This window comes from Castanea sativa, chromosome 7, assembly GCF_040712315.1.
Source record: "Castanea sativa cultivar Marrone di Chiusa Pesio chromosome 7, ASM4071231v1".
Taxonomy (NCBI): domain Eukaryota; kingdom Viridiplantae; phylum Streptophyta; class Magnoliopsida; order Fagales; family Fagaceae; genus Castanea; species Castanea sativa.
The window spans coordinates 46300561-46372649 of NC_134019.1; the positions used below are offsets into that span (position 1 = coordinate 46300561).

The 72089-nt window shown below is 32.2% G+C and overlaps 3 protein-coding genes and 1 pseudogene across 3 annotated transcripts; all 4 read right to left on the reverse strand.

Annotated features, from left to right (window-relative positions):
- Positions 1 to 10636: 10636 nt before the first annotated feature.
- Positions 10637 to 12532, reverse strand: LOC142643396 (putative inactive chitinase-like protein LaCIC). The gene is made up of 3 exons (XM_075818010.1): positions 11952 to 12532; positions 11419 to 11569; positions 10637 to 11203 (listed from the first exon to the last, which is right to left on the reverse strand). The coding sequence occupies exons 1-3, from the start codon at positions 12403 to 12405 to the stop codon at positions 10810 to 10812; spliced, it is 999 nt and encodes a 332-aa protein (XP_075674125.1). The 5' UTR covers positions 12406 to 12532; the 3' UTR covers positions 10637 to 10809.
- A 12139-nt stretch (positions 12533 to 24671) lies between these two features.
- On the reverse strand, positions 24672 to 29783 carry LOC142644571 (putative inactive chitinase-like protein LaCIC; annotated as a pseudogene).
- A 10454-nt stretch (positions 29784 to 40237) lies between these two features.
- LOC142643398 (endochitinase 2-like) lies at positions 40238 to 42182 on the reverse strand. Its single transcript, XM_075818011.1, has 3 exons — positions 41632 to 42182; positions 41055 to 41205; positions 40238 to 40863 (listed from the first exon to the last, which is right to left on the reverse strand). Exons 1-3 carry the CDS (start codon positions 42047 to 42049, stop codon positions 40470 to 40472), a joined length of 963 nt encoding a protein of 320 aa, XP_075674126.1. The 5' UTR covers positions 42050 to 42182; the 3' UTR covers positions 40238 to 40469.
- Positions 42183 to 58800: 16618 nt separating this feature from the next.
- Positions 58801 to 61116, reverse strand: LOC142642612 (NAC domain-containing protein 6). The gene is made up of 3 exons (XM_075817004.1): positions 60849 to 61116; positions 60452 to 60720; positions 58801 to 59687 (listed from the first exon to the last, which is right to left on the reverse strand). Exons 1-3 carry the CDS (start codon positions 61030 to 61032, stop codon positions 59265 to 59267), a joined length of 876 nt encoding a protein of 291 aa, XP_075673119.1. The 5' UTR covers positions 61033 to 61116; the 3' UTR covers positions 58801 to 59264.
- Positions 61117 to 72089: the final 10973 nt, after the last annotated feature.

Here is a 72089-nt window from a genome sequence, read left to right on the forward strand (position 1 = left end):
AGAAGGATAGGTCTCTGCTTCTTCTGGGTCTGGGACCTCAATGTTAATGCCGAGTGTCCTTGGAGTCAAACCCACCAGAAACAATCTGAAACCCATTGTTTGGCCTCCGTAGGCCTGACATCGCCGAAGCTTCCTCCTCTATAGAAAGCTTTTGATTGAGAGAATACAAAAGAGTGAGCACAAAGTTTACAGAGAAGGTGGCGGACACTCTCAAATATATAAGAAGGGAAGGTCGGTTAGGGACTCCAATCCTTTTTCTAAGCCAAGTCGGTTAAACTTTTTTTTTTTTTTTTGGTTGCATAGAATTGGGTTGAATATATATTATTATTCAACCCAACCAGCAAAAAGTATCGGAGTGGGTCTTCAGTTATGTGCTAGTTTCTGCTCAACTTAGCATAGCTATAAGAAGCTTTCCCGCGGCTAAACTTGTGCTATAATTCGCTATGGATACACTTACAATTTTATTTCAAACTTTTTTTTTTGGTTGTGGGGTGTTACATTCTTCCTACCAACTCTACCCTACTTTTATTTGCTCCTCCTCCCTCTCTCTCTCAATCCAAAGAGACGAAAAAAGGATTCGACCTGAAATTATACCCATAGAAAGATGTCTTAAATCATGACCGAGCAATTATTGACATTACCATTTTCTGCATAAACCTTTTAACTCAAAGGATCATGGAATACTTCATCCAATTATAACATGATGAAAGTTTATTCGTCATAGAGACATGTCTTCAGCTAAGTCTTTAAGTTTCGAACATAAATATGGAGTTCAAAACGAAAGGGCTTATAATCAGTGGCAGTTTCAAGAATTTTTCTCAGTGTGTTCCTTAAAAAGCATAAATTACAAAATCTAATAAAAGAAATTGATCTTGGGCTTTTTACCTGGAATCTATTGGGCATTTGGGCTTGCTATGTTATAATTTTTTTTTTTTTAAAGATTTTAGTTCAAAAATTTTTTTTTGGGCTTCTTTTTGCTTAACAGCCCCAATATATTGTCAAGTAGAACAAATTATGGAGCAAAATTTAATTTTATTGGCATGAAAAAAATTGAGGGTATTCCCAAATTTTTTTTGAAGGGTAGACATATATAAAATTTTAAATTATTATATATATAAAAAAAATTCGGACCACCCTGGCCTTCAAGTGTTGCTGCCCCTGCATATAATATTCAAAATGGGGTTTAAGGGTAACCATACTTGAAACCAAGAGTATAGGTGTAGTTCATTTTTTATTCTTAAAAGATAATTATGATGATAAAAGAATAATCATCAGGAGCGGACACTACAAGATAATTTGTATTATGCTTTCTTTGGATTGAATTTAAATAGTCAAATTTTATGATAGAAAAGGTTGTGGCCATATGATATTATCAATCCCTAAGTCTCAGTAACCACACAAATAAATATAGTCTACACTTAATAGGAGTATCCTCTTGGTACAATATCTAATTACATTAGAACCATTACGATAGTGACACATGTCCACTTTTATCCATGTTTCATCATTCTAATGAGTCCAATTCACTAGATGCATTGAACCTAAGTCAAATTGACTTAATAGAACTAACATGACAAACACTTTCACAATATTGTGTCATAAAAAAAACCCCTATCAAATAATAATGATGTCCCAACTATGTGAAATCTAAAATGAAAAATTTAGAAAACTATTGATTAGTCATAACAAAATTTTGGGTATACAGTTGAGATTTAAGTAAAACTATTGAAACTAAAAAAAGTGGATCTGTAGATCTTCAAAATTTTACTCCATTTGTAGAGTGCTCCCCTTCCTTGTTATGGCTTTCAATCTTCCAAATCTTTGTGTCATCATTGCCTAAGATAAATCAACACAAATAACATCTTTCTATCAAAGAAGCAACACACACACACGTGTCTCAAAGGGGTTCTTTCAAATCTTCTTTTTTTAAGCATAAGGAACCATAAGGCTGTTAACCTGTTTCATACTTGTCCCTCTGCTCCGCAATATGTTCAAAATAGTGAACTATTTTTAACCTTCATCAAATTTCTCAATTTAAAAAAGATCCAAAAAATTCTTATTTCATTTATGGTCCAACCCGGCCTTCCATTTTAATTTAATTTAAACCAATTGTTTTTTTCCTAGAAATTTACTGAAGTCCAGATTTTGTGAACTTTTTTATTCTTTTGTCCAATTTTGGTTTTTCGTAATTGAAAAAGAGGAAAAAAAAAATTATAAAAAAAGGGGAAAGGCGCACAGTACAGTGTACTGAGACAAATCAAACAAAAAATAACGGCTGACACAGGCGTGCAATGTTTGCTGTTGCATTTGCAGTGTACTGTTTGCTATAGAGCCTCAACTCTCAAGGCTCTTCCAGGCTCAAAGAAAAATCAAAGAGAGTATCTAGGGAGGAAAATTTTTGTGCAGAAAAGTTAAACTTTTACTCTACACGGGGGACAGCAGAACCAAAAAATTTACATGACAGAAACCATTTTGGTATAGAATGAGCTGCCATATTGGCTAATCTACGGACCCAAGAGACAGAAACATTAAAAAGGGCAGCTAGCTGGTTCTGCATCTCAATAACTTTTTAAAATAAATTTGAGTCCAATTAACGTCCAAGACATGCTTCTCAAATCACAAAATAGTTTATTTTCTTTAGACAAATCACATGATTTGGCTTTAAACCACCATGCCATAAAATTTACTAGTTGCTTGAGTTGATGAAATAAATTCAAAGAATATTGTGTCCATTAAATAGTTATTTAAAACATCAAGTAGAACTTACTTATTAGAGACCGGTAAATGTACTGAGCATGCATGGGTGCATAAAAATTTCCAACGTAATTTGACACCCGAATTCATCCTTGGACATATACCATTTTCTCTCTATGGAGTTATTTCTTCCTTTTATTTCATATTTTCTTTTTTCCTTTTAAAAAATATTAAAATAAGTGACAATTAAGACATGGTATATAGCCTTCTAGTCTACTTAAAATCAGAAAAGGTTTATTTTCAGACTAGTTTGGAATAATTCCTCTCTAAACTAGATTTTAAAAATTTATATCCAATAAAAAAATATAAGAGGAATTTGAAGGATTTCTCTCTAAACTAGTTTAGAAAGAAAAATAATACTAAGGACACATAAAGTCCCGCAAGACCCCTATTGTATACTTTTACCATTTCTCTTTTTTTATTTTTCTTTTTTTTTAAATAAATAAATAAACTCTTTGAAATCTTAAGTTGTATTTCATGAATGGAGCAAATTTTTCGACTTTGATCTAGCCATTTAGAACTTTCTTTAGCCACACATAATGGAAAGCTCATTAAAATAACAATACCACGGCAATGTTTAAGGAATAACATTGAACCATTCATCTATCGTCATCCAAGAATAAAAGCATGTGTTATTTAAAATTTTGAGCTCATTTTTCCAAAGCTTCTTTATCCAAAAGGTATTCAAAACTATTTCATGTTCCAATATTTCAACGCTGTATTCTATGAATACAAGGTTGAAAGCATAGGCGGAGCTAGGGGGTGCCAAGGAGGCCCATGGCGCCCCCTAGCTTTTCAAATTTTCCATTAATTTCTTTTACATTTGATAATAAATTTAAAAATTACACAAAAATGTACTCATCAACCCCCCCTAAGAAAATTTCCTAACTTTGCCACTGGTTGAAACTTGAAAGTATTGACACACGAAATAGCATTCCAGATGAAATGATCTAAAAAGAAGAACTTAAAAAATATAGACGACACAGAGTTATATTTTCATATTACACTAGAATACAATATAGATTTCCTAAACATTCAGGATATTGTCATTTAATAAACTCTCATCATGTGTGGCTAAACAAAGTTCTATATGGCAAGGTCAAAAATTAAGAAATTTCTCCATGTGTGTGAAAAGTAGAACTTTAATAGATGACAATTTATTTATTGCTGCAAAAATAAGGGTTCATAGTCCATAGCATACAATAGAGGGACGATGAAGGGCCGTTTTTTACATTTTGTCAAGCCCAATTTATGCTATTGCCTTTAGCCTTGTCAGATTTTGGGCTTTCAAGGTCAAGAGAATTATGGGTGGAGTTGGGTTTGGTCCCACCGCGGGAAATGTTATATTTTGAAATAGGCTTCCTCTAGTGCTGCTATTTTTTTTTTTTTGAGAAGCAGCTGCTATTTTGTATAACATGCTACTATATTAGTAACAGGACTTTCAAAGAGCTAAGAGCTACAGCAGCTTAGCTATATTTTTACTCAATTTGGAAAGTGAATAGTTACTTTTGCTTATGTGTTTTTCAAATGCATTTTTCAATGAATATTCTATCATTTCTTTATATCGTTAAAATATTATTTACTTTATTCATTCTCAATTATTATATTTCTCAAATTTCCAGCAATTATATTTATTTTTAATATCTCGACTATCATATTTTCCAACAATCTTTTTATTTTTTATTTTAGCGGTCATGCTTTTCAAACCATCATAGGACCATTTAATCAAATCTCGTGGGGTACTTGCAACAACGACATAGCAAGTCATATAAGCACCTAAATTTAACTTTCAATGCTTGAAGTATTTATATTTGTTAGTCTTTAATGCAATTTTGAATCTATCAAATCTATGTTAGTCTTGTGCAAGTCCTTTAAAAATTCTATGTAATTTGATATTAATCAAATCTATGTTAGTTTTGAAATTTATCAGTGTATACAAATTGAAATGGATTTATTCATTAATTTTTAGGGGGTGTATTTTCGGATTATTATTATTATTTTCTTTCTTTAGTGATTTTGGATTATTATTAGCTTTGAACTATTAATGAACTTATCTTTGCCACTTCATTCTAAAAAAGAACTTTTTTTTTTCTAATCTTTACCACTTTCTAATTTTTCTTACCAAAAAAAAGAAAAAGAAAAGGCATAGGGTCATTATCTTTAGTCTTTAACACACTTTTTTTTTTTTTTTTTTAACCTAATAACCGAGAAGCACACATTTGCTGTCAAACGCAGAGACACGAAAGGATAGAGCACTTTGATATCTCTTCAATACTTCAACAGCCTTCACGAGTTCTGTAGAACTTGTTTCCAGGACTTCGCCTCCACTGTGCAAAGCCACATCGTCCACTCAACGGTCCTCCATGCCACTGTAGGATAGAATCTATAATTTAAATTCTATAATTATTTAATTTTGGTATTTTTAGGTAAAAAACGTTATTTGAGATTTAGGTGATTTATTTCTTTGTTTTTAGGTGTATTTAATGTTTTTTAGGTTAAATTTTGTTCCTGTTATGATTAGGTATTAACTAGGAGTTATTTTAGAAGGACAAAACTTAGATACAGTACCTTAGGTACTGTTCGTTAAGTACCCCTTTTAAAATTTAGCCACCTGTCTATTTACTTTAACGAAGCAAACGTGCATTAAGTTAACATCCTTTATCCATATTTTTTTTCTTCTTTTTCTTTTTCGCCATGTCCTTCAGATCTGAAAGCCTTAACATCCTTTTTCCATATTTTTTTTCTTCTTTTTCTTTTTTGCCATGTCCTTCAAATCTGAAAGCCAAAGTTCATGACCCAAAATTTTCCTTCTTTCTCTCCTTTTTTCTTGGAAAAATTATCATTAACCCATGTAGTAATTATTTAGAATCCACACTCCAATATGGAATTAAGATCAGTATCTTTGTCAGCCACCAAAGCCATGCACCTATCGAGCCCAACCAGCCGTTCAAATTGCAAACCAAAGTTCAAATCTTTGAGATCAAAAGCCAGCAACCCATCAACTTTATGACTGTTTAAAGGTTAGATCGGGAAAAAGAATTATCAAGAGAGATCAGAAAAGAGAGGAACAAAGAAAGAAATAGAGACTGGCATCCAACAAATCGTTCAATTGACAACACGAAACACACGAGCCAGCCCTTTCCTCCTTTTGAATTCTTGATTTCTTCAAAATCCAGAGGTATGAGAGTGTGATAAGAGGGATGTTGATCTTCAAAATCTGGGTCATGAACTCTGATTTTCACACATCTAAAGGAGAAGGCCAAAAAAAAAGAAAGAAGGAAAGATGTTAACTTTGGCTTTTAGATCTGAAGGACACGACCAAAAAAAGCAGAAGAAAAAAAAATATGGAAAAAGGATGTTAACTAACATCTGAAGGAGAAGGCCAAAAAAAAAAAAAAAAAAGGAAAGACATATCTGAAGGACACGGCCAAAAGAACAAGAAGAAAAAAAAAATATGGAAAAAGGATGTTAACTGACATCTGAAGGAGAAGGCGACAAAAAAAAGAAAAAAAAAGAAAAAAAAAAGAAGAAAGATGTTAACTTCGGCTTTCAGATCTGAAGGACACGGCCAAAAAGAAAAAGAAAGAAAAAAATATGGAAAAAGAATATTAACTTAACGCACGTTTGCTCTGTTAAGTAAATAGACAGGTGGCTAAATTTCAAAAGGGGTACTTAACGAACAGTACCTAAGGTACTGTATCTAAGTTTTGCCCATTTTAAAATATATATTCTTGTCCGTCAAGTTTTATTTCTTTGTTTTTAGGTATATTTAATGTTTTTTTAGGTTAAATTTGATTCCCGTTATGATTAGGTATTAACTAGGAGTTATTTTAGAATATATATTCTTGTCCGTCAAGTTTTAAAGAGCTCTTAAATAGACCCCTAAGTCTATAAACGTTTTTTTTTTTTAACAATTATTTATATTAATAAAGTCTATTGTTTCTTTGGTGGATTCTAGAACCCTTTTCCTTGTGGATTTAGGGAACTCTCGTGGATTCGAGGTTATTTTCAGAAACAAACATGTTTTGTTTATTGTTTTCTAGAGGTAGACGTGATTTGCTTCTAGACACTTCCTCATTCCCACATCAATTAGTATCAAAGACTTGACTTATCCTTCCCTTATCTCATCCCCCTTCCCCTATATATGTGAATGTGTGTTTATCAAATAAAAAAAAATAAAAAATAAAAAACCATGACTTATCCTGGTCTAGTGGTATGAGATGGTAGCAATTCTGGTGACAGAAAACTTATAAAGTATTCGGGACCTACACCTAGCACTCACAAATATTTATACTAGGATGCCATCGTTGGAGCATGGAAACAATAGGGATAATTGTTGTGGAAACATGACTCACAGGCAACCTATTGGTAAGCCTTGTAAAAGAATTACAAGTTTCAATCTTTGTTTTTATAAAGAAAATTTTCTTCATTGCTTACTTGATCTAGAGGATTTATTTGACTTTGAGAGTATTTATTATGAGAGAAAAGATAAACTTGCTTTGTATAAACTTAGTGGGTATGCCTTACGTTGGTGGGAATGAATATAGTTTGATAGAATTAGACAAGGTAAAGACAAAATTTGTTTCATGGCTAAAGATGAAAAAGATGCTTGCTATCAACTTTTATCCTTTGGATTGTGATGAACTTTTGTTGTACACAAAACAAAATTATTGTTGGATAAGAAGTTTAAACTTGAATTATTTTGAAGAGCCAAATATTCCACCATTAAAGGAAGAATTGCATGTTGAAGAAAATATTGTTCTTGAAGATTATGTAGAAGTCAAAGAACAATATATATAGATTTCAAAAGAAATTAATGAATGCTTTGTCATGGAAGAAGATCCTAAAATCAAGATTATCGTGGAGGAGAATAATGAAGATCCTATTGTAGAGAAATGCCTTGAAGTCAAGATGGTAGAGACCATTGAGGATGAAATTGAAGAGGAAAGTTTCAAGGATCTCAACAAAATCAAATCATATAATTGTCAATCTCAAGATCATTTTATTTTGGTGGTAAGCGATATATTGAAATATATTGATTTTATTGGAGTTGATAGATTTCATTCAATTGTCAGCTCTTACTTGGTAAATCTCTATAATTACATGAAGACCAAAGAAAAAGAAATCTAGGTTAATTTTTTTATTCCATTGATGAGTTGCAAGTATAGAAAGAAGATAAGACGCTCAAGTATTCAAAGTATTTGTTTATTTGGAGTAGAAGATTTAAGATTTCAAAGATGAACCCAATGACGAGTTTGTTTCAAGTGAAGGGATCTGATGCAGGACAAAACATACAATTTAATTTTTATCATTGTTATCAATTTCGTTCCATTCCGACCAGAACGGATGGAATTTCTCGTACCGGCATAAAATCCGGAACAGGAATACCCTTTGTTCCACCTCGGGTCAAAATCCGGCCAATTCCAGGGCATTTCGGTCATTCCAGTGTGTTGCGGCAAATACTGGCCGAAACTAAAGATTCGGCCGGAATGTGTTTTGGATTTGCTTCACAGTTCACAAAGATCGAAGAAAAAGAAGGAAAAAAAAAAAGAAAAAAAAAAGAAATATAAGATTCACATCAGATCAAAGAAGAATAAAAAAAAAATTCAAGTCATGGACAAAGCTCAAGTGCTACCATTAAAACTCACTTCTTCATCCTTGTTGCTTTGAGCCATCATACTTCTCTGTTATTGACATTTACTTTGCTGGAGAACACTTACCTGTTGGGTGTGTTGAGCTCCAGCCTTTGTTTGTGTGAGGAAGAGTTAAGACTTAAGGATGCATTAAATTATTATAATAAAATAAAAAAAGAAGAAGAAAATAAAAGGCGGAGAAGTTTGTGAAGTAGAAGAAAGGAGATCAGATGAAGAGGAAATGATATTGATAAGTGGAATAATACGTGTGGGCTAATGGAAATGGTAAGGAAGCTTCTAGGAAATTTCCAACTTAAAAAACTATTCATAAACACTTAGTTATTTACAACAATGCCACAAGTGAAAAGTTAAAAAACATTTTCATAATTTTTTTTTTATCCATTGCACTGAATTTTTTTTTTTTAAGGTGAAAGTTTATACACTATATTTATTGTATTATTTGTAGAAAAATTATAAATAAATTTTTTTTAATCCCACTTTATTTAAGATTTTAAAAAAATTAAATTAAATTCATTACTTTATATAATAATAATAATATCTAGTTATACACACACACACACACACACACACACACACACACACACACATATATATATATATAGAAACTCCGAAACACCCCAAAACGGTACACTAGAATAGGCCGGTACCGAAATATTTCGTTCTACTAGACAAACCGAAACGGGATCCGAAATGGAATTAATAACATTGATTTTTATAATTATTTAATTTTGGTATTTTTATGTAAAAAACGTTATTTTAGGTTTAGGTGATTTATTTCCTTGTTTTTAGGTGCTTTTAATGTTTTTTAGGTCAAATTTGGTTCATGTTATGGTTAGGTATTAACTAAGAATTATTTTAGAATATATTTTCTTGTATGTCAAGTTTTATGGAGCCCTTATATTGGCCTTTAAGTCTGTAAACGTTTTTTTTTATAACAATTATTGATATTAATAAAAATTCAAACTTTTGTCTATTGTTTCTTTAGTGGATTCTAGAACCCTTTCTTCTTGTGGATTCAAGGACCCTTGTAGATTCAAGAAACTCTCGTGGATTTGAGGTTATTTTCAAAAGCAAACGTGTTATGTTTCTTATTTTCTAGAGGTAGACGTGTTCTGCTTTTTGATGCTTTTGTATCCTGCATTAGCCGTAGCCAAGAACATGCATGCAACCTAGATGATCAGATCACAGATCGGTTTCTGTCTTCTTCTTTTGTATTTTTTTTCCCCTTGATTTGATTAGGTTTATGAGAACAAGATTTGGTTTTTTGATTTATGTTGACCTTGTCTCTGAGTTTAGAGACATTTGAGAGAAGAGTTTAAATTCTGTCTAGATGTTACGCTACCAATAATATAACACCACATTAACACCCAATTAAAATATCATTAAAACCAAAAAAACAAACCAACAAATTAATGTACTTTTGTGTTGATGTTAGCAATTGTGATGTTATCGAAAGCACAAAGAAGCTGAAGAAGTCATTAGTGACTTCACCCACCAACGGTCCACCGTTGTCAATGATTTGGTGATCTCTCTTCCTCCCTCTAAATTTTATTTTACAAAATCTAGAAAACAAAAATGAACCCCACAATCGGCGGATTTTGGCAACATCTCCAAAGGTTTAATTTGGGCAGCATTTTTGGCGATTGGGGCTGTTTCTGAGCCGGCTTGGAGATTTGGTTGGTTTTGACTTCTAAGGAAGATACAATTTTGGTATATAATTTTAAGAGGCAAGATTATGCGTGATAAGTTTTATTCTTTAGTTTGCAATCAACTAACGTGGCCCAATGTGATTGATGTGCGTAAAACTGGGGTTTTACGCCCCATCCAGATGGAATTGGCACTCTTTGAGAGAAAGGAGGTGGATTGAGATTTGTAGCTACTGAAATAAACTTGAATATTTTAATTGGGTTGAGTTAATTTTTTGTTCAATTAAAGTTTTTTTTTTTTTTATAACAAACAGTAGCACTTCAGACCAAAAGAGTGACTGTTCTTGTTTAGAGTGACTAAGACTGTTGGATCAATATTTTTTTTTTACTCCCTAAAGTAGAGAGGATTTTGCATTTACCTAGTTTGTTGGAGATACTCTAATTCACTTTAATTACTTTTAATATTTTTGTAAATTTATTTATTTTTCTTCTTTTGGAGAGGATAGCTACATAAACATTTAACATTACTTCACTAAATAATAAAGAAAAACATTACTTTTAATAGTAACAACAACATCCATATTTCTCTTCCATCAAACCCTTGATTAACCTCTCCGATTAATCAAAGGATCTTTATTCTTCAGTTTAACCACAAGACCATAAGGTAATACAAAGTAATTTAGAAAGCTCGGACTAGAACATGGTGTCCACAGACTAAATCTAGCTATCTAGATTCAGAATTTTGGACTATTGAATTACATAGTGTCCACCAACAACCCGTTTCCAAAAGAGCTTTGGGTGTTGCAATCAAGGTTGTCACCATAGCCAACTCCAAAAAAGTCACAATACCTCTTATAGAATCCAATGCGACTCTCCACCCGAGCATCCGGACCTCGACCACACTCAAGGCCACCATTGATGATGTTTGTGGTGGTTCCAAAGCCAGGAAGCCGACCAGCTGCAATGTCAGCACTAGAGGGGTTCCAATTTCCGGTGATTACATCATGGCATGATGGCTTTGGTGACTGTGGAGTCATCCAGAACCAGAGGGCTGCCTTAAATGAAATAACTGGATCAGTGGCCACAAGGTCTGGGTTGTTCAATAGATCCAACTTTAAGGCTTCTCCACACTGACCATAGTTATAGTTCCTAAATTGTCACAATTAGTGATTTAGTGTACATGACAATAGCGTTAGTACAAAGAGTAATGTTACATGGACAATATTTTCGAGTGAGTAAATTATTATTGATTCTTATATAGATTTATTATTGACACTATCATGTGAGATATGCAATAAAAATATTGTGACTCTGAAGTACAAAATTTAGATCATTAAACTTTGGATTATAAGTCATGTACTAACCATGAAAGTTGGATAGGACCACGGCCATAATATTCTTGACCAGGAGCACAAGGATAATTGGGATTCCATGCACAGTATAATCCACCATTTATTTCCCTAATAAAGCAATACCCCCAAGCGTACGGGCCACCAGGTGCAGTTGGCCATCCCCCTACATGTACAACATAAATTATTAATTCATTACAGAAACAAATTGTGTAGCAAAGTCATTGCTGGTTTTTTTTTTTTTTTTAGTAATACACCTTATCTTTAAATTGTAATCCATGAGTGACCTTAGCCATCGAGTGCATTAACGATTAAAAGCAATACCTTTAAATTAGAATTGAAAATCAATTCACTTTACCAAAGTATTTTTTGTCCCTTTTTTTCTTTCATATAGATGTAAAATAAAGAAAGATTGTTATCATTTTAGACTATGGCATTTGATGAAATCATGTTTTCCTTTAGCAATCAATATTCAATAGTACGTTATTCATGTCATCTATGATCCGTAACAATTTGTTTAATTATACTAATAAGGTAAAGTGAACTACCAGTAGTTTCATGTGAAGTTTGGCCTAAGAAAGCAGCTATCTCTCTTTTACGAATGTCAATGTCCCCAGTTGTGCCAAAGCCAGGAAAGGAATTTGCAGCTTCTATGAAAGCATTGTAAGTGTAGAAATTCCTAGCAGGGCAGGCAGCATTATTACGATTAGGTAGTAGCTGATCAAAATCATCGCTTGAAATTATACTACCAATATCTCCTCCTTCACCACCACCACCACCACCACCACCGCCACCGCCACCGCCACCGCCACCGCTACATTGGCTTTGACAACCATCGTCGCAATAAGCAGCTGTGGTGCCACACCAGCCCCACTGGCTGCAGCACAACCCATTTGGGCAAAGAGCACCCCCTGCTTGCGTACCACATTGTTCAGCCAAGCCTCCTTGGAATGAAGACAACAACAAAGAGAAAATAACCAAAGCACAAAACCTCATTTCCATAGTTGTTTGTGTTTCAAGTTGATGTTTGAGGATGGTGAATTGGTGATCAAGTGGAATGGTATATATAGTGTAGTAGAGAGGGATCACGCTTTGTCTATTTATCGTTTAATGTTTTTGGAATCTTTGTTCAATAATCCGATGGCAGATTTCAGCTTCCCATCTTATCTAGTAATAATTTAGGTTTTTTTTTTTTTTTTTTTTTTTTGAGAATCAATAATTTAGCTTTAAAAAGGAAGAAAACGTGGGCTACTTTTTGTGTGACCTTGTCTTGTTGTACATGAATGCTATTAATTTATGGCCACAATCATTCCAGGCTTTCTCCTCCCTGTCGTTTCTGGTTCTGTTCTTTAGTTGAATGAATTTCTCCTTTTTTTTATCAAAAAAAGAAAGAATACTATTGATAATCTGTAGACATCATTCATAATGAAGAACTAAGATTTAGTATCTGCCCTTCTCCCAAAAAAAAAAAAGATTTATTATCTTAGATACAGTCAATAGTTTCATAAATTAAATTTAAACATTTGGTTTTATTGATCAATTTGACATAAATAATGTTAATACTTCTAATGATAAAAACTGAGGAACTTAATGTACTACATGTTAAGTTTCATATTTTTAATGTTAATATTTCAAAGTTACATATAAAAATTGAGAAACTTAATATACTACATCTAAATTATTGTACTTGAGTTTGAAATTAATACATATATTTTTCTGATGGGGTTTTCTTATTTCTAAACATGTAACCAATATGACATATCTAGACTATATATGGAGGTCTTTGTTTGCTTTAAGTTAAAATCCACAGGTTATAATAAAAGAGCGGTGTTTGTTTTACATAGTGTATTTATAAGTTGAAAATGTTGTTTTAATCATGTTTTTAAGTTATTAACAAGTATTTGCCATAATCAAATTTTTTTTTTTTTAATAACACTGCATATATATGATATATGCAATCCAAAACATTGATTTTTTTTTTCTCATGCGTGCATCATAATTTGGTGTCAAAATAGCTATATGGATTGGATGTAACATCATATATTCAAAATTGACGAGACAAATAATGGTTATTTTTTTTATTCAACAGAAAAGCAATGGTTACTGACACTAAATCTACCAGGCTGAAAAATGATTCCAACCCATGTGGGATTTATTTTATTAGACATGTAAGCCTAGCATTGCTCAAGAATAATAAAAAGGCAAAACAGGTTTGGAAACTTATTAAATTCTTTCATAATACATATATTCTGCAAACTAACATGATAGATGCTATAGCCTATATCAGAACCAATAAGTTGTATGATCCTTATTGAGCAAAAAAAAAAAAGTTTTACTACCCTTAAAGATAATCACATATTATATTGCTTCTATGCACGATGTCCACATCAATCTTTAAACAATATTACCTTTGAAAAGTGAATTTTCTTTATAAATTTTAGTATTCATTTCAGTCCTCTAATTTTGCATTCATTCATTTTGGTCCTGGAAGTTTTATATTTATTCAATTAAAACATTTAGTCAACTTTTATTAGAATTTTTTTAATTTAAAAAAATTGGAAGCAAATTTTAAAAATTTAGAAAATTTACCACAACATATAACAAAAGTTGAGGGAGAAACCTCAATTATTTAAACTCAAAGTTAGAGGACTTAAATGAATAAAAGCAAAGTTAGAGGACTGTAATAATTTTTGGTGAAACATAAAGAATAAATTTCGCAGTTTGTGTCTGTTTGGAAATTGCTTATTTTGCTGAAACTGAAAATTGTTTGCTAAAAGTATTTTAAATAAAGATAAAAGTTAATTAAAATAGTACAGTAGGACCCCATAAATAGTACCAAAAAAGTTTAATAGAACCCATAAATAATAGTAAAAATAAACTGAATAGTAAAATACGCTGACAAAATTAAGTCATGTCAAACACACACTTAGCCTAAACTTTTTAAAAATAAGAAAGGAAGGATATGCTCAAGATAAGTGAGAATATCCGATATATTTGGCCTTAGCCTTTTCAACTTGTTGTTCAGAGGGCATTATATTTCATTTTCTTGAATTGACTATTCGGTCTATCACATGATTCACATGGTATTATCACTTCAATCATTCACTGCCATAGGCATCAAGTTAGAAATTGTGTTATGGTCCCCTGCTGGATACTTTATAGGTGTACAAAATTAAATATCATTACCCATACAGAGGATCCATGACTTCTTTTTTAATTTCTCGACAAAATGTCTAATACTTTTCAAGCATTTGATTATTTTTGGGTAATATATTATATATCTCCTATCTCATATGTACTATATAATTGCATAAATGAATTATTTAATGATAGTTCTAAGATGTTGGCTAGAGTTTTGAAATATAAGAATTCGTTAATCTCACAAACTCTTAATAGCCGTTGGTATGTATGTCTTTCTTTTAGTTATATTTTACCTATACAAATTAATATCAAAGTTCGGATCATAAGCCGTGTTTGAATATATAGGAAAAGGTTAGAATAAGACGACCATCCTTAATTTTGATTGAGGTCTACCATATAATTACTAGTTTCCTAAAAAAAAAAGCATATAACTATTTGTTTTGTTTTGTTATCCATTAAGGAAATTGTTAGTTTGTTAATAAGGGAATAGTAGAATCTGACAACGATTTGATTTTCAATTTATTCGACTTCATTGAATGTGAATTTTATTCCCCTACTGTTCATTTTTTTTAGAGCATCCACATTCATTTATTCTAATTCTATCCTATTTTACCATTCAAAAAGTTACTTTATCAATTATACAATACAATTTTACAATTTCTCAACATTCAATCTTCTATTTTACCATACTACACATTAAAATAATATAAATATAATAATATAAAATTTTTTCCCAATTCTCTCAATTCTCTCTCTGATCTTCCCAATTCTCTCAATTCTCTCTCTGATCTTCCCAATTCTCTCAATTCTCTCAATTCTCTCTCTGATCTCTGTATCTCTTCCCACCGTCCACCTTCTCTCAGTCACACCACCACACCGTCCACCTTCTCTCAGTCACACCACCACCGTCCACCATCCAACTTCTCTCAGTTACACAAAAATCATTCACAAACCAGAGAGAGAAAATCATTCACAAACTAGTTAAATTCACAAACCAAAAATCATCCATAAAACACAAACCAAAAAACCCAAATCACAAACACAAACCAGAAATCACAAATCACAAATCCACACAACTCGCCGATCTCCACCGGTAAAAACCCAAATCACTCACCGATCTCCGATCTCCGATCTCCGATCCAAATCAAAACAAGAAACCCATGCCGCCGCTGCACCACCTGACCCATGCCCACATCAGTCACCGATCTCCGATGTCCGATCCAAATCAAAACAAGAAACACATCACTCACCGATATGTTGATTTTGTCGGTTTGAAGAGAGAGGGTCATCCACACATGCAAGAATGTCGGTTTGAAGAGGGTCATCGGAGCACCGATGCCTCGTCGGTTGAGTGAATCGGTAAAGGGATCGGAGCAACGATGCCTCGTCGGAATCAGTATCAGAGAGAGAGGGTCATCGGCGAGAGAGAGGGTCATTGGCGAGAGAGGATCATCAGCGAGAGAGAGGGTCATCGGTGAGAGAGAGGGTATCGGAGAGAGTTTGGGTCTGGAGAGAGTAGAGAGCAAATGAGAAAGAGAGAAGGAAGAGAGAGAAAAAAAAGAGAAAGAATGAGAGAGGAGAGAGAAATTGCCGGGTAAATAAACGAGAAGGAGCATTAAAAAATTATTTATTTTTATCCCATTTAGCTACAGTACCATCTTACATTTACGATGGTACTGTAGCTATATGGCAAAAAAAATTTGGCTTTTCCAATTTGCCATTTTCATTGCTGAGCAATATTTAAGTCTAAATGCCAAATATACTTTACATTTGCCATATACCACACTCACTGCTGATGCTCTTAGAAGACACAATTAAGACACGGTGATATGGCTTTCTTGGCTACCCAAAAGCTTATAATGTAAAAATATTATTTAAAAGAGAGAAAAAAAAAATGAACTCTTAAAGTCTTAAGATGTATTACACAAATGGAATAAATTTATTAATTTTGATATAGCCCCCTTGAAATGAAGACAACAACAAAGAGAAAATAACCAATGCACAAAACCTCATTTTCATGGTTATTTGTGTTTGAAGTTGATGTTTGAGGGTGGTGAATTGGTAGTGGAATGGTATATATAGCGTAGTAGAGAGGGATCAAGTTGTCTGTTTATTTTGAGGACAAAATTTAGGTACAATACCTTACATGTTGTTCTTTAAGTTCCCCACTTAAAATTGAGTCATATGACTACTTAACTAAAAAATACACTCCTATCTTATGAGGAAAAATCTACATAACAAAATTTTAAAATGAAAAACTAAAGAACAGCAAGTCTTGCCCTTATCTATAATGTTTTGGGAATATTTGTTCAATATCCCGATGGCAGATTTCAGCTTCCCATCTTATCTAGTAATAATTTAGCTTCAAAAAGGAAAAAAACGTGGGCAGTTTTTTTTTTTTTTTTGGTGACCTTGTCTTGTTGTACATGAATGCTATTAATTTATGGCCACAATCATTCCAAGCTATGTCCTCCTTGTTGTTTCTGGTTCTGTTCTTTAGTTGAACGAAATTCTCTTTCTTATCCAAAAAAAAAAGAAAAAAAAGAAAGAAAGAAAGAATACTATTGATAATCTGTAGACATCATTCATAATGAATAACTAAGATTTAGTATCTTAGATACAGTCAATAGGTTCATAAATTAAATTTAAACATTTGGTTTTATTGATCATTTTGACATAAATAATGTTAATATTTCTAATGATAAATTAAATTCAAAGTTACATATAAAAATTAAGGAACTTAATATACTACATCTACATTATTGTACTTGTGTTTGAAATTAATATATATATATATATATATATATATATATATATATATATATATATATATATATATATGATGGTGTTTTCTTATTTCTTAACATGTGACCAATATGACATATCTAGACTACAAATAGAAGTCTTTGTTTGCTATAAGTAATTATAATCAACGGGTTATAATAAAAGGGCAGTGTTTGTTTTACACAGTGTATTCATAATTTGAAAATAAGATTTTAATCATGTTTTTATGTTATTAACAAGTTTTTGCCATAATCAAATTTCGTTTTTAGTAATACTGCATATATGATATATGCAATCCAAAACATTGATTTTTTTTTCTCATGCATGCATCTTAATTTGGTGTCAAAATAACATTATGGATTGGATGTAACATCTGTGAGGTCACTTCCCCAATTATCAGGATTTATCCGCTTTGGGGAGCCAGTCCCTCACGGTTTATCGGCTCAGTACCGAGTGTGGAGAGCGTACGGATTTTCACCAGGAGCAAGGGCTAGACCTTGGACTCGCAGGCTTGACACCGCAGTCCCACATCGGCAAGAGTTCCCTCCCACATATGGTTTATAAGCTTCTGGAGCAACCATATGTGTACCACTACTACACATGTGTAGTAGTGGTACACATATGGTTGCTCCAGAAGCTTATAAACCATATGTGGGAGGGAACTCTTGCCGATGTGGGACTGCGGTGTCAAGCCTGCGAGTCCAAGGTCTAGCCCTTGCTCCTGGTGAAAATCCGTACGCTCTCCACACTCGGTACTGAGCCGATAAACCGTGAGGGACTGGCTCCCCAAAGCGGATAAATCCTGATAATTGGGGAAGTGACCTCACAACATCATATATTGAAAATTGATGAGAAAAATAATGGTTATTTTTTTATTCAACAGAAAAGCAATGGTTTCTTACACTAATCTACTAGGCTGAAAAATGATTCCAACCCATGTTGGATTTATTTTATTAGACATGTAAGCCTGACATTGCTCAAGAACAAAAAAAGGCAAAACAAGTTTGGAAACTAGTTAAATTCTTTCATAATACATATATTTTGCAAACTAACATGATAGATGCTATATCAGAACTAATAAGTCGTATGATCCTTATTCAGAAAAAAAAAAAATTGTATTATCCTTAAAAGATAATCACATATTATATTGCTTCTAAGCACCATGTCCACATAAATCTTTAAACAATATTACCTCTGAAAAGTGAATTTCCTTCGTAAATTTTAGCATTCATTTCAATCTTCTAATTTTGCATTCATTCATTTTGGTCCTCTAAATTTTAGATTTATTCAATTAAAATATTTTCCTCAACTCTTATTAGATTTTTTTTAATTAAAAAAAAATTGGAAGAAATATTTAAAAATTTAGAAAATTTACCACAACATATAACAAAAGTTGATGGAAAAATCTTAATTCAATAAACTTAAAAGTTAGAGAGTTTAAATGAATGAAAGCAAAATAAAAAGATTGTAATAAATTTTAGTGAAACATAAAAAATAAATTCTGCATTTTAACCTAAACTTTTTAAAAATAAAAAAGGGAGGATATGCTCAAGAAAAGTTAGAACATCCCATAAATTTAGCCTTAGCCTTATCCTTACCGACTTATTGTTCAGAGGTCATCATATTTCATTTTCTTGAAGTGACCATCGGTCTATCATATGATTCACATGGTATTATCACTTTTCCCATTCACTGCCATGTGTTCTTCCCCAACACCTTACAAGGAAATGGAAATTTACCACCTTAGACTTGGTCCCCTGCTAGATACTTTATAGGTGTACAAAATTAAATATCATTACCCATACAGAGGATCCATGACTTTTTTTTCTATTTCTCGACAAAATGTCTAATACTTTTCAAGCATTTGATTATTTTTGGGTAATGTATTATATATCTCCTATCTCATATGTACTATATAATTGCATAAATGAATTATTTAATGATAGTTCTAAGATGTTGGCTAGAGTTTTGAAATATAAGAATTCGTTAATCTCATGAATTCTTGATAGCCGTTGATATATATGTCTTTCTTTTAGTTATATTTTACCTATACAAATTAATATCAAAGTTTGGGTCATAAGCCATGTTTGAATATATAGGAAAAGGTTAGAATAAGACGACCATCCTTCTTTCACCAATTTTGATTGAGATCTAGCGTTGTCAACCATATAATTATTTGTTTCCTCAAAAAAAAAAAAGTATATAACTATTTGTTTTGTTATCCATTAAAGCAATTGTTAATTTGTTAATAAGGGAATAGTAGAATCTAACAGCTATTTGATTTTCAATTTATTCGACTTTATTGAATGTCAATTCTATTCCCCTACTGTTCATTTTTTCTTAGAAGACACAATTAAGATACAGTGATATGGCTTTCTTAGCTACTCAAAAGCTTATAATGTAAATGTATTATTTAAAATAGAGATAAAAATGAACTCTTAAAAGTCTTAAGATGTATTTCACAAATGCAATAAATTTATTATTTTCGATATAGCCATCTAGATCATAATGGTATGCAAAACTGCACTATTGGTCCCTAAAGTTTACCTTGTGTGCGCAATTAGTCCCTCAAGTTTGAAGTAAGTATAATTAGTCTCTTAAGTTTTAAAACTGAGTAGTATTGGTTCTTTTACTAACTGTTGTTAACGGTGTTACTTACGTGGCTAATGAAAAAATGACTTGACTTTTTTTTAATGATGTGTCATGTTTTTAATTAAAAAAAATTTTAAAAAAAAATCTTTATTCACAAACTTTCCCAAGACCCCTTTTGCCCGTTCCCTTCTCCGAGGTAATGGAGTCATGAATCTCTTCCTCTCAGACCTCGCTTCCTTAAACACATCATTGAGCCTAGTTTCAGGTAGAGGGGACAAAGATCTCTGTTTGTTATAAATAGTAGTTGATTTCTCACTAGAAGAAGTTGCTCCAAGCCTTGATTTCAAACCTGAAATTCGTTCAGGCCGAATTGAAAATGGAACAGAGGCCAATCTTGAAGAGTCCAACCTATGACACAGTATGAGAAAACTTTGCTCTCCTAATCCAGGAATTAGTCTCTTCCCCCATTTTTTTTTCTTTGTCAAACAAACACCTTCAAATCCTAAAAGACGTTATACACACAAAACCCCCTACTTTCTCCTCCTCCTCCTCCTCCTCTAAGCTGAGAAGAAGGGTCAAAAGAAATTGGGTGTGTACCCAGAAACAATTCTATATGGATTTCAAAGCTCCAAAAACCAAACTTCCTAAAACCCATCAACTACCATTGACATAATGACCACCAAAAATCAAATCTTTTCCTCCATGAGAATCAAAGCAACATTGAAATTCTAGAGATCCATCATAAATGAAACTTTCCCAAAACACGCTCTCATCTCCATCAGAACCAAGATCCCTTGAAACCCATCATAGCCCATCCACAAATAAACATCACAATTTGCTTCTCACAATCAAATCTCTTGCACAAAAGCTTCAACATAAAACAAAAACAAGCCCCTTTTTTTGGCTTCTAAGTCAAATAACACCTTCCTTGAAAGCCTGGAAAATCCCACACAGATTACCCAATAAACAAATCAATAAAAAAAACATAAAAATAAAACCAACCACCCCAAATCTTCACATAAAGTAAAAGGCTGATTTATATTGGAAACTAAAAGAAACAAATACCACCACCACCAATAACTCTCCCATTAGCCTTTCACAGAAAAAAGAAACCCAATCATTGTGTCAAAAACAATCATACATCCAATAAAATATCCCACAAAATATAAGAAAGACCCAGATACAATATATATATAAAGTAGAGAACAAAATGAGGTCTGCTGAGAAACAAATACACGCTAACTCCATTCATCTCTCATTGTGGGTTTTACAACAGATAGAAAGTAATTTTTTTGGTCTCCAACGGCGGCTAGGCTTGTGGCTGTCAATCTCTCTCTTCCCCTTCTCTCTCTCCGTAGTGCCTTAGTTAAATAAATATCAGATTTTTTTTTTAATCAGGTCAATGCGTTTTCAATTTCATCTAACGTGGTAATTATTTTTTAAAATTTTTTTAATTAAAAACATGCTACATCATTAAAAAAAATGTCATGTCATTGTTCCATTAACCACGTAAGTAACACTGTTAACAACAGTTAGTAAAAAGACCAATACAACGTAGTTTTAAAACTTAAAGGACTAATTGTGCTCACTTCAAACTTGAGGGACTAATTACGTACATACGGTAAACTTCAGGAACCAATAGTGCAGTTTCGCCAAAATGGTATATGAAAGTTCATTAAAAACATTGACCCAATTCGTTCATCTTTTTTTTTTTTTTTAAATCATTCATCTATTTTGTGTTACAAGTGTGATTCAAAAAAAAAAAAGTGTTATTAAATTTGTAAGCTCCTTTTTAGGAGAGCTTTATCTTCATCCAGAAAGATTCCAAAGTCCAAACTATTGTATGTTCCAATATATCAATCATATCATGTGTATTGAAATATTGGAAGAGGAAATGGTTTCAAAACCCTCTGAGTGGAGATATGGCTCTAAAAAGAAGAGTTAAACATGCTAATCTGTTTGGCATCAGTTTTGACTTTTAGCTTTTAATTTTTAGTTTTTATGTATAACTTTTTAAAATTTCACTTTTTATCATCTGTTTTCACTTTTTCAATTTTTTCAAGGTATAAGTATACTTTAGCACACATCTGTAAAAAGCTAGATAAACTGTTTCCAAAAAAAATACAAAGTCATATTTTCAAATTACACTTGCAAGTTGCAACATAAAATAGTTTTCCTAAACACTCACTACAAAGGGAATAATAAATAGTCACGGGAGATTGTCATTTAATAACTCTAGTCATGTGTGGCTAAAAAAAGTTCTCTCTCTCTCTCTCTCTATATATATATAGCAAGATCATGATTAAGAGATTTGTCCATGTGTGTGACATAGAACTTAATCGATGACCAATCATTCATTGCTGCAAAAGTAAGGGTTTATTCATCTCTATAAAGAATGAGAATGATAAAAACATAGTCCATAGCATACAATATGTCCGTTTTTAGACCCCTTAAACACAACTAGTTTAACCTAGTTATTTAGCCAAATGATTAACTTAGGTAAATTATGCAGATCTAGGTTAACACATATAAATCATATAATTATAAAGTGCGGAAAATAAAGAACACAGCAATATGATGACTCAGGAAAACCAAACTGGTAAAAAACTTAGGGAGGATTTAACCTAACTATCTCCAAGGTAAAACTGAATCCACTATGAAAGAATTGAAGTTTACACAATAGTGACTTAGACCATTAACATCTTATTGCTACCTCGACCACATGACAGCTCTGAGTCCACAAACTACTTCCTTCTTGGATTCCTAGCAAGCACAAGCACTCCCACTTATATATCTTTAAGCTCTTGAATCTGCAACTGAATTGATTACCAAGCTCTTGACATCAATTCAGAGAATCCAGCAAGAGATAAATTTGACTCTTTACTATAAAACAATCCATAATCACAAGTTCCACCAACATATTTAATGATTCTTTTAACAGCATTCAAATGCAAAACCTTAGGATTAGATTGAAATCTAGAACAAACACCAACATTAAAAGCAATATCGAGCCGACTAGCAGTTAAATACAAAAGACAATCAATCATGCTTCTATATAATGTAACATCAACAGACTCATCTAATGGATCATTGGTTAATTTTGCATTTGCAACCATTGGTGTTCTAGCATGTGCAGTCTTGTCAAGTCCAAATCTCTTGATTAGATTTCTTACATATTTTGCTTGGTTGATGTCAATTCCAGAATCCGTTTGCTTCATCTGCAATCCCAAGAAATAAGTTAGTTCACCAACCATACTCATTTCGAACATGGCCTTCATTTCATCTGCAAAAGATTGAGCAAGAGAGTCATTAGTAGCACCAAAAACAATATCATTAACATAAATTTAAGCTACTACAAAGTAATCCTTATCATTTTGTATGAAGAGAGTAGTATCTGCAAATCCTCTTTTGAATCCATGCTCGGTGAGATATGCAGTTAACCTATCATACTAAGCCCTTGGAGCTTGTTTCAAATCATAGAGGGCTCTCTTCAACTTGTAGACATCATTCAGTCTGTGAGGATCAACAAAACCCTTCGGTTGTTCAACATATACCTCTTCTTGCAATATGTCATTCAAGAAAGCACTCTTAACATCCATTTGATATAGCTTGAAATTCAGATGACTTGCTATGGCCAAAAGTATCCTAATGGATTCCAGTCTTGCTATTGGCGCAAAAGTCTCATCAAAATCAATCCCTTTCACTTGTGTGTAACCTTAAGCAACAAGTCTTGATTCATTTCTTGTAACAGTACCATGTTCATCTAACTTGTTCTTAAATATCCACTTAGTTCCAATCACATTAACTCCCTTTGGTCTAGGAACTAATTCCCACTTATCATTTCGAACAAATTGATGCAGTTCTTCATGCATTGAATTAACCCAATCAGCATCTTGAAGTGCTTCATCCACCTTTTTCGGTTCAAATTGGGACATATAGTATGAGTGAGTAATCATATTCAAGGCCTTGGATCTCAATCTCATGTTATCATTCAGACTACTCAATATATTTGTGGCAGGATGATTCAACTTAACTCTAAAAGATGGACCTTTAACCAGAGATGTGGAGGCACTTTTCTTTTCTGATGGAGGACTAAGCTCACTTTGTTCTTGTTTAGTGTCATAAACTAGTGTGAATGGTTTTGAACTTGATGGTACTGAAACTGTATCATTCAACAACAACAGCTCTTCCTCACTATGCTTGCCTACATAATCATCAAGTAGTGAATCATCAACTTTTATAATCTTTTCTAGAACAAGAGAAGTGTTTTTTGAATGACTCTCTGAGCTTAATTCATCATTGATCACAACATTGGAAGATTCCATGATTGTTTTGGTTCTCAAATTGTACACTTTATATGCCCTACTAGTGGAAGAGTATCCCAGAAAGTATCCATTGTCGCTCTTTGAATCAAACTTTTATAGGTTCTCTCTATCACATAAAATGTAACAATCACTGCCAAATACTCGAAAGAATTTGACAACAGGCTTCTTTCCTCTCTAGAGTTCATAGGGAGTTTTCTTAGAATTAGGTCTGAAATACCCCTGATTGAGTGTATGGCAAGCAGTGCTAACTGCTTCTCCCTAGAAGGATTTGGGCATCTTCTTATTGTGTAGCGTGACACGTGCCATCTCTTGAACAACCCTATTCTTTCGTTCCACTATTCCATTCTGTTGTGGTGTCTTGGGTGAAGAGAACTCCTAATGTGTGCCTTGATCATTGCAGAAGGTAACCAGCTTTGTGTTCTTAAATTATCTTCCATGATCACTTCTGATTCTGGTTATCACAGTACCTTTTTCAACTTGCAATTTCTTGCACAAATGTATCATCTTTTCAGGAGCCTCGGCTTTATCTTTCAAAAGTACAACCCAAGTATATCTAGTAAAATCATCCACAACAACTAGAATAAACTTTTTTCCACCTAAACCCTGAACTCTGGCATGACCCATGAGATCAATGTGCAACAACTCAAGAGGTCTGGAAGTTTGAACATCAGTTACAAAAGGATGCTTAGACTTCACTTGTTTACCCATCTGACATGGTCCACAGATGCACTTTTCTATCTTCTCAAACTTAGGCAAACCAACAACGGCATCACACTTGGAAATCTTTTCTAATTTTTTGTGACTTGCATGTCCCAACCGTTAATGCTATAAGTCAACTTGATTGATCTTTGCACTAAAACACATGTTGCTTATACTTGGTGTTATACCATAACAGTTGTCAGTTGTCCTCACACCAATACACATACAGTCACCTCCTCCATCAAGTACCTCACATTCATACTTGGTGAAGAGAACATTCAGTCCATTGTCACAAATCTGACTGATGCTGAGTAAGTTAGCCTTCAACCCATCAACATACCAGACATCTTCAAAAACCGGCAACCTTGGAATGTCCACAGTTACAATGCCTCTGATTACAGATTTGCTTCCATCTCCAAACGTGACTGTCCCAATTTTTCCTTCAAAGAGTGTCTTGAATAAAGCTTTATTTCCTGTCATATGCCTGGAACAACCACTATCCAAATACCAAAGACAAGAATCATGTGCTTTTAAGGCAGTTAAAGCAGTATAACACAAATAATTATCATCACATGTAATTATACCAAGATGCTCAAGGAAAGATTTAACAAAAGCAACAAGAGACAAAAACAACAAGTAGACAAGTTGGCATATTAGTAAAAAGATCTTCCAAGAATCCATGACAAAGGGGTCAAGGATCAACTCTTAGATCAAAGGATCTAAACACAAGAGCTAACCCACTTTGATACCACTTGTACATTTTTAGACCCCTTAAACACAACGAGTTTAACCTAATTATTTATCCAAGTGATTAACTTAGGTAAATTATGCAGATCTACGTTAACACATATAAATCATATCATTGTAAAGTGCAGAAAATAAAGAACACAACAATATGATGACCCAAAAAAACCAAACTGGTAAAAAATCTAGGGAGGATTTAACCTAGCTATCCTCAAGGTAAAACTGAATCCACTATAAAAGAATTGAAGTGTACACAATAGTGACTTAGACCACTAACATCCTATTGCTACCTCGAGTAAGAAACTTACTACCATGACCATGTGACAGCTCCGAGTCCACGAACTACTTCCTTCTCGGATTCTCAGCAAGCACAAGCACTCCCGCTTGTATATCTTTAAGCTCTTGAATCTGCAACTTAATTGATCACCAAGCTCTTGACATCAATCTAGATCTTGATAATCCTAAGCGTATGTGAAGGCAAACACCTCTAAATCTCACAAAAGATTCACACACACAGCATAAAGAGCATCCTTAAAACGTGACTAGGGTTTTCCCTTTTATACCTAAGGCAAAACATAAAACCCTACACGTAAAACCGAGCTTGGGCTGAGTTGGAAAATTTTGCAGAAAAAAAATCTGCACGAGTTTCGATCGATCGAGTCTAATTTTCGATTGATCGAGCTAGGCAGATTTACACAGTAAATCCTACATAACACTCGATTCCAACTTTACAACTTAAACATATTTTGAGTAGTCTAAAACAAGACTAAACGTTTTGATCATGGTTTGCCAACATAATACATATTGAAGTTCTAATATATTAGTCCCTAAGGTCTTAAAACCTAACACAATATAATGGTCTATTAGGCCTTTTTTACAACTTGTCAAGCCCAAGTTGTGCTATAGGCCTTGGGCCTTGCTAGAACTTGGGCTTTCAAGGTTAAGAGAGGTATGGGTGGAGTAGATGTTTGATAGTGGTGCGTAACATTGGGCTGCTATTTTGTAACAAGAATTTCAAAGAGCTAGTCCACTTTAATTACTTTTAACATTTGTGTAATTTTTTTTAATAATAACAGCAACATCCATAGCAAACAAGAAGGTAGAAGAAAGAAAAGAGAAACAGAAAAAGTCCTTATCTACCTTCGCATCAAATCCTTGATTAACCTCCGATTAATCAAAGGATCTTTATTCTTCATCTAAACCACAAGACTACAAGGTAGTTTAGAATTTTGGGTTATTTAATCACATAGTGTCCATCAACAGTTCGTTTCCAAAAGGTCTTTGGTTGTAGCAATCAAGGTTGTTACCATAGCCGTTGAAATAAACATGAATATATTAATTGGGTCGAGTTAATCTTTTATTCAGTTAAAGTTTTTAATTTTTAATAAACAGTAGCACTTCAGACCAAAAGAGTGATTGTTCTTGTTTATAGAGTGACTGAGACTATTGGAGCAATATTTTTTGGTTTTACTCTCTAAATTAGAGAGGATTTTGCATTTACCTTGTTTGTTGAAGATACTCTAATTCACTTTAATTACTTTTAACAATTGCGTAATTTTTTTTTCTTTTTTGGAGAGGATAGCTATGCAAACATTTAACATTACTTCATTAAGTAATAAAGAAATACATTACTTTTAAAAGTAACAGCAACATCCATATCTGTCTTCACATCAAACCCTTGATTAACCTCTCTGATTAATCAAAGTATCTTTATTCTTCATTTTAACCACAAGACCATAAGGTAATACAAAGTAATTTAGAAAGCTAGGACTAGAACATGGTGCCCACAAACTAAATCTAGTAATCTAGATTCAGAATTTTGGACTATTGAATTACGTAGTGTCTACCAACAGCCCATTTCCAAAAGGGCTTTGGCTGTAGCAATCAAGGTTGTCACCATAGCCAACTCCAAGAAAGTCACAATACCTCTTATAGAATCCAATGCGACTCTCCACCTGAGCATTCGGACCTTGACCACACTCAAGGCCACCATTGATGATGTTTGCGGTGGTACCATAGCCAAGAAGCTGACCAGCTGCAATGTCAGCACTAGACGGGTTCCAATTTCCAGCGATTACATCATGGCATGATGGCTTTGGTGACTGTGGAGTCATCCATAACCAAATTGCTGCCTTAAATGAAATAACTGGATCAGTGGCCACAAGGTTTGGGTTGTTCAATAGATCCAACTCTAAGGCTTCTCCACACTACCCATAGTTATAGTTCCTAAATTGTCATAATTAGTGATTTAGTGTACATGACAATAGATTTAGTGCAAAGAGTAATGTTACATGGACAATATTTTCGAGTGAGTAAATTATTATTGATTCTTGTATAGATTTATAATTGACACTATCATGTGAGGTATGCAATAAAAATATTGTGACTCTATGTACAAAATTTAGATCATTAAACTTTTGGATTATAAGGTCATGTACTAACCATGAAAGTTGAATAGGACCACGGCCGTAATATTCTTGACCAGAAGCACAAGCATAATTGGGATTCGGTGCACAGTATAATCCACCATTTATTTCCCTAACAAAGCAATGCCCCTAAGAGTATGGGCCACCAGGTGCAGTTGCCCATCCCCCTTCATGTACAACATAAATTATTAATCCATTAAAGAAACAAATTGTATAACTCATGCATGTAGCAAAGTCATTGTTGGTTTTTTTTTTAAAAATAATACACTTTATCTTTAAATTGTAATCCATGAGTGACCTCAGCCATCGAATACATTAACGATTAAAAGCAATAACTTTAAATTAGAATTGAAAATCAATTCACTTTACCAAAGTATATTTTGCCCCTTTTTTTTTTCTTTCATATAGATATAAAATAAAGAAAGAATGTTATCATTATAGACTATGGCATGTGACAAAATCATGTTTTCCTTTAGCAATCAATATTCAATAGTATGGTATTCATGTCATCTATGATCCGTAACAATTTGTCTAATTATACTAATAAGTAAGGTACAGTGAACTACCGGGAGTTTCGTGTGAATTGAAGTTTGTCCTAAGAAAGCAGCTATCTCTCTTTTACGAATGTCAATGTCCCCAATTGTGCCAAAGCCAGGAAAGGAATTTGCAGCTTCTATGAAAGCATCATAAGTGTTGAAATTCCTTGCGGGGCAGGTAGCATCATTATGATAAGGTAGTAGCTGATCAAATTCATCGCTTGAAATTATACTACCAATATCTCCTCCTTCGCCACCACCACCACTACTGTCATCGCCACCACTACATTGGCTTTGACAACCATCATCGCAATAAGCAGCTGTGGTGCCACACCAGCCCCACTGGCTGCAACACAACCCATTTGGGAAAAGAGCACCCCCTGCTTGCATACCACATTGCTTTGCTAAGCCTTCTTGGAATGAAGACAATGTTAAAAATCAACACTAATTCTCTTGTCTCTAGAAATTTCTAGAGTTCCACTCAATTTGCTTCTCTCTGAAATTCTCTAGAAATTTCAAGAACTTCTCACACAATCTCTTTCTCTAGAAATATCTAGAGTTTATCTCAACCTCTCTTTCATTTTGTAGAACATTCTCTTGCATTCCGGATTTCTCTATAAGATGTCCTTCTAGAAACTTCTATGTAAAAGAAAAATTCAGCCACATGTTTATAGAAAAGTCTGGAAGGTTGGAGAATGGCATTAATTTAATGCCAATAAAAAGGAAGATCTAGAAGCTTCAAGTTGGTTCCCTAACCAATATACACCTAGTATAAATAGATGTGGTGAGGTGTGAAGTGAAGTAGAGTGAGTGAGACTCCTAGAGGTGTGAAGTGAGTGAGTGTCATAAAGCACCAAGTGAGAGGTGTGAAGTTGTTTGTAAGGTGAAGTGTGTGTAGGTGTCTAGAAGTGAGGTGTGTGCAAGTATATTTGGTGAGTAAGTGCGTGTTTGCAGTGCACTAGTGTCAGTGAATATGTGTCAAGCATTAGTGCTTGTAAAGTGTTGTAATTCAAAGTGTCAAGTTCTAAATAAAAGCTTTTTGTTCAGTCATTTGTTTAACAATTTAGTGTCAGAGCTTCTGCTAACTCAACATACAACAACAAAGAGAAAATAACCAAAGCACAAAACCTCATTTTCATAGTTGTTTGTGTTTCAAGTTGATGTTTGAGGATGGTGAATTGGTGATCGAGTGGAATGGTATATATAGCGCAGTAGAGAGGGATCAAGTTTTTTCTGTTTATCTTTAATGGTTTTGGACTTGTTAAATAATTTAGCTTTAAAAAAGAAAAACATGTGATTATCAAAACGAAAAAAAAAAAAAAACGAAGAATATGCGGGTGGCTTTTTCTCGGTGACCTTATCTTGTTGTAATGAATTCTATTAATAATTTGTAGACATCATTCATTATATATATTCATATGTAACTTCACAGTGTGCAAACAGGTAGCTATAAATCTAGGAAGCAAGGTACGTAGATAATGCATTATTCAGGTAGCTATAATTTGATTTAGTTTTTCTTTTCTTTCTTTTTTTTCCTAGAAAATTCCATTATTCAGTATCTTAGATACAGTCAATAGGTTCATTAATTAAATTTAAACATCAGGTTGTATTGGTCAATAAAACATAAATAAAGTTTACATTTCTTATATATATATATATATATATATATATATATATATATATATATATATATATATAAAACCGAAACCTCTGAAGCTCCTACAATTTTCCACGTCAGCATTTAAATTTTTTTTTTCTATTTTTTAAATTTAATTTAAAAATAAATCTAATTTTTCCCCACCAAATACACTTTACAAAATCTAATACCTCCTTAAAACAAAAAAACGTAAAATATCTCCTCTACTCACACACTAAAACATCTCCTTCCCTAAACCTAAAACTCACCATTTCCTTCCTCCAAAATCAAAACCCAACTCAGATTCTCCCCCCGTCGCCACCGCCGCCACAGATTGCCGCCACTACAGATCGCCACCACCATGGAAAGGCAGCCTATTGAATGATGCAAAATCTCACACAACCACCGTCACTTCTCCAAAAACATTACCAGTAAGTTTTTAATTTTGTTCTATTGTTTTTGGCTATTAAGTATGTTTTAGGGTTATGTTTGGGAGTGTTTCTTTTGAATGATTAGCATAGATTGATGGGTTTGGAGGTGGTAGTGGAACTAAACTACCTCTGAAAACATGTATAAGCAAATATTCCCTGATTTCAATCAAAATTGTGTCTTGGATTTATACATGGCTGTATTTTGATTGAAATCAGAGAAGCCCCAACACCCGGAGGTAGAATAACCCCACTTGAGGGTGTGGCTGAAGAGAATAGAATCCCAACCCTTCACCCTTAAAGTGTTTGACGAAATACCTGAACCAAACTGAAAAAGGGACCCGACTTTAGAAAGTTCATGTCAAATAATTGAAAATTGCTTCATATGTATTGAATGGGGAAAAAAAAAGTCACAAGGTTGATTCAGTTTAGGAATAGAATAAGATAGTACTTCAATGGAAAAATAGAATAAAGATAATCGGATGGGGAAATCTGTGAAAGTCTAAATCCTATGCTAACAAGGTTTTGTTTCTAATTATGAGCTTTGTTGACAATTGGTTTTGGTGTCATTGAATGTGGATGTGTTTGAAGTGATGACGTGGGTGGTTTTTATCAATTTATGAGTGTGAGAAAGTTTAAATTACTATCTAGGTTTTCATTTTTGGGAAAGCCTATATTTGATCATGGGAATAAAATGTGTAGATTGTGGACCTAGAATTAGTCACTGGGTTGTGATCAATGGGGAGGTCACCTACTTTTGTGTTTTAGTTACTTTGGTCCTGCACATCTACTTCTCTATTTGGTAACCAAATTATGTTCTATTTGTGGAGCTAAATTTCAGTTTCTTTGTTATTTGTATATATCAGTATATATTATATCTTGATGTTGTTTAGTCATTTTATCTTCAATCATAATTGCAAATTGTTTATGAAATCCTTGATTTGAAAGGAATTGTCTTAGAGTAATTTGTAAGTAGATTTTAATACGGTAGAAACATAAAGTCAAATTTCCATTTTAAATGTTGGGTATGATTAGGCACACATCAATCAATCATTAGAACGTAAAAGGAAGTTAGAGGATTTGTAAAATAAATGCACAAACCCAGAAGATAGTTGGAGAGGATTGCATAATTTGATGATGGTGGTGGCAACAATGTTCCCTCATCAAGTAGTTTTTTTCATCTTTTTATTGCAATTTTTTATTGAAAGCACCGTTTGTTTGTTTGTTTTTTGCTTTTTTTTCTTTTTTTGCTTTAGTTTCAAAATTTCAATTGATGATTTCAATGTTTTATATACTTCTATGGTTTGAAGAATACTTCTTTAATGATTAAAAAAGAAAAAAGAAAAAAAAAAGATTAGTGGTGCTGGCATTGTAGAATACAACAAGTCATGGATAATAGAGCGCCTCTATGCAAAAATTTACTAATCTATTGTTTGGTTTGTTATCCGCTCATCCAATAACACCCTTGATACCCCTGCTCCAGGAGGTACAAAAAAATGCAAAAAAGCTTGACTCTATTGCAACATGGATTATTTATTACACCTTCTTGACTCTTCAGATACCCAATTGGATCTCACTTTGTTGGAGCTTTCATCATGCCTTGCGGTAATTGTTCCTTCTATTCCATGGTAATATCACTTTGAGATGCTACACTTTACCTTGTCCAATTCTTTAATATTATCTTTAATGCTATCAGGACTACTTTGATAAATGTTGTAATAATTAGCTTCATCTTCTAAAAAAAATTATGTAACACCAAATTGACTCTTTTTTTTTTTTCTTTTTTTTTTTTTTTTTTGTAATTGGGTGAAAGGTGAAGACTAATTATGCCTATGAAGCACGGGTGTGTTTTAGGATTCGGGTGTGGGTGCGAGAATCAGCAATTTTTGAAAAAGTAGGGTGCGGGGGGGTGCGGCGATTAAAAAATTATTAAAAATATTTTTATTTATATTTTTAATATATTACTAAGCATACTTTTTCACATTATATAAACATATACCAAATTTAAGAGCAATAAAACATGATGTTCATAAATTAAATGAGTAATAATAATCCCAACACAATCACAACAGATGTTCAGATCACCACAGATTCACAACACAATTACAAATCACAATGAGTAATAATAACTATTAACTAAATAAAAAATCAACTATTAACTATTAACTATTAACTAAGAGTGTGAGTGTGAGAGCTATGATACCTGAGGGGAGACAGACAGTAGGGGAGATGGAGAGTGAGAGTAAGATGAAGAGCAGGGGATTGGAGATGGAGTGGAGCACTGAAGGTAGAAAGTGGGAGAGAGCCTAGCACAGCATGGGCTGAAGGCAGAGAGTGGGAGAGAGGCGCGAGAAATATGAAGAGGGTTGAGTGAAGGCTCTGACTGAAGTGAAGAGAAATGAGAAAGTGTATAATAGGGTTTTGTTTTTTTCCAAACGAGGCGTTTTGCACTTTTTCTTTTTTTGGCCAAGCCAAACGGTGCATTTCGCACCTTCTGTTTTTTTTTTTTTTTTTTTTTTGAATTTCGGCTGCATCGACCAGTTCGCACCAGTATCGGTGGTTACGCCCGATATCAACCAATTTGGGCCGAATCAGTGCGAATCGGCCTGATTTCGTGCACGTTGGCCCGAATCGGTGTTGTGTCAACGCGAATCGGCACGTATCACGCCAAGAAAAAGAAAAAGAAAAAAGAATAAAAACCAGGACACGGCACGGACATGCAGGCAGCAGCATCGCCTGCGCATCCTCGCATCGCGTCGTGTCGGACGCAGGTGCGGCGACGTCCATGCTTCCTAGAATTATGCAATGATTTCTCTGCTTATAACTGGGCAAAAGGAACTCCTTTTGATGGAGAAACTAGGATGTTCCTCCGCGGTAGTAGTAATTATGCTTTCAATGTCTTACTTTAATTGTTTATGGAGAATAATATTGTAAATTAAAGTCGCTCATTCTTCTTTGGTATGTTTGATTCTTAATTTTTTTTGTTTGAGATATATGCAATGTTTACTACATATCAGATTTATAAATGTACTATTCAATTTCTAGATATCATAATGAAGTGAACCCCATGTTTAGTTTTATAGGAACATTAATGTGAATTGCTTTTTTCACTATGGTGACTCTAAATCAAAATCATATATACTTTTCTAGGATAAGATTCAATCTTTCATTTGGGATTACTAGAGAATCTTTCTCCCACATAGTGTATATATATGCACATACATAATTGATCTGTTGGCTTGGATCTTCAACAGTGTAGCATTTGGCTTCTTTCTATATGTAGATAGTACATAGAACTCTAGGGGAATTTGGTTAGTTAAAGATAGTTTGGGTAAGCTTCTACAATGTTTTGTGCTTTCAGAGATGTTGATCAAGTGTGTTGTGATGGAGTTGTAATGTTTGGGTGCATGCTGAGTGTGAGAATATTTCCAGCAAGCTTTTCAAGGTGTGCTTAATACACTTGATTTATGAATTGTGATGTCAATTTCTGTTCCTGTCATATATGTGTTTATTCACTAACTTGTGTATGGTTTAAATGATCTAGAGAATGTAGATTACTATTGCGCTGATTGTAAAGCAAAGTCTAATTATGAGTCACAACTTCAGAAAAATAACAGCCAAATGTGAAGTATGTCTGTCCGATTTTTGTGTGTGTGCGCAACTCTTTTCCCTCCAGTTGATTTTTGGGGCAATTGTATTTTTGACTTTGTAGACTAAGGAGTTTATCATCAGGTTTTAAGCCTAATTTTGTGACAATTTTTTAAGTAGGTCTTTAGAAAATAGTGGACAAAATGTTCTACCTGAAAAGGTAGCTGTGGTGTGCAATGGCATGGAAGGAACATACATTCCAAACCTTCATATGTAAGCCTTGAACTCATTTCTAAATATTACATGTACATTGAGATATTTTTCTTTAATATTCTTGTAGGACCTTTATGCACTTCTTTCTCACCACCACATTCATTTTCTTCTTATGCAATCCTTACAGCAACTTTCTGTTTGTTTTCTTGAAGGATTCATTAAGATACTTCTTTATTATTTTATTTTTCCCCCATCTTAGAGTTATGTGCAAGTGTAGTTCATGTGGGTCAAAGAAGTACACACCTAGAAGATCAAATTCTACCTGAATTGTTGTTTAGAATTTTCATTTTCTGGGTTTCGTTACTTTTTTATTTTTCAATTAGGTGGCACTCTCCATATCTATGTAAAGAGGTCAGTATTTTCTTTTAAGCCTTTGTGTTTTTGTCAATATTTACACCAACCTAGATAATTGCATTAAGACAAAGAAACAAATGATGTTTCATAGTTATCAGAAGGACAAGATCAATGACTCATGTTGAAGGTTGAGCAAGTTTGGATTGTAGCTGTTGACTCAGGGCAGAGTATCAGAACAGAGCAATGGAAGAATTGTAGCCGTGATTGCATAAACTACAGTGTTTATATTTAAAAAAACTATACTACCTATACTTTAGGATTAGTTTAATTCATAGTTATTATTTATATACACGTTTATTTATCTGATTGGTTGTAGAGGCTAGATTCGTAAATTGTGGAGTTAGTAAGAAGTTAGTTACTCTCAGACTTTGTATAAATACTTGATGTACATTTATTTTCTTTCAATGCAATATAGAATTCTCTCATCAAATTCTCACAATAGTTACTTTGTTGTCTCAAATGACATAGTGCCTCAATGAAAGAGCTAGCAAGATGCTCTAAAATATTGGCACCTAAAAAGCTCAAAATTCCATTTTTGACAATTTTGAGTCCAACCTTAGGAACAAACTCTAGCAGTCATGGTACGACTCCACCGTGTAGGTTAACCATATAAAAACTTTCCTGTGCATCACACAGGTTAGCAACTAGTGATAATTAAATTCAAGTTATACATTAAAAATTTGAGGAACTTAATATACTACATCTAAATTATTGTACTTGAGTTTGAAATTAATACACATATTTCTATGATGGTGTTTTCCTATCTCTTAACATGTGACCAATATGACATATCTAGAATATAAATAGAAACCTTTGTTTGCTTTAAGTTATGATCAACAGGTTATAATGAAAAATGCGGTGTTTGTTTTACACAATGTATATATAACTTGAAAATGCGATTTTAATCATTTTTTTAATTTATATACAAGTTTTTGCCATAACCAATTTCATTTTTAATAATACTACATATATATGGCATATGCAATCCAAAACATTCATTTTTTTTTCTTTCTCGTGCATGCATCTTAATTTGGTGTCAAAATAGCATTATAGATGTAACATTGTATATTGAAAATTGATGAGAAAAATATTGGTTAGTTTGTTTTTATTCAATAGAAAAGCAATGGTTTCTGTCATCTAAATCTAGCAGGCTGAAAAATGATTCCAACCCATGTGGGATTTACTTTCAGCACATGCCATTGACAAGTTGAAATTTTTGTTAGACATGTAATGTATGCCTAGCATTGCTCCAGAATAAATAAAGGCAAAACAGGTTTGGAAACTAGTTATCTTTCATTATACATATGTTATGCAAACTAACATAATAGATGCTATATCAAAACCAATAAGTCGCAGGATCCTTAAAGATAATCACCTGTTATATTGCTTCTAAGAGCATCAGCATTGAATGTGGGAAATCCCAAATGCATGCCAAATTCCAAATTTATTTACAATTGAGGCCTAAAAGACGTCTACAATGAAAGTTGTAAAATACAATAATGATAAAAAAAATTACCATTGAGCTACAGTGCGATTCTAAATGTAGAATCACACTGTAGCTCAATGGTATAAAAAGAAAACTTATTTTTTATTCGGTCCGTGTCTCCTCTCTCTGCAGAACCTCCTCTCTCTTCTTTCTTTCATTCTTTCTTTCTACTCTCTCTTCTTCCTGCTCTCTTTTCTTCAACGGCATGGAGGCAACGACGTGGAGGCTCAATCACCTTCTGTGGTGGAGGCGTGGAGGTTGTGAGTTTGTTCATGGGTTTCTGGCGTGGCTTTGTTCATGGGTTTCCGACGTTTGGGTGGGATTTGGGTGGCGTTTGGGTCGGATTTGGGTTGTGGGTTGGCGTTTGGGGGATTTGTTCCGATGGGTTTGCTCAGTTTGATGATGGATTTTGGTTTTGGATTTTGATTTTGATTTGGATTTTGGTTCCGATGGGTTTTGGTTTGATGATGGATTTTGGTTTGACGATGAGTTTTTTTTTTTTTTTTTCCTTTGGGTTTGCTGGTATGTGATCGGCGTTGTGGTGGCTGTTCTGTTGTGATCGGCGTGATGGTTTTTTTTTTATCAGTTTCACCGATCTAGGTTGATATGGATGAATGATGATGGAGGAGTTGTGTGGAGGAGTTGGGTTGATGATGGAGGAAGAGTCTGAAGAGGTGAAAAATAAAGTAACGGAGGATTCTGAAAGAGGATAAAATTGAGAAAAAACAAAACAAGAAAAAATAGATTTTATTGTAGATATATTATTTTAATGAGTAGAATAGAAAAATAAAAATTTGGATGTTGGGTGTTTTAAAAAATGGTATTGTATAATTGATAAAGTGGATTTTTTATGGTAAAATAGAATAGAATTGAGAAAAATGAATGCGTATGCTCTAAGCACCATGTCCACATCAAGATACTAACATGCTTAGAGCATCAGCATTGATGGTGCTAAAATTTAAATTTGAGCAACTCAAAAAGTTATTTTATCTATTTTAACACCTCACTTTACAATTCACATAGTTCTATTTTTTTACCACTTCATTTAAATATTATTTTTATATATTTTTTATTCTTCCTCTCTTTATTACTTTATCAATGTGGCCTACCTTTTTTTACTTTTTTGTCCATGCCGTGTCTTGGTCCCACTTGTCTGAGTTAAGAAACAAATACAATAAAATATATATATATATATATATATATATATATATATATATATATTTTTTTTATAACTTGTAGCTAAAGTGAGCTTCCAAATATGGCAGCTCTTTGGTAGCTCTCTTTGGCAACTCACTGCAGCTTATTGGCGAATTTTTTTACCTTTTTGTTTCCTACCGTGTTTTTTCAAAACTTTCAACTAGAAACTAATTACTGTACATGATGAGTGGGCCCATAGCGAGGTGAATCGTTAGCTCAGGGAATTTTTTCAAAGTGCTGGTGCCCGAACTTGAGTTAGGGAGCTCCTAGTCAAACCCAAGACAGCCACTCTGAGACCAGGTGTCCAACCACTCGGTCAACCCCACTCGTTTAAATTTTTTTTACCTATACTATACCACAATCAATGTGGCCTACCTTTTAGTGTTTTTGTTGGTATAATAGTAATTTAGTTATTATATCACCATCAATACTGATACTCTTAGTAAAAAGGAAATGTCACACCAGTCTTTAAATAATATTACCTTTGAAAATTGAATTTATTTTATAAACTATAGGTTAAAATGCAAAACTTTCCTTCTAAGTTTCTTCAAATTTAATTTCAGTCTTCTAACTTTGCATTTGTTCATTTCAATCTACTAAGTTTCAGTCCTCTTAGGCATTTCCGTCGACTTTTGTTAAAATTTATTGAAAAAAAAAATCTAGAAAATACTTTTCAATTATTAATAGATTTTTTTTAATTTCAAAAATTGGAAGAAAATTTTAAAATTTTGGAAAATTAACGAAAACATATAACAAAAGTTGATAAAAAAAGTCTAATTGAATAAACTTGAAAGTTAAAGGATTAAAATGAACGAAAGTAAAGTTTGAGTACTAAAATGAATTTTGGTGAAATATAGATGATAGATTTTGCATTTTGGCCTAAACTTTAATAATAGGTAAAGGAGGATATGTTCACGGAAATGAAAATGTACCAACTTACTGGACACCATAGCCATCGAGTTAGAAATTGAGGCATCAAGTTAAAAATTATGTTATGGCCCCTACTAGATACTTTATAGGAGTACAAAACTAAATATTACGAAGGGTCCATGACTGTTTTCTAATTTCTCGATAAAATGTCCAATACTTTTCAAGCACTTGATTATTTTTGGATATGTGTTATATATCCCCTGTCTCATATGCACTATATAATTAGATGAATTAATCGTTTAATGATAGCTCTAGGATGTTGACTAGAATTTTGAAACATAAGAACTTGTTAATCTCACAAACTCTTAATAACTGTTAGTATATATATGGTCTTCTTTTTAGTTATATTTTACCTATAAACTTATAGTACGAATTAATATCAAAGTTTGGGTCATAACCCGTGTTTAAATATATAGGAAAAGGTTAGAATAAGACCACCATCCTTCTTTCACCAATTTTGATTGAGATCTAGCAGTGTCAACCATATAATTATCTGTTTTGTTTTGTTGTCCATTAAGGCAATTGCTAATTTGTTAATAAGGAAATAGTAGAAATCTGACAGCTATTTGATTTTCAATTTATGCTAGTTCATTGAACGTGAATTTTGTTCCCCCTACGGTTCATTGACTAAAGATATTCTTTTGGGGATTTGTCAAGACTTGGAGGGTTTTCTTTTTTTCTTAGAGGTTATGTTTACTCATTTTTCTTAAAAGACACAATTAAGACATGTTGATATGGCCTTCTTGACTACTCAAAAGCTTATAATGTAAAAGTATTATTTAAAGAGAGATAAATGAACTCTTAAAGTCTTAAGATGTATTTCACAAATGGAATAATTTTTTAAATTTTGATGTAGCCATCTAGATCAAAATTGTATTTCACATATAATGAAAGTTCATTAAAAACATTGACCCAATTCATTCATCTATTTGGTGTTGCAAGAGTGATTCAAATATAAAAAACCATGTGTTATGAAATTTGTAAGCTCCTTTTTTAGCCAAGCTTTATTTTCATCCGGAAGGATTCCAAACTATTACATGTTCCAATCTGAGTGGAGATATAGCTCTAAAAAGAAGAGTTTAACATGGATAACACAGCGTTATATTTTTAAATCACACTTGCAACCCAAATTAGCTCTCATCATGTGTGGTTAAAAAAAGTTCTATATAGCAAGATCAAGATTAAGAAATTTGTCCATGTGTGTGACATAGAACTTAATAGATGACCAATCATTCATTGCTGCGAAAGTAAGGGTTCATTCATCTCTACAAAGAATGAGAATGATAAAAACAGTCCATAGCATACAATATAGAGGTCTGATTGTAATTATAAAAAAATATATATATAGAGGTCTGATTGGGCCTTTTTTACAATTCGTCAAGCTCAAGTTTTGCTATTGGCCCCGGGCCTTGCTAGAACTTGGGCTTTCTAGGTTGAGAGAGTTATGGGTGGAGTTGGGTTTGGTTCCAGTGCAAAAAGTGGACTACTATTTTTAACAGGCTTCCTCTAGAGTTTGTCCACTTAATTCGTTGGACGTTTGCTAGTGGTGCATAACACTGGGCTGCTATTTTGTAACAGGGCTTTCAAAGAGCTAATCCACTTTAATTACTTTCAACATTTGTGTAAATATTCTTTAATAATAACAACAACATCCATAGCAAACAAGAAGGTGGAAGAAAGAAAAGAGAGAGTCGATGAGCCCTCACACGGTAAACCCCACTTTTTTCATTCAGCAAAAAAAAGAAAAATGTAGAAGAAAGAAAAGAGAGACATAAAAAGTTCTTATCTGTCTTCACATCAAACCCTTGATTAACCTCTGATTAATCAAATGATCTTTATTCTTCATCTAAACCACAAGACTACAAGGTAATACCAAGTAACTGAAAAGGATAGGACACGTTTAGATTCATAATTTTGGGTTATTTAATCACATAGTGTCTACCAGCAGTCCATTTCCAAAAGGCCTTTGGTTGTAGCAATCAAGATTGTTACCATACCCAACTCCAAGAATGTCACAATACCTCTTATAGAATCCAATGCGATCCTCCACCTTAGCATTCCAACCTTTACCACACTCAAGGCCACCATTGATGATGTTTGTGATGGTACCATAGCCGCGAGACCGACCAGCTGCACTATCAGCACCAGACGGGTTCCATCTTTCGGTGATTACATCATGGCATGATGGTTTTGGTGACTGTGGAGTCATCCAAAACCAAATTGCTGTCTTAAATGAAATTATTGGATCCGTGGCCACAAGGTCTGGATTGTTCAATAGATCCACTCCTATGGCCTTTCCACACCGCCCATAGTTGTAGTTCCTGAATTGTCATAATTAGTGATTTAGTACACAGAGTAATATTATATAGACAACATTTTCACAACTACAGAGTTATTAAATTATTATTAATTCTCATATGAACTTACCATTAATACTACATGTGAAATGTGTTATATAAAATAGTGTAAAATTTAGATCATTAAACTGTGGATTATAAGTTCATTTACTAACCACGAAAGTTGGATTGGACCACGGCCATAATATTGCCTACCAGGAGCACAAGGATAATTTGGATCTGATGCACAATATGATCCAGGATTTGATTCCCTAAGATAGCAATACCCCCAAGAGTATGGGCCATCAGGTGCACTTGGCCATCCCCCTACATGCACAACATAAATTAATTCGTTAAACAAACAAATTGTAAAACTCATGTAGCAAAGTCACTGTTTTTATTTTTTTTTCAGTACACTTTATCATTAAATTGTAGTCCATATATGAGTGACTTTAGCCATTGAAATAAAGTGATTATCTTATCACTCCCATCAAATACATTAAAGATTCGTTAAAAGCAATTATTTCAAATTAGAATAGAAAATCAGTCACTTTACCAAAGTATATTTTCCTTCTTCTTTTTTTTCATATAGATATAAAATAAAGAAAGAATCTTATCATTACCAACTATGGCATTTGACAAAATCATGTTTTTCTTTAGCAATCAATAGTATGGTTTTCATGTGATCTATGATCTATGTAACAATTTGAATTTGTTTAATTATACTGATAAGTATGGTAAAAGTGGACTAACCGGTAGTTTCATGTGAAGTTTGGCCTAAGAAAGCAGCTACCTCTCTTTTACGAGTGGCAGTGTCCCCAGTTGTGGCAAAGCCAGGAAAGGACTTTGCAGCTGCTATGAAAGCATCATAAGTGTAGAAATTCTTAGCAGGGCAGGCAGCATCATTACGATGCTTCAGCAGCTGATTAAAACTATCCCTTGAAATTATACCACCAATATCTCCTCCTCCACCACCACCACCACCACATTGGCTTTGACAACCAGTGTTGCAATAATCAGCTGTGGTGCCACACCAGCCAAACTGGCTGCAGCACTGCCCACCTGGGCAAAGAGCACCCCCTGCTTGCCTTCCACATTGCTCAGCTAAGCTTCCTTGGAATGAAGAGAACAGCAAAGAGAAAATTACCAAAGCAAAAAACCTCATTTTCATATAGTTGTTTGTGTTTCAAGTTGATGTTTGAGGATGGTGAGTGGGATGGTATTTATAGGGGTGGTAGAGAGTAGAGAGTAGAAAGGGATCAAGTTTTGTTTGTTTATCTTTAATGTTTTTGGACTTGTTCAATAACGATGGCTGGTTTCAGCTTCCCATCTTATCTAGTAGCAATTTAGTCAACAAAAGCTTTGATAAAGAAGAGCATGTGGGCGGCTTTAATGACCTTATCTTGTTGTACATGAATTCTATTAATAATTTGTAGACATCAACTATTATTTGATTCATTCGCGACTTCAGAGCGTGCCTAACAGATAGCTATCAATCTAGGAAGCAAGATAGATAATGCATAATGAGTAACTTAGATTGATCAATAGGTTTGCTGATTAAATGTAAACATTGATCAATATAACATAAATAATTTTAACATTTCTAATAATAATTAAATTCAAAGTTATATGTTTGAAAATTGGAGAATCTAATCATCTAAATTGTTGTACTTGAGTTTTAACTTAATATATATATTTCTATTACAGTGTTTTCCTTATGACTTAACATGTGACCAATATGACATATCTAGACTACAAATAGAAACTCTTATTTGCTTTAAGTTATAATCAAAGGGCGATGTTTGTTTTATACTGTATTTATATCTTAAAAATGTGTCATGTTTTTAAGTTATAAACAAGTTTTTGCCATGATCAAATTTCAATTTTTATAATACTGCATATATATGATATATGCAATCCAAGCCATTGAATTTTGTTTTTCTCATGAATGTAACATTATATATTGAAAATTGACGAGGAAAATAATGGTTATGTTGCTTTAATTCAACAGAAAAGCAATGATTTCTGTCATTAAAATCTAATCAAGCTGAAAAATGGTCCCAATCAATGTGGGATTTACTTTCAACACATGTCACTTACAAGTTTAAATTTTTATTAAACTAAGCCTAGCATTGCTCAATAATAATAAATAAATAAAAAGAGAGAAGAAAAAACAGGTTTAGAAACTAGTTAAATTATTTTATAATACATATGATCCGCAAACTAACATGATAGATGCCATATCAAAACCAATAAGTCATACCATCCTGAAAGATAATCACATATTATATTTGCTTCTAAGCACCATGTCCATATCAAGACCCTAAAACATGCTTAGTAAAAAGGAAATGTCACTTCAGTCTTTTAACAGCATTACCTTTTTAAAATGAATTTCCTCTATGAACTTTCTTTTTGCTAAAGTTTTCCTCTATAAACTTTAATAATAGGAAAGGGAGGATATGCTCAAGGAAAGTGAGAATATCCCATAAATTAGGCCTTAGCCTTATCGACTTGTTGTGCAAAGGTCATTATATTTCATTTTTTATCAATTGACTATCACAAGATACTATCATCACTTCACTCACTCCAGCGCGTTCTTCGCAAACACCTTACAAGAAATGAAAATTTAACAACTTAGACTGGACACCATAGGAATCAAAGTTTGAAATTGTGTTATATGGGGCCCTGTTAGATAGTTTATAGATGTACAAAATAAAATATCATTACCCATACAGAGGGTGCATAGCTTCGTTTTTAAATTTTCGACAAAATGTCCAACACTTATCGAGCACTTGATAATATCTGGGTATATATTATATACCTATTTTTTCACACTCACTACATAATTACTTGAATGAATCATTTAATAGTTGCTCTAAGATGTTGGGTAGAGTTTACAGAGACTCTTAAACTTAATAACTATTAGACCAATTACTTGATATCAAGGGGTTTATAACTTTTTTTTTTCCCTTTTTGGTAAACAAAGGGTTCATAACTCTTTTTTTTTTTTTTTTGTAAGAAAAAAGAAAAAGAAAAGAAAGGTAGAAGGGCGACCAATGAATCTTCCCTACCTAGGTGTAACTATAGTAATACCCTATTTATTCCTGAGCGAGAGCGAGACCCCATACTTAGTACGTGAGAAACTCACTTATTATTCTTCGGACCATTTGGAATGAAAAGGAGCACCAACACACTACTAATTGTTAAGGCTTAAACCCAAGTCCTGAAACTTGTTGACCCGCTATCTTATCAACTAAGTCACCCGAACGTTAGTCAAAAGTCCATAACTTGCTAGTATGGTCTTTCTTTCTTTTAAATTTTGCATATAAACTTATACAAAAATAAGAGTTTGGGTCTTGTTAAACTATGACAAAGTTAGAATAAGACCACCATCCTTCTTTCACCAATTTTAATTGAGATCTATCATTGTCATCTATGTAATTATTTGTTTTGTTTTGTTATCCATTAAGGCTAGTGTTAATTTTTTAATAAGGGAATAGTAGAATCTGACAGCTATTTGATTCTCAATTTATGCTAGTTCATTGAACGTGAATTTTGTTCCCCTACTGCTCATTGACTAAAGATATTTGATTTTTTAGCTGTACGTTTTGATGTCCATGCATGTCGTTTGGATTCAACGACATGTTTTATGACTTTATCTCCATTTTACTGTTCCTGTAATATTGTTGCCTTTTGTTGCTTTGGGATAGCCATGCCGTTTAATAAGTAAAGAGCGAATATATTATGATTTTTTTATAAAAAATATATATTATTCAATCAATTATCTCATAAAAATGAATTTTTTTGTTGTTTTATGGCTAAAAAAAAAAGGAAAATGAATTCATTTTCTCTTCCATTTTCGTTCTCACTATACCCTGAGAAAACAAAACTTTTTCTAATGCGTTTAACAGGGCAATTTATTAGATAGACAGTAATAAAAGGGACTACATTGAATATATAAAGATCAAAATTATAGCACTGAATTGAATGCATCAGAATTTATAAGACTGAATTGAATTTTAACAAAGATAGTGTGTAATTTATAAATTAGTATTGTGAGTTTGTGACTTAAGGAATGAGCCAACACCTACCTCGATTTATTGTGAAAACTTAGAACATGACATAGACATCAGATTTTCGTTGCTTGAAACAAGCGAGGTCTGACTTTCTGAGCCTACCCATGCGAATGTCAGCAACATTTGGTAAATGTTAATACTCTTTTTTTAAAAAACTGGTAAATGTTGTAATACTTAATAGTATTCTCTAATTCTAAAGACAAATCGAATCTTGATAGCTTTGAAGTTGATTAAAAACTCTGGTTGAAGCTTGAAATCCAAACCGTGTTGAGTAACTTGAGTTAACAAAGGCTAATTTTTATGATTTATCCACACACACACACACACACAAAAAACCATCCATTTGGATTAAACAATTTAGTTGCTGACTCTATCTATTTCAAACTTCTACTCCTGAAAACTGGAAAACTGAAAAATTATATAAAATAAAATATTGATTTTTTTTTTTTTTTTAGTATTGGTTTCATTTTCAAGTGAAAAGGAGTTTCATATTCTTTTCGGCAAGGATGTTTTTCTTTCTTTTAATTGTCTTTTTCTGCTAATGATTTATACTCCTGGACTTCATTGCTCATTTTTTTCATGGACTATACAATGAATTGGAAAGCGGAAACAATCATATATTAAATAAAAACTATATATATATATATATATATATATATATATATATATATATATTGGTTGAATGAATATTGGTTTCATTTTCAAGTTGAAAGGAGTAATGTGATCGTAGGTGCACAATTTGTACACGGTCCAATCACTAGATGGACTCAGGCCCAAAGAACCTTATACAATAAAATTTGTAGAGTGTGGACTTGAAACCTAGGTTATGGATATTGGATGAAAAGAAAAACAGGTTGGATTGCCGTTATCCACGCATACAATAGATGAAGATAGCAAAGAAACACTTCTCGAACATAGGCCGAGGACCACTTGTATTATCTTTTTTTCTTTAAGCAAAATATTACAATTACCGTTTTTGTCTCTCCCCTCTCTTTCTTTCTTCTTCTTATTCTCTTATATCCATCTTCTTCTTCCTTTCTCCTTCCACGTGTAACACAGATCTTCCAATTAGATACTTGTCCCATCCAGCACCTTCTTGAAATCTTCAAACACTAGCTAGAAAGCTGAACATTACTGTTCAGAGGTCATTTTTCCATTAATGCGGCCAGGAAGGTAGATGCAGGGTCTTTAATGCGGTGGTAGCAGCATTTTTCCTCTGATATTTCTCATACGTTCTTCCTTCCAATAACTGTGAGGATCACGCTTTTACCCAACAGATCTTCCGAAATTCTCTCTCTAAATACCCTGACATGTCCTATGATTTTTACTTGACCCATCCGAGGAGATACTCCTCCTCGGATAACTCCTCCAACCCTTATAGCATGAACTGGCTTGTGGGCCTCAAAGGCTCTACTCAAACAGGCTTACACCACCAAATCAGGCCCAAGGCCCAAATGCATATTTTAATCATTTTACCCCCACAGTGATCATATGAGGACATTAATAGCTCCCTCATCATCTTGAGTCTCATATTCACTTGCAAGTAACAGCTCAACCATTAAGTCAACTATCACATAATGCTCTAACAATATTTTAAAAGAGATAATTTCATTTATATTAGAGATATCAATTTTCAAGAACTAAATTTTCCAAAAGAAAATGATATTTTAATTATTGCATGTCTTATAAAGATTAGAGGGTCATTTCTTATAGCTTGTATATACAAAAAGTTGAATCTATTGTGGTCCATATAGATATCTTCAGGAACTTTTCTAAAATCCACAATGTAACTAAATAAAGAATAAAGAATAAAAATAAATCTTTATCCATGTATTGGAAAATCATTGATTAATTCCACTCTCATCATATATAGTGTAGTCCAACATGAAACCACAAAGAAATAATTAAGGTTTTTTTTTTTTTTTGAGAAAGTAATTAAGTTTTTCTTGAATCAAAGAAATGGACCAAATGAATCGAAATAGACCAAATAGACTGAAGTGGACCGAATCAACCGAAGTGGATCTAAGTAAATCGAAGTGGACCGAATTGGACTGAAATAGATCTAAATTAATCAAAGTGGACTGAAAGGACCGAACAGGACCGAACAGAACCAAACAGATTGATGTGGATCTAATTGGACCGAAATAGATTGAACTGAATTGAACTGGACCGAAGATGACCGGATGGACCGAATTGAATTAAACTGGACCTCAATGGACCGAATTAAATTATCCTGGACCGAATAGATTGAAATAGACTAAATAGACTGAAATGGATAGAATAAACTGTATTGGACCGAATAATTTGAAGTGAACCGAATTGAACTGAACTGGACCAAAATTAATTAAAGTAGACCGAAGTGGACTAAAAGGACTGAATAGACCAATGTGGAGTTAATTGGAGCAAACTGGACAGCAGTTCACCGAATGGACCGAATTGAATTAAACTGGACCGAAATAGACCGATTTAAATTAGACTGGACCCAACTGGACCAAAGTCGAGCAAATGGACCGAAAAAGACCAAATTGAACCGAATTGGACTGAAATGTTGTTGTGATGTGGCTTTATAGGAGCATAGCAACAATAAATATTATGTTTTAGCTTTTAAATATTAGTATATAGATATATAGATTAGGCAATGGCCTATGACCCTTAAATGGGAAAAAAATTCCTGTTAACCAATAAAATATATTATATCTATCTTACTCTGGCTAAAAAAATAATAACAACTATTTCTATTTTCAAAGAATTTGGAAATATCACTGAAAATATCTTACTGGATAGTGCATCTATGATCCAAAACCATCTTCTAGCATTGTGCTATTATTGTGCATGTTAACTTTGTCTTTTTGGTAGGTTTTGTTGGTGGAATGGGTTTCTGGCTTAGGAGTTTTGGTAGCTATTCATGTTTTGGTCTTTGTATACTGTATAGATTGTATTTCTTGTTCCAATATCAATAAAATATCTGATTCATAAAAATTAAAATAAATAAATAAATAAAAAACAATGTATTGCTTAAATTGGACATTGAAAAGTATGTAATTTTAGTAGAAATTCCATCTATCTGCAACAAATTTGTAGCCTTGGTCTACACTCTTGATTTCTTGCAGCAAGGTAGATATTTTACCATACTGTAGCTCTTATCTGCACATTTCGACTTTCTAAGAGGTTCATCAGTGTTATCAAGTTAACATATACTAACTCAGAGAGGGAGAGATAGAGAGACCACTATTCTAATTTCTTGGATACTTGAATATGTAAGAGCAATGCTCCAAGGTGTGTGTGCCATTGTATTGGATGAATTCAAACGGGTAAAAAATAAAAACTTTTAAAGATACTACTCCATCAACTACTTGATAACTTGAATGAGTTGAATCTAGTATATGCAATACACTACATAAAGATTGATGTATAAAGCATGCAAAAACGAAGGTAATCTATTTTCTCTATTAAATCAAGAGTCATTTTTTTAGCATTAGGGGCATCGTGTATATATTTCTATGATGAATTGTTATCTTCTTAGTAAGTCAATTGTTTGGTTAGCCCATGACTATAGTAACATAATAGGGATGTTAAAAACTTGGGCAAAGCAAAATACTTTATTTCTCTAATAAATCAAATTATTCCCATGGCTTTGTACCTAGTCTTTCTCATGTACCATGTTCCTAGTGAATAAAAATAGCCAGCCCAAATTAACAACTTTACTTGAGTACCTCCAAACTCATTGAAACACGCCACCAGCAATGCATGTTCTGCAAGCTCTCTCTCATAGTCATCTTCGACACGTGATTGATTTTGTCTCTTTTGCATTTGCAAGGTCGAGATTTCTCTGCATTCATAGTTTGGTATGCAGTACGGATAAAAGAGACTCGTTTTTCAGAGGCAATAAGTGCGTGAAAGCATAAATTTTCATTATTTTGGGTAAGTTTTCACTTCATTGAACAAAGCATTTCCTCAAAACCTTTTACATTTTTGGCAAAGCATCTCTGCTTTTCTTCTCTGTTGTACTATTAAACCATGCCAGGCTCCCACAACCACTCGTTTTCATCCTCATCCACATTCCCACTCTATATAAAATTATAACACCCTCTCAACCCCAATTACACCCTCATTTCTTAGAGCCTCTTGGGTGAGAAAGAAAATTATTTTTAGGTGAAGTCTCACAGAGGAGGGAAAAAATAAATATCCTCTTCTCTGTGAGACATTCCGTTCTTTGATTTTGATTTTGTTGAGGCTCTAAAGTTCGTTTGTGTTTCTGTTATTTGACTTTGTTAAGTGAAAAAATCAAACATCTTTCAAAATCCTCTACACACAGAGTCACAGACCTTCAACTCAAACATTCTTACCTTCACTCACATTTTCATCCCTTAAGTCTCAAACAAAACTACCCACTCTGACCCAACATCAAACATGCACCTTGAAAAACACTACATAAACTCTCTCTCTCTCTCTCTCTCTCTCTCTCTCTTCATCACTACCAAAACCCCACCACAAATCTGCCTCTACCAAAAAAGTTGCAGCCAGACATATTGATCTCTCTCCACCATCGTTACTATTGCTACAATGAATCAGTGAGTACTTGAACAATAAAAAAGAAACCTACTTTTTAATCTTTCTATTTATAGGTTGAGGGAATGGAACATTCACTTGTTTTCATGTTGTGTCTTGGACAGGTAAAACCATTTTGGAGAGTTCCAAACTGGTCTTAGAGATGGGTCAATTTTCCTAAACTCGTTTAATATGGGTTGGGTATGTTTCTAAACTCATTCTTAACTCTGTTTTTGCAGTCTTTGTTCATATGATACTTTGATTTATTGCTTGATTCTAGAATGGCCCGAGTTAACTAAGTCAGAAACTACATAGTTTGATTAAAACTTGAAAGTGTGTTGGATCTGATTGGTGATATTGCTTAATGGGTTTGGACTTGAAATTTGTTAAACAAAGCTTTGGGCCCGGTATGAAATACAAATAACGGTTTGGGTACCCATTGTTTTTTGCTTATATTTATGTCAAATATTTAACTGCTTATGTACTCTAGCTTAATTTCGAATATTCTTATTTTGTTAATTTTTTTTAATAAGTTAAGATAAAAAGAAAAATGCTACCGAAAACTACGTGATATTTACAAAATCTGTTGGTTCATATTAATAACCAAAAGAAAGTCAAGTCTAATGAAGCTTATAGAAGTTATAGAACTAAAGTTCTTGTTTTTATAAAGGAAAAACTGCCCTTTTCTCAAATAAGGGCAGTATTTGTGAATATTCAATATTAGTGTTTAGTATGCTGAATTTTAAAAAATATATATATATTTTTTCACCCATAACATTTACTTTTATATATATATATAGAACTAGTTCTATTACCATAATATCTGGTGGAGATATTGGGGTTTAATTGTTCAAGTAATAGTTTAGTGGTAATGAGTTCCTTTGGGGTGCTTTGAAACTTCCTTCTTTAAGTTCAGAAGTAGCTTTGATCGATGGTGACATAGATACACATCGCTGCCGTGACAAACGCAACAAACAATGTCCCACCAACCATCACCGCAGCAAGCACCACGCCAACACTCTCTGAGGAGGGTAGGGTATATTCTTAAACTTTCATATAACTTTGTTTTTGGACTGTATTAGTATGACACTGATTTATTGCTTGAGGCCCCAAGTTGCCACATAGAATTGAAGATTCTAAAATGGCCATGTAGCTGAAGCTAAAATATGCAATGGATTCTAAAAAAAAAAAGGCAAAACACCTGTTATTAATTACTATATAGTTTGGTTAAAAACGTGGATTCTTGATAGGTGATATTGGGTAGCTAGGTTAATTTGGACTAAAAATTTGTTAAACAATGTTTTTGCTACGGTATAAATTAAAAGAGTTTGAAACATTCCTTTGGATTTAGAGAATTTGAAACATGTTTTTGTGTCGATTTATTTGTTTTTCTAGAATAAAAGTCAAAATAAAGTGGGGCTTTAGATTACTAAAGTAAAATCTATAGGGTTGAAGAAGTATTATGAATTTGCTTTTCTCAGTTTTAGCTTTAGATATATATATATATGATTAATTATGTAAAATTGAATGGTAGAATAATTAATTATCCCAATATTCTTGATTGCTAATGATCAAATAGAGTAAAATGATTGTAAATGGTTATTTGTTTTAAAGAAAAGTTGTTACATCTACATTTTTCCAAAACTCAATATCTTCAAAATTAAGCCCAAATAATACCTTCCGAAAAAGAAACTCTTTGTTAGTGATAGTTTAACTTTGTATGGGTCAAGATTCAATCTTTAAAATCTATCACTTTAACTTATTATTAGTGTTAAAGATGGTCGAATGGTAAATATTGAAAAACTTAGTAGAGTAATGCTATGATTACAATTTATTGCACAACTTGCCATATGTCAAGCTGTAAGTGATGAAGAGATGGACCCACATCGGCCAATTATGTTTTTTCCACCACTCACAACTCGTCATGTGGCAAATTGTAGCAGAAATCGTGGCCTTAACATTACTCAATTGGATATACTCTCATTTCAAATGTAGGATTTTGTTTTTTTTTTTTTTTTTTTGGAGAAGGCATTTGTAGGAATTGAGTGAGCTAGTCTTTTGTTTTCTTTTCTTTTTTTGGTTTTCAACTTTGTTCTTCTTTAACTTTAATCCTTAGATGGAAATAAATATGGATTTTGGTCTTTAAAGTCGGTCGATTTATCCTTTTATTAGAGTTTAAGATGGACGGATGTGGAATATGATTTTTCATGTTATTTTGTTGATTTGTAAGGTTGTATTAAGGATTAAGAATTTAATTTTTAAAATCTATCACTTCATTCAATTCTTACGAATACATGAAATATTCGTGGGAATTGTATGAGTATTAATTTGTTTTTCAACTTTTACATTTTTTTTTTTTTTGGATATATTTTACATCCTATCTTCCTTAACGCTAATGATAATGAGAAGGTGGAAATAAAGATTTTAGTCTTTAAAATCTATCGAGTAAGCCTATCATTAGGGTTTAAGATGAATGAAAACAATTGGAATACTTATTGGGGTTTAAGATGGTAAGATGCAGAAATTCTGGCGTAAATATAATCATTTGCAAAAAAACTTTAAAGATTTGAATGAATTATATTAAGCTCTGAATTTTTTCATCTTATCTTCTTTATCGCTAATATTTAAAATTTTTCAATTTTTAGACTCCTCTAACTACCCAAAAATTTTAATAATAAATTGTACAACTCCACTGTTAATGGTGTGCCATTGTTTGTCACCAATATTAAAAAGAATAATATTCTTTTTTTTAATATATATACCCTTAGAATTTGTTATAAAAATGTTATGAAAATGTTGTGAAGGTATCATTTCTTATATACATATATATATATATATAAAATGATATGTTCACAATATTTTCATAACATTTTTATAATAATTTTAAGTGACAGGTTATTACTGGTTGTTATTGTTAAAGCAAAAAAAAAGTAATTTAGTGTTAGGTTCAAATTTGAATCAATAACAACTAACTACTTATAATTTATTGTAAAAATGTTGTGGACATAGCATATATATATAAAGGATTGGTTCAAAAATACCATCATTAATGAAGGGTAATTTCATTTAGAAATAGAGTCATAAATATTAAACAACAAATTTCATTTTAAATTCAAAATAAAAATTCTTAAAATTTAAGATTTTTTTCCCCTTCTAAATTATTAACTTTTACAATTTTTTTTTTTAAAAAAAAAAAAAAAGAGTCTTTGAGTGCGTGAGCACACGCTCAAAGGCTAATATATATATATATTTCCTGTTTTCTCACCATCACAGCTACCATCATCATCACCCCTCATGAGAGCTTCAGTTGAACAAATATTAAGGTTTTTTGCGCCGGTAGTAGACTGTTCGTGCGCATGTCTTACGTATGCAGGAATTTGGACTTGTTCTTCTCCAAGAACGAGTCCAACAATCTTCCTTTTTATCTAAGACAGTGTTATGACCACTTTACTACCGCGACAAAGAAACCTTAACATCCACGAGTATCTGAACACATATAAATGTTAGAATTTATGGGGTTGGGTGGAAATGGGTTCAAATATCCTTTTCTTCTCCATGGTCTTGTGTGATATGAGCGTCAAACATTTAAGTCTTGTTCAAATATTCTATTCACAATGAGGTCTACGGCAAGAATGTAATTTTGAAATGTGGTCTCAAACATTAAAAAAGAAACATGCTATCATCTTTCTTTCTATGAGTTGGATCGATCAGTTCAAAGGAGAGGCTATGGGTTGTTTTTTTTCACTTATTTGTTAATGGGATACTGTATTTTTATTGCTTGAGGTTGCCACATAATGAAACAATGATTTGAATTAAAGATCTTAAAATTATTCTTAAGGTAGAGTTTGGTTTTGGTTGAAAGCTAATGTTGGTGGTTCTTGATAGGGATATTGGGTAAATGGGTTAATCTGATTTCTTACAAGGGAACAGTGTAGAGTTAATGTTCACAGTTTTATTGTAATAATTCGAATAAGAAACTTTTTATTGGGTATATTCATCCTATTTTTAAGATTGGCAATTTTGTGTTTAATGGAGGAATTTTCATTCTGCTATTAATAAAGAGTTTAGTAATATATTTCTGGATAGCGAAATGTATAATTGAGAACCATTGTCTAGTAACATCGAGAGTTATAGCTATTTATTATCATTACAACGAATTCTCTTAATCAAAACAAACTAAAAGTCATTGTTCACAAATTATAATTATAATAATGGTTTAATATAAAAGTGGTTATGAAGGTGTCTAACAAGGGGTTTAATATAATATAATTGGGTTTAGTGTAATATAATTATAGAAATTATTCTTTTTATTTTTTGGTTTTAATTCAGCACACTTGGTAAAGTACTTCCTTTAAGAATAATCTTAGTCCAACACTAAATTAATGACTATGTCAGACCATGAGCTGTGTTATTCCATCTCAAAACCAATTGGTAATGAGGAAGACATTTAAATTTTTAATGGCATTCGACATCATGCCACGTGAGCCTATTTTTAGAGTGATTATAAAGGATCAAATTGTGGTCCCCAAAGACTCCAAAGTCACCTATCCTTTTCCATCCCTTAACCCCTAATCTTTTCTCTCACTAACATTTCACTTTGTTTACCTCAAGTTTTTTTCAAGTAAAAGATGTGGTCCACATTATAATTACCCTCAAAATTCTACCCCTCATTTTCCATAGAACTTTTTCCCCTTTCATTAGTCCTTTCATCCGGTGTGAATTTTGGTTTCACTTTGTTTACCTAAATTATTCACCATTATAAGTCAAGATTTGCCTCGTCCAATCAATATTACTGTGAACTAGCTTATTATTCCTTTTGGTTCTTGTGACATTTTTTTCTTTGTATGTATCAGACCCTGTTGATTTAACATTATTCTTTCCACGGTTCGCATATTCCTGAATTATGTATATGAAATGAAAGAATGTTCCTCACAGGATGGAATGTAATATTTTAGATACATAGGTAGAAAGATATGTAATGAATGCAAAGTCTTTAATCCTTTATCCCTTTCAAACCCAATACCAAATTAACACCCAACTTGCACAACAACTAAGATAACTCTTAGGCATTTTGACAAACACTTAGTCATTAGGATTCTTGGAATAAGACTTATTATGAACTATAAGCTGCGTCATATTAAGCGTGTCATGATTGTCATAGAGTTGAAAGACAAAGTAATGGATTGGATGTCTACAAAAATTCTCAATTGCAGTCCTAATTGGGTGTTGGTTTCAAAAAGAATAAAGCAGTCATGACATGAGATCTTTCTTCCTATATTTTTGAATCTTTTTACTTCATTTTGTGGGGGTACATTAGAAACATTTCATATTTATTTCAGGAGCAGACGATCCAAAAATTATAGTCGTTTTTGGTGACTAAAATCTAACAATTTTTTCTTCTAAAAAAAAAGATCTAACAATCTTTCATTGAACTAGAGAATAATTTTATTCCATTGTATCAGAATTTTAAAACTTGAGTATTTGGCGAATGATTATGTTAGTAGAATGGTTAGTTAGTTTAGCCCACTAGGCTTAGGCTCAATGCACTATACTTGCATTACACTCATATTACTTGTCACACATACTGATATATTGTGCTTATATCTTTTTTTATTTTTTTTAGGAGAATACTGTGGCTATATCAGGCTCTGTATTATATTATGCTATACACAATATGTACATGCTATACAGTTTATTCCCGGTCTCCTTATCTTCTATATTGTAAACAGATTACACATGCTATAACATGTTTCCCCCAAAATTTGTGTGGGATTTCTCACAATTTTATTTCAATAACCTCAATAGGGCATTTCTTATCCGTATTGTTTATCATCATTTTTATGATTGATAACATGTATGTAATTTTTCTCTACTATATAATTATTTTAATGTGTTTAAGGAAGGAATTTTCACTAAGATGTTGATCAATAGCATCTTTCTTAATAGCCCATATGTTGCACCTTTTTGGATAAGCCCAAATATAGCGTTCACTTTTGATGATTGCCCTCGTTATCATCAGACCAAGATACCAATCAGTTTTTAATGTAAACGGTGATTAAGTCCTAAATCTCTTATTCAACTATCAAAAACTTTACCAGTTAAACTAACTAGAACCCATATATCATTTAGCTATTTATTAGCATTACAATTAATTGTCTTGTACAAACTAGACTAGGTCATTCTTCACATATTAATATTTGTTGATTATAATAATAGTGATAGTGTGCAATGCGGATATGGAGTGAAAGACTTGTATTTATTGTAATATAATTAAATTGTTCTTTAGTTCAGCACACTAGTTAAATTTTATAAGAATAATAAGTCCACCATTAAATTACCCTATAACTCAAACCGTAAAGAATAAATATGATTTGAAATGGCTTTAACCTCAATTGCCAAAATCTCTTAAGAATAAACTCCTTGGTTAATAAGTCAAATCATCAATGTTATCTTTTGTACCAAGTTACCGACATCTCCAACACATGCACCAGGAATCCATTCTATAACCAAGCCTTCGATCTTAGATATTTTTCTTATCAATGCAACTTTTTGTGTTTTAGATTGTAATTTGAAGAACAATGCAGTGTAATTTTCTTTTCCTTAGATTGTAACTAGGAAGCAAAACTATGTAAACATTCTTTGATTGCCCCCACTTATTTTTGAGTTGTGGTTCCCACACACATACATAAAATCTACCGCTGAACTTAGCCAACCTAAAAATAATTCAAACCCTCAATACATTAAACTATTTTGAACAAGATCCAACAGATTTGCAAGCTTGAATTAAGCCTTTTGGGTTGAACCAACCCATCTCAATCATGCCCAGATTTGCAAGTTTGGTTTAGTGCCCGTTTGTTTCAGCTTTCCCAACCCAAAAAGTCCGTTTTGAAACTACAAATATAAAAAGCCCGTTTGGTTAGGTATAAAAAGCAACTTTTTGGAAAAAGTCGCATTTTGGGTTTGTGAAGACAACGCGCATTCGCAAAATGAAACTTTGAGGTGCATTTTGGAAAAGCCTGTGCGCGTTGATTTATATATCCGTTGGACTCTGTGGGCAATTACCAAATTATCCTTCAATAAATCAGAAGATGTTCTTAGTTCTCACGCTAGATTCTTCATTCCTCTCATCTCTTTGCTTTGCCCTTTGCCCTGAAGATTTTTGGGGTTACGAAGAGAAAGAGGTATTTAAGATTTTTGGTGAAATTAAAAGAGAAATTACCTTAGGTGAATCTTCCGGATCTAAATCATCCTGTTTGTGAGAGGTTGAATTTAGAGAGAGAGAAGAAAAAAAAAGATCAAGGTGAAGAAGTGCGTGGGTGTTACAGACGAAGTGCTAAGAGAAAAGGGAGAAAAAAAAAAGGAAGAGCTCAGTGGAACGTTCTGGAGATTGGAGGAAGTGGCAGGGAAAAAAAGAGGAGAGGAAAAAAAAAAAGACCAAGGGTACGTGTGTGGAGGAGAAATAAAGAGGGGAAAAAAAAAAGAAAAAGGAAGGAAATACTATCACAATATTTTCACAATACTTTTAAAATAAATCTTAAGTAGTAGGTTATTATTAGCTAATATTAATGAGAAAAAAATATTTTTTTTAGAAAGAAAAAATTTGATTTAAGTATTATGAAGTAATTTATTTAAGTATGAAACAAATTCCTTTATATTTACATTGTTCTTTTTGGTAATTTACCACTCAAGCTATCACTTTTATAAGTGCTAGCCAAATATTCAGCCTTTTCAAAATACATTTTTTAACAGTTTTTATCAAGCACTCAGCTTTTTAAAAAAAATAATTTTTCGTATTGTCTTTTTGAAAATCCCACTTTTTCAAAAAGCTCAATTTTAAAAAACTAAACCAAACTTATCCTTAATCATTTTGGGCTGAGTCAACCTATCTCAATCATGCCCCAGCTTGTGGAGAAAGAGAGCCTCTATCGATTGCTATCAACAAGTGGTGACGTGTGAGAAAAAGGCATATGATTGGGCATTGAAAGGGAAAGTGTTTGCTTAGAGTTGAGAGAAAGAAGGCATATGATTTGGGGCTGAAAAATTACCAATATTAAGTTGTTAGGAAAGAGTGAAATTAATTATTTAATGTACATTTTAACACTTTTCTTTATGTATAAGTTTAGATTTTGCGTTAATAAGTGGAGCCCAATATATAGGATTTTTTAGAATTTTTAAATAGAAGGTAAAGTGGTGACATAATTCAAACTCAAAATCACTTGCTTCAATGTTATTCATCGTAAATTATCGTTTCATCCAAAATCTTAAGCTATTAGAAAGAGATGAATTTAATTATTTAACTTTAATTCTAACAAGGACTTTGGTTATAAGGAGGGGAAAAAGAATGGAAAAGAAATAAAGGAAAATAAAGGGAAAAATTATTCAAAAGGGAAATGCCTAGATCTGCAATCTAGCTGAGTGGGAGTGAAGAAAAATAGGAAGAAAAGAAAAAGAAATCAAGGGTGAGGGGAAAAAAATTAAAAAGATTTTTAGAAATAATATATTTATTAATATTCTTTTTTTTTTTTTTAAATGCTTCAACGATTGTTTTTACTTCTTTTTTTCCATATAAAAGTACACAATTATATATGTTTAAAGGGTCTTATACAAAATTTCTTGTCATTCTTAAATATGTGTATTAGTTAGGAGACTTGTGTATCCCTCTTCTATAATGGGAACCCACTTGGGTTTCAGTGCTCCCGAACACCGGATTTATTGAAATTTGGACATATATAATTGACATACATCCAAATTTTTCAACCGTTGCACCAACCCTTGGCTCCCTCTATATTAACCTGGTATGAGATAATTCAAAGCATTGCCATTTGCATGCACTAATCCCTATCTCTATGTGAGACTGTCACTCTGTCAGAGAGATGGCCGCAAAAATTTTGTTTGGTAGGAAACAAAGACGTAGACCTAAAAGTAGAACAAGTCAAGGCTCAACAACTAATATGAAAAGCTTTTCCTAACAAGCATACAAATGTCTCTCTTTTCTTTTCTTTTTCTTTTCTTATTTATTGATATATGGGGAATATTAAAAAATCACAGGATGGTGCTGGTTAATATTTTCTTTTATGGTCTTACTTTAAAAAAGTGAAAAAAAAAAATTATCAAAAACAATTACTAAAAAAATAAAAAACTAAAAGTTGCTATAAAGTTGCAAAAAAAAAATTATTATTAACGGATAGCGAAAAGTACCGTTATAAAGTTGCAAAAAAAAATTATTATTAACGGATAGCGAAAAGTACCGTTAACACAACCCTTAATATATTTAAGATTCTAATTTACAATAAAAAAGTTCACTAAAGCTTTGTCTGCAATAACAAACAGAAAAAATAGTTCTTAAATGCAACAGTAAAGTAGATATCAAAGCAACTCTCCAACACAAGATTCTTCAAAGAGAAAGCCCTTTCTACCAAACTCTCTTTCTTTAGCAGAATCCATGATATTTTCCCCATCCTCAACACTTAAATATGTCAGTCGATAAAGCAAATAATTTTCATGTTCATGAGATTATTATGCCATAACTAAACTTCTTGACAAAAGATCAAGGAAGCCAATCACTAAAAGTAGCAACTGTTCTTTCACAAGAGCAATAACAATTAAGTTATGGCCAACCACCCAAGTAAAACTGAAGCGGGTTTTTTCTTAACCAGGTAGCTAGAGGGTGACCATATATAAAAGTCCTTAATAGACTTTACACAAAATTTATCTACACCACCTAAAGTTTATTGTATCCTCTGCATAATAAATTGAAAGCGATTAGAAATTCAGAATGTTGGCATAAGGGGTCAAATTTTGAAGCCAAGGACTGTTTAATTGAGTCCAAAACGGGTCTTGGCTCCAGTCCATGCTCAGTTTTGGAACTTGAAGCTCTGGCAACTTGTCCTTCCCTAATGGGAATTGCAGTGATGTGGGAGATACTTTGTTTTCCAATGGTCTATCATCCTTTTTCTCCTCTTTTGCTAGCAAATCTTCTACTTCTTTCTTGAATATAACATTCTGTACAGGTGTTATTGTCATTAGTTGATCCTCCTGTGGAGTGCAAAATGAGATGGTCTCAAGTGGTGATGATTGTGGTGGTGAAGGAGAAGCATGAAACTTCATCTCTTCTTCCATGGCTGCCCTTTGCTCTAGGACTTTCAAGGAAGTTGCCTTCCTATATATCTTGCACAGTACTATGTCCTGCATATACAAACATTAGAGATTATTAAAACTTTTATTTCATTGCTCAATTATTTACCTCTATATTATTTTTAAGACTTTTTAATTCTCATGCGAAACCCACATTAAAAGCTAAAATTACAACCACTCAACTACACTACTATTCTTGGAAATAAAAGATACCTTGTTCTCTCAAAAAAATATACTCTGTTCTACCTACCAGTACTAAATAATATGGACAAAAATCAATTGGGCCCCAATTCTTGATTCGAGAGGTGCACGTATGCACAAGACAAGATTAAGTGTCTTTTAATTTAGTAGCATTATTGCTCTTGGTTTCGAATCTTCTTGCCTACTTGTAAAAAGAAAAAAAAAGAAAGGGGGGGCCATGTGAACTTAAAGGACAAAAGTAGAGTTATCGCATATGTGGAATGATCTCTAGACTTGACTTACTTCCAACATAAACATTTTCATGGAAACTTCTCAATAAGGTTTTAATTCCAAGTCTAGAGAGATAATTACTTATGCATGAAAGAGACATCCGTGGCCGTGGACTTGGACAACGATTTCAAATACTACATTTTCTTAAACAAGCAAATTCCTCCGATTTTTCTTGGAAAATACTTTCTAATGCAGATATTCACCGAAGACTAATTTTCCAAGTAGCTAGCCAAAACAAAAAACTCCTCTTTTTTTTTTTGGGGTTTCAAATAACAAAACAAAGAAAAGTTTATCCTCCATTAATGTAATAGTTTAATTAATAGTACAAAGAAAAGGTAGCAAACCTTAGGTAAAGGGCATGAATCAGGCAGGCGATACTCGTTCATTACCCAATCAGTCTTGCTTCCTCTTGGGGCTCTTCCCTTGTAGAAAACAAGGGTCTTTCTTAACCCTATGATCCTCTTTGGGTCAGATAAGCTAACAATTTTCCTATCAGAACCTGTGGCTTTCCAGAACCCATTTTCAGTTGTCCTGTTTGGCCTTCCACCACTACCATGCTTCCTGTCTCTTGGCACAAAAAAGTACCATTCTCTTTCACCAATCTTTGCCAATCCTATTATAACAAGAAACCATGATAGTATAATAAGCATAAGCACAAGCATAAGCATATTTTGCTACTCTTATAATTCAAAAACAATGCAAAAACTTGAAGTATTTGAAGTTAGAGCAACAAGTACGTACTTGGCAAGTCCCAAGGATCATGATGATATATGTTGAGAAAGCCAATTATATCATAATGCATTCTCTTTCCATATACCATGTTTTTGAGGTAGAAATCAAGGAGCTCTTCCTCAGTTGGGTGGAAACGAAATCCCGGAAGTTCAAGTTCCGGTCTCATTTCATCCATGCCACACACTGCTGCCATGTTTGGTTATAGTGAGTTCTATTGCTGTAGTATTTTGCTTCTCTTATTGCTTATAAGGTTTTGTGAAAATGTTGGTACATGCATATACTACAAGACTATCAAAGTATTTATATATAAGGTAAGGATTGTGGTGTTATGACTGATACAGAACGTTGAGACCAAGTCATCAAGTTTGTGGGGGCAGAAAAGTCCAGGAAAAAAAATTGGAGAGACTTGGGTCCATAACAATGGTGGAACCCACGCGGCTTTAACAAAAAAGTCCAGTGACTAATAAATAGGGACGTGGAGTCATGAACATTGACACTTTTTTCATTTTCTATCAATTTTGGACTTTTGCCCGGAAATTCCAGACTGATGGGATTTTTCTAAATAATGTAGTTCTACCACATATTTTGATTTTCGATTCAAACTTTTGAACCAAGTAAGTGCTCCTAGCTTTGAAGGCAATAACTGGTCAGACAGTCTTGGTACTCTTCAACAATCTTGTAATAACAATTTCATTCAGTCAGATTAATTGGGTCTCCTATAGCTTGTTTCTTTGAACCCAAAACTAGTAGATCTTGTGTTTCCCAATAAGTATTCCAACACAAAATTTTAAGAGTTATTTTTTCACAATGTAAAGGTAACGTGATATGTTATGATTTATGTATAATAAAAGTATTATCAATAATGAAATTCATGTTAATGTTATGTTACATCAATCACAATTTGTTATTTCACAAAATTGTAATTTTTTTAATGTTTCTAATATTATTGCTAGTTTGTATATCGACCCAAATTCTCACCTTAACTAATTGAGGATTTAAACACTACGATTTGACTCACCAAGTTTCAATCCAACCTATAAGTATACCACAGTGAAATCTTTCTTGTATGCTATACTGCAGCAAAAAATCAAAGACCCAGGCTAATGGCCTCTTTGTAATATCAATTTAGAGACCTTTATCATTCATCGATTGTTTCTTTATTGTTAAAGGTCGGTTATTGAGACTTCAAATCTTAAGAGTTATCTTCTATACTAGAGGCTTCTCCGTTTGACATATACATTTCAGTGGTTTAACATGTATATCCTAAATTTAAGTAAAGACAACACAAAGGCCTATAAGTATACCACAGTAAAACTTTCTTGTATGCTATATTGCAAGCAAAAAAACAAAGACCCAAGTCAATGGTAATCTATGTAATATCAATTAAGAGACCATTAGCTCATTATTATTCATCAATGGTTTATCTTAAGAGTTATCTTATATACGACTATTAAGAGTTATCTTATATACTACTATTTAAGAGGATTCCTCAGTTTGGGATAGACATTTAGGTGGTTCAAAAATATTTTTATATCCTAAATTTAAACAAAGACAAAACTAGATGACAATCCAATAAAATTAGAGTTTAGCTTACCTCAAGTACCTTTTTAACTGGAATTTCCTTTTACTTTAATGAGAAACTATCACATTACCCACTAACTAAATAAAATGTAAATATTAAAACCCGCTACTTTTGGTCATTGTATATTTAAAACTAAAGGAGACTTCCAGTTTAAAAAGTACTAAAGGTAAGACAAATCCGTAAAATTATATCTTTAAACATGGCCTACAAATTGAATCACTTTCTGTTAGTTTTCATAATGAACTTGCGCTGTACTTAGAGATTTGAATTGCTACAGCTCCCCTATTCCTTCAATCACTCATGCTATTTTTTACTCCAAAAAAAAACCCTTCTTCTTCTTTTCCTTTATCAAGAGTTACCCCCCCCCCCCCCCCCAACCCCTTTTTATTATTAAATTTGTTGTTTCCTTACACCCAATCTCACTTTCTTTCTTAATTTGAAGGAAAAAGAAGCACTCCTTTTATAAATAGTTTCTAAAACTTTTAATCCATATCTCTTAAATTTGAGAATTACTACGTTTACAACATCTTCACAACACTTTCACAACAAATCATATGTAGTTAGTTATTATTAGTTATAATTTGAATCTATCACTAAAATTACTTTTTTGCCCCACCAATATCAACCTGTAACAACTTGTCATTTAGGATTTATTGAGAAAATATTATAGACATAGCATTTCTCCTTAAACTTAGGCACTAACATGTATTCTTTTTTCTTTTTTTTTTCTAAATGCCAGTTGCCAAAACAAAACATAAGTAAATGACATCTCTCCCCCTCTCTCACTATCTCTTTGAGAAGTAGGGGTAATTTTCTTAGTACTCAATTTTTTTTTTTATGTTTTCTTGGTCACATGTTTGTTTGTGTGTCTTTATTTTACACAAGTTTATAGTTTTGAAAAGATTTTCCTTAACTCTCTTTAAGTTTCAAACGCTCTTACAGTAGAATTGGTGTGTGTGTGTGTGTCTATAAATATAATTTTTTGTTATATAAGAATTGGTGTATATTTTAAATGTTCACTTTGTATATAGAAATACAAAAAAACCAATAGCTGATTTAATAGAGAAATTCGAATGATAAAGACCTCTGAACACGCTTCCAAAGGTTAATATCTTATTAAGAATTAAAGTCATAAGAATTACAAAAATTTATAATTGATATTTATGGTATTAAAATATACAATTTGAATTATAAGCCCAGAGTCTTGTAGATATATTGATAGTTCCAAGTGTGTCCAACAAACAAGTCCAGGATTCAAAGCCCCCAACTTCCAATTATTGAATTATCAAAAAGGAGAGAATTTGAATTGTAACATATTTCCAAACATTAAATTTTAAAATGTAAAATTTAATGTCTAAGATAATCTTATACAACCTTAATTAGTAAACGTGATAGTTAATAATTTGGCTATTATGAATCATTATTGAATAGACAAAGTTTAACTATGAAATTGAGGCTACAATCTTACTCAATAAAATAAAAATTACTAAATATTTTGAAATTTTAACCATTAAATTGCATGTTCTTTAATCTCTTAATACACGTTTAACCAATGATACACAGATCCCAATACATGATTAACTCCTTTGCACGAATAAGATCTTCAATGATGGTGTGAGAGATTTTGCTTAGTTACAGGACCCAAAGGCATACAAGAAACTAAGCAAGAATTCTTTCTTCTGTAGGAGGAGGCTAGAGTTTCAAAAAGAAAACCTTATAAAGCTCTCTAGGGTTAGTTTTTTCTTTTTCCACCTCCTTGTTTAAATAGGAGCTTAATGGACTCTCCTATTCCAAATAAGTATACACAAACCTTAGACTTTCCTAGTCCAATAAGGATTATACAAATCCATAAACAAATAGCATTTTAGAATAAAAATGTTGCTGGCTATAATTTGAATCCCGTAAGCTCGTTAGATCGAGACATGTGTTGAGCTTTAATGAACCTCGATAAATCGAGCTTCTGTTGAGGATGTATTGAGACTTGCAGATTGCACTTTTCTTGAGCAGTTCTTGAGTAATTTGCATGTCTTCAATGTAACCACTTGTAATAATCATCTTGAACCTATTTAGATTTACTCAAATACAAGTAAAGTGCGTTTTGTCAAAAGATATGTCAATTACATAAAAATATGTCCCTTATAAGAAGAAGTGAAAAGTTGAATCTTAGTCATAATAATTCCCCCAATGATAAAGTTTAGCAACAAAATTGGTTGTAGTATAAGATTATAACCTTACTTAATATCTTTTTATTGAAGGTGAATTTTGATAAATCCACCATTGAATTACATCTTCTTCTTATATTCTCCATGCTTGAAAATTTTCTAAAAAATTAAAAACTAATAACTATGTCATCAATAAGTTATTTAAATTGAAAGTTTTTGTAGTTTAAAATTATATATAAAATATAAGCTTATAGATCATATAGTAAATAATATCCGATTAACACAAAATTTGACATGTGTATTAAGAGCGTAAAGAACATGCAAATCAACGATTAGATTTTCAAAATATGTAGTAATATTTATTTTATTAAATAAGGTTGTAACTTTAAGTCACAACCAATTTTGTAGCTAAATTTTGTCCTTCTCCCAAAGGTATGCATGGTGCACAAGAATTAACATATCTCATCTAGAATGTGAGAATTAGAGTTCTTGACATTCATAAAATTTGTAATTCTCAAGATTTTTTTTTTTTAAAAACAACTATTTTTTTTTAGGACAAAGTTTAATTACAAAATTAATTGTAGATTAAGGTTACAACCTTACTCAATAAAATAAACACTTTTACATATTTTAAGAATGTAATCGTTGAATTGCATGTTTTTAACACGCTTAATACACATATCAAATTTTGTGTTAATCATATATTATTTACTTTATGATCTATAAGCTTATTATTTCTACATAAAATTAAATTACAAAAACTTGCAATTTAAATAATTTATTGATGACATAACTATTAATCTTTAATTTTATAGAAACTTTGCAAGTATAGAGGATATAAGAAAAAGATGTAATCCAACGGTGAATTTGTTAAAATTCACTTCTAATAAAAAGATATTGAGTAAAGTTGTAGTCTAAAGTTACAACTAAACTTTTTTTTTTTTAGTAAACAATAATATTTATTAAAACACACATGAAAATAATAATAATAGTATTTTAAACCAGATTTATAATACATTACATAAACAAAGTACAATTACAAAAGGGTCTAACCTTTATAGAAGACTAGAATTATAAACAGCAGACATTAGACACACAACCAATGTGGGATAAATATCCCTATTTTTTTAAGTAAACGGTAATATTTATTAGAATATATACACACAAAAATAATAATAATAATAATAATAATAATAATAATAATAATATTTTAAATCGAGTTTATAATACATTACATAACAATAATACAACTAAACTTTATCTTTTTTTTTTAATGTAATTCTCTAAGACTTATAATTCTTATAACTTTAAACTCTTAATTAATAAGGTATGGCCAATTGAAACTGCATGAGTAGCTGCAAAACTCTTTGTATTAGTAACCCTGTTTCTTTTGCATGTAATTGTGAACTTTAGCATCCAAACGCAACAACCTCATGTCTTTCCAAAAAAAGTATAAAGCAAAAAGTAAAAGTTCGAGGCCTATTCAGTGCTATAGTACTACAAATTACCAGGAAATTGGTATACATTCAAAGCAGGAACTGGGTATATTTTGAATTCTTTGCTTATTATAATTTCTGTGGCAGATGAGTGGAAATGACTAGGAGGGTCCATTTTAGAGAATGTTTAATATTTTTAAAGATGTAGTTGTAGTACTGAGAATAAATAAATAAATAAAGTGGGTTTCATCAATTCTTTCTGGGAATTATCAGTGTAAAAAAATGCACTACCTCCTCAAATTGTTATAGTTTATATGAAAAAGTCTTATAATAAAGATTGGGCCCAATAAAAAGGAATACAGAGACTTTCCAAAAGCTTGTCAATTCAAAAGCAATTCCGCGTTTTTTTACAATCTTAGAAAACAGACTGTTTTTATGGCATTTGATGAGGCATTTGACTTGGAAGTCTTCCCCAAAGACCTGAAGAAGTCTTTGCAACCCAAGTAAATGATAAGATTCACTATTCAAAAAGACTTACCAATTTTTTAATTCTTTAAAAGACTTTCTATTTTATAAATTTGTTCTAGTAGTGCGGCTAGTGCCCTCTACATCTTCTTTAATCATTACACACTATAATATTATTTATTGTTTTTTTTTTTTTTTTACATAATTTTCCGCCGAATCAATCAGGAGATGTCTCTTTAAAATTAGTACCTAACGATTTAAAAAACAAGTTGCATGACTTAAAATATACATTTATGGTTATTTTTAATTATCACGTAATGAATTGAAGAAATTTTTCGCCGAACAAGTGTGAAGATAAACTTTTTTTTTTTTGATATAAATAATATAGAATTTAAATTTATGACGATTATTTTATGATGAAAAAATATATTTTACAATTTATTAAAGTAATAAACCTTGATTAGTATAATATTACCTTCATATAGGGTCGATATTAACACTATTTGTACTGTATATCAGTCATCATATATTACTTCGATAACTATAAAAAAATTTATTTGAAAATACTATTTTTTGGTTGAAGGAATTGGAAATACAAATGTTCACTCTTATTAAATTGGTTATTGATTTAAAGAGACAAAACAAATTAGTTACAAGTAGCCTTCTGTGCTATTTCCTAGAATTTTCTTAGATCTTGGGCAGAATACTTATGAGATAATCCAAACTTTAGTGTACGGAGCGGAGTTTCTTCCCAAAACGACAACTCATTGTTTGTCTTGTTTCCCCTATTTTCCTCTGACAACATTAAATAAATAAAAAAGCTTACAGTACCACCCATTTTTAGAAAAGAGAGCTGTTTGATAATATTATTCTAATAACGTTATTAATATTTTTTTAAAATATGTGTGAGTAAAAAGTATATAAAAATACATGTTATATTATTTAAAAATTAAAAATATATATTTAAATATATGTACCAAATAAACTATTATATAAAGTGTCTCAAAAATAAAAAGTTATATAAATATTTTTAAAGCTATTATATAATTATATATATATATATATATAATTATTCACGTACTCAGGGTCCGTTTGGATAAAACTTATTTTGCTGAAAACTGAAAACACTGTAGTAAAATAATTTTTAAATATGTGAATAGTGCCGTGGGACCCATTTTTAATAAAAAAGTTACTGAAAAGTGAATTTTGTGGGTCCATGAACAGTATACAGTGCACTGTTTACAGTTGAATTGGTCTACTATTGCGGCTACTGTTTATGCACAGTGCATAAACAGTAGCCTTTGCATCCTGGAACGTGTGCCCAGAAAAAAAAAAAAAAAAAAAAAAAAAAATAAGAAGAAGGAAAACGCAGCAAGAAAACGCAACGTGAATTAATTCCTATCCAAACGCCCTCTCAATGTGATACATGTTTCACTCACATAAATAATGAACCACATGTGAGTCCCATTAATTGAACCAGAATTTGTATATGAGAACGGTGTAGCACATTTTTTTTTTTTTTTGGCTAGATAATTGTGTATGAAGGGATAAAACTTTTGAATTGACGGTCACTAGGAGCACCGGTACCACTTTGGCTAGAAGGGCCGGTGGTGGTGTAGAACACCTTTTACTTGTTCAGAAGCTTGCCTAGAAATCATTCTAGACATTTGGTATGCTGCACCGTTCCCAATACATAAATTCTGGTTCAATTAATCGAACTCACACACGTGATTCATTTTTTATGTGAACAAAAGGTATATTACACTGAGTATGTAAATAATATAAATATATATATATATATATATATATAGATGAGTTGAGTTAGTTTAATTGGTAAATTTTTTATTATTAAATAAAATTAAAGAGCAATCATTATAAAGAGGTTCTATCAAAACAATAAAATTAATCTTTTTAAGATCTTTTAGCATTTTTAGAATAATTTCACAAATTACATATTACATATATATAATTATTCACGTACTCAATGTAAAATATCTATTGCTCACATAAAAAATAATCACATGTGAGTCTCATTGATTGTACCAGAATTTATGTATGGGAATGGTGTAGCACACCTTTTGCTTGTCAGAAGCTTGCCTAGAAATCATTCTAGACATTTGGTGTGCTACACCATTCCCATACATAAATTCTGGTTCAATTAATGGGACTCACATATGTGATTCATTTCTATGTGAGCAAAAGGTATATTACACTGAGTATGTGAATAATTATATATATGAGTTTAGTTAGTTTAATTGGTAAATTTTTTTGTTATTAAATAAAAAATCTAAGGTTAGAATCTCGTCTATACCAAAATTTGATTGGTATTTTGGTCTAATGATATTCAAGAGCAATCATTATAAAAAAGTTCTATCAAAACAATAAAATTAATCTTTTTAGGATCTTTTAGCATTTTTAGGATAATTTCACATTATAAAAACCTATCCATTCATTTTAAAACGAGTAAATTGTGTTTGGTTATGTCATCAATATTAAATAACATTAATTATAATCATTCTAAAGAGGTTCTATCAAAACAATAAAATTAGTCTTTTTAAGATCTTTTAGCATTTTTAGGATAATTTCACGTTATAAAAGCCTATCCATTCATTTTAAAACGAGTAAATTGTGTTGGTTATGTCATCAATATTAAATAACATTAATTATAATCATTTTGATATTTATTTAAAATATTGATTAAGACATTAAATTTAATAAACTCATTTCAAAATATGATACTTACTCTATTTCAGAAATTCCATTGTGAGGTCATCCTGACAACTGAAAGAATCTTAATCCATTACTTGAGAAAAGCTAGGATTTGACTGGTTCAACACCCTCAAGTTGCAGAGTTTATAGCCAAGGCATCAAGTTATGAGTTGAAAAGAAATAGAGCTGAAAAGGCACTCTAGATTGGGACTTGGTGACTTAGTGATAATAGTGTGCTTTAATTTATGTGGCTTTGTTTCAATTCTAAAAAGATCTCAATCCTTAAAACTGAGATAAGCTCGGATTTTAGTTCAAAGATTAAGAGTAGAAATTGCACTTGTTTTTGGTTGGGACTAGAAACTAAGAGTGCTTTAATCTATCATTCAATTGGATCAAGAGAAAAGCTAATAGAACTACTCATATTTTAGTTAGGTGGTCTCTAAAATTTGCTTTTTTGAGATTTGTTTCCTTGGTTGTTTTGCTTTGGCTGGTTTAACAAAAGTTTTTTTTATTCATATTAAAAAAAAAAAAAAAGACACAAAAAGAACCAGAATCCAAAGAACAAAGACAACAAGAAGCAGAGACTTTGGTACCATTATCAGCATTGACTATAGGCTAAACTTGAGGCGCAAATTGAGTAGGTCTTTGATCTTAATTTCTTGAATGCTAAGATTCCATTACAAACCCTGCCAGCTTGACTGTCGATGACCCAGCGACTTTGAGCTGCTGAGCATCCAAAATGACTTCAACAGTAAAACCATATGATCCAAAAGACTTCAGCAGCAAAACCATATGATTCAAATGACTTAAAACAGCAAAACGAAAATCATAAGATAAAATTTGGCTACTTGTTTTAAACTTCTCTTTAATAGGTGTTGGGCAACAAATTTAGTTGTAGTTTGAGGCTGCAACTTTATTAAAAAAAATTAATATGATTACATATTTTGAAAATCTCACAATAGAATCTCGTGATTTTTATGTTCTTAACCCGCATGTTAAATTTTGTGTCGATCAAATGTTATTTACTATTTATTCTTAATTTGTTATATAGTTATTGGTCTTTGATTTTTTGAAAATTTTGCAAGTATAAAGTTTATAAATAAAAAAATATATTTATAATCCAATGATGGATTTGTCAAGCATATGCAATAATTATTATTATTTTTTTTTTTAGAAAATGGTAACGACTAAGTTTGTTGTTAAACTTTTATTAAAGATAAATTATTTTCCTTGTTTGCTTAATGGGGAACATTTGTTTTTAAAAAAACTAAATAATTGGTAAAGAATATTACAAAGTCTACTTTAGAGTCTCTTATATACATTAATTCCCATGACCGGGTGTCACAATTGTCGGAAGTTTATTTGAAAATGATTTTCACTAAACGAAATGCTATATATTAGCATCACATTTATGTAATGCTACATTACTAATGATATTGTCAAGACTCAAGATGTATTAAGCCCAACCCTCAAAAAAAAATTTATTAAAAATTACTAAAAAAATTTAAATAGATAAAGTTTAGCTACAAAATTAATTGTAACTTTAAAGCTACAGCCTTAATATTTTTTTATTGAAGGTGAATTTTGACTTATATATTTCATGCTTGAATATTTCTAAAAAAGTAAAGATCAATAGTTATGTCATCAATAAATTATTTAAATTGCAAGTTTTTATAGTTTAAAATTATGTATAATATATAAGCTTGTAAATCATATGATAAATAATATCCAATTGGCACAAAATTTGACGTGTGTATTAAGAACGTAAAGAAAATGCAATTCAACAGTTAGGTTTTTAAAGAATAATGCTACAGATACAAACTATTTTACAATATTTTTACAAACAGTTGATATAGGTTTAGCATTTTTCAAATATTTATTGTAAATAAAAATGTGATGTCAGTGATAGGTCCAGATTAGAACCAGTAAGAATTTGCCACAATAATTTGTAAAAATATTGTAAAATATTTTTTTTAGAAGGTGTTGTAAAAGGTTTTACATCCTCTAGATTTTCTTGGGTACTCTACCCAATAAATTTCCTTAAATTTTAACCATTCTTTAATGATTTAATGATCTAGATTTTGTTATGTCAGCATTGCACTAACAATAATCTTAGGGGCTGTTTGATAGTATATTTTAAACAACAGTTTTTAGTGTTTAAACAATATTACACGTATTTACACGTATTTTAAAATCTAAACCCTTAAATCATAAAAGAGTGATTAAAATTTAAGAAAATCTATTAGTAGAGTACCTTAAGAAATCTAGAGGATCTGAATCCTACTTTGTGGTTGTAGCTGTAAGTGCACAATTGCACCTGGAGCCAAGAACAGATATGGGCTCAGGCCCAATGAGCCTTAAACAATAAAAATTTGTAGAGAGTGGGCTTGAAACCCAGGTTAGAAGTGAATGAAGATTAAATGACAAACTAAAGATTGGCGGTATTTGGAAACAGCAAGGAGTAACGTAAATAGGTCTCCTCGGACGTAAGCCGAGAGCTGTTCTTATATTATCTCTCTCTCTTTGTCTTTTTTTTCTTGTTAGGTTACAAAAAGTCCTCTCCTCCTTCTGTTCTAGGTCCTCCCTTAAATACTCTTTTTTTTATAATACTTTCTACACGTGCTGCCCCAACTCCTCCCTTAGCCTAGATATTTCTTTTCTTAGTGCCTTTGAACAGTAACTAGAAGTTTCCCTTTCACTGTTCAAGTGTCACCTCCCCATTAATGCGGCCAGGGTGGTAGGTGCAGGGTCTTTAATGTGGAGGTAGCAGCCTTTATCTTTGACATTTCTTCAACACCGGTGCTTCTGGGGCATTCTAGGGTTTCCCCCTTTTAACCATTGGCCTTAACTGTGCCATCCCCTAACCTTTACTATGAAATCTCGAGTTCTTCGGTGC

What these genes read in the sequence shown, in the direction of transcription:
- LOC142642612 (XM_075817004.1), bottom strand. Translation starts at nt 61,032, where the DNA reads ATGGCAGCAGTGTGTGGCATGGATGAAATGAGACCGGAACTTGAACTT. An exon ending in TGATCCTTGGGACTTGCCAA is followed by an intron (nt 60,721 to 60,848) that starts GTACGTACTTGT and finishes TTGTTATAATAG; the next exon opens with GATTGGCAAAGATTGGTGAA. An exon ending in ATTCATGCCCTTTACCTAAG is followed by an intron (nt 59,688 to 60,451) that starts GTTTGCTACCTT and finishes TTGTATATGCAG; the next exon opens with GACATAGTACTGTGCAAGAT.
- LOC142643398 (XM_075818011.1), bottom strand. Translation starts at nt 42,049, where the DNA reads ATGAAAATGAGGTTTTTTGCTTTGGTAATTTTCTCTTTGCTGTTCTCT. An exon ending in AACTTCACATGAAACTACCG is followed by an intron (nt 41,206 to 41,631) that starts GTTAGTCCACTT and finishes TTGTGCATGTAG; the next exon opens with GGGGATGGCCAAGTGCACCT. An exon ending in GGTCCAATCCAACTTTCGTG is followed by an intron (nt 40,864 to 41,054) that starts GTTAGTAAATGA and finishes ATGACAATTCAG; the next exon opens with GAACTACAACTATGGGCGGT.
- LOC142643396 (XM_075818010.1), bottom strand. Translation starts at nt 12,405, where the DNA reads ATGGAAATGAGGTTTTGTGCTTTGGTTATTTTCTCTTTGTTGTTGTCT. An exon ending in AACTTCACATGAAACTACTG is followed by an intron (nt 11,570 to 11,951) that starts GTAGTTCACTTT and finishes TTGTACATGTAG; the next exon opens with GGGGATGGCCAACTGCACCT. An exon ending in GGTCCTATCCAACTTTCATG is followed by an intron (nt 11,204 to 11,418) that starts GTTAGTACATGA and finishes GTGACAATTTAG; the next exon opens with GAACTATAACTATGGTCAGT.